Genomic DNA, 72,089 nt, shown 5'->3' with positions numbered 1-72,089 from the left:
GTATGATAAATTGGTTGGTTGCGTACAAGCAGTTGGAGGGGAGCGCGGGTCATTGAAGTAGTTGTTCGGTTTAATGGATGCTAAGATTTTCAAGATGATATGGTCGTCGTATAGGTCGAAGGTAGACCAGTGAGCTTGGTTTTTGGGTGCTGCCTGGTGGAGGTGAGTGGAGACCCTGGTTTGTGTAGCCAGAGGAAGAGAATGGGCGCTAGCGGAGGAATTCAGCTCGTTTCCCAGAGAATTGATTTTGATTTCAAAGAAGGAGAACTCACCACAGTTTATTAGGGATTTAGTTACCTCTTGAGCGGTTTTTGCCAGTTTGTTCGATTGTTGTTTTATCATCTCAAAGAGTTTGCAAATTCTATTCGTAGCGCTCTCCAGTTCTAGATGAAAGAATTTTTTTTTTATTTCCGAATGCTCTTGTTGTACGCATTTCTGGTCTTTCTGAGAAGTTTAAGCTGGGTAAAGGAGGGGTGTTGTCTCTATTTCCTTTCTGTTAGCCGAAGAATTCTCCTTTCCTTGTTTGGGGCCCCATTGGACAAGGGTTTATTGTCTTTAACCTGAATTCTTTTTAGTTTAGGCAGAGCAAGAGAGTCAATTATATCCAACATTGTTGAGTTGTAGTGCTCTGTAAGATTGCAAACATTAGTTAGCTTGGGGGGAGGGAGTAGATCTTTCTTGCATCGAGCTGCCAGCTTATCATAGTCTATGTTTTTTGTGTGTACCTGAGCCACATTTTTGGTTTCACCGATTGCACTGATCTTTCCTTATGTACACCCTGTATTAGGAAGGTAATAGCGTTGTGGTCTGACCAGTCGCAAGGAGCAATTGAGGTTAGACTGACCGTCATATCCTTTGAGATGATCCAGTCCAACGTGGAGCCTTTTGAGTGAGTTGGTAGAGTACAGGCTTGGGAGAGTGATTGGTCGGCTAAGAAGTGTTTGAGGGTGTTGACCTGAATGTCATTGAGGTCATTCCAGTGAAGATTGAAGTCACCAAGGAATATTTCATTGGAGTAGAGTGGAGTCTTTAAGTCCCAATCACAAATATTTCTTACACATTAACCTATACAGAGTAATTCCCATTACCACTATGGGTGTTGTACATCTATTGTATATCATGCATCTTATCTGATTAAAAGGTTCACCACTTCATTCCATTTGACACCAATTGTACTCCATTGTCATGACTTTGTTAGACGGCACCCTCACTAGGACAAAAACTTCCTCCTGGACCCTAACACAAGGTGCAGAACAACACTTTATATAAAGTTCAATCTTTCCTATGATTTGCCTGCCCACTCCTTGAGGTGTCCCTCCATGCAGATGCCAGACAGTTCCTTACCATCTTTGTCCTTACTAGGCCACCAAAAAACACGACCCACACATCTTTTCATGACACCCATGCCACTATGCCCTTAATGTGCCATGCCTAAAACTCTTTCCTCAATCCTGTGCGCAATATAGTTTTCTCCCTGCCATGCAAACTCATTTGCAACATTACAATAGTTCCTTTTTTCATTGGCATACCAAGTCCTTTCTTGACCTTTGGGATTGTACGTACACTTCTACCTCAATTAACAATCCATCCTTCCCAGTAGCTTTAATCCAGTCATCATAAGAAATACACCTATGATTCAATCAATCAATAAACTTTATTCGATTCACATAGTGTATCATAAAAGCATGCATGACAGAATCCAATACAATAAATATAAGAATTGTTTAAAAAGCAAAAAGATAAAAATACAAATACAATGTAAGATAATGCAGCAATGATCTGCTCGCCTGACAATGTCTTCCTATGGAAGATAACAGCCCATAAAAATCTGGGAGTAGTTGTGGGTATTCATAAATGGCTCTATAAAAGAATTTCTCAAGTGTGCCTAAAATTCACAGAAAAATCATAATATGCATGGTCGATTGTTATGACATGTTGGCACAAGGGCAATGCATTAATTCACGTGACCAGTTATTGGTATTAGGAAAACTCATCAATCGATAAGAAATGTCGAGTCTGAAACGTGTCAAGACAAATCTTTGCTGGGCATTTAGAACATTAAGTAAGTAAGGTTGCATTGAAAATGTGGTTAAGATCATTTGATTATAAAAGACAGTGGGGCAGATTTCCAAGAAAGTGACGCATCTGTAGAGATGCGTCACTTTCCCTGCGCCACCATGCAAAACCCTTACGTCACCATGGATGCGCCGTATTTACAATACGGCGCACCATGGCGCAAGGATTGACAGATGCGTCAGAAATTCTGACGCATCTGTTGACGGAAAAGTCACGCATTGCTGGAGTTGTGTCGCAAGCACGGCGCAACTCCAGCAATGCGTGTTGCGGCCTATTCCCAATACACTGCGTCACTCCTTACGCCTGCTTCAAGCAGGAGTAAGGGTTTGACGCAATGGCGTCCTAAAAGTCACGCAGTGAAATCTTGTAGACTTCACTGCGTCACTCCTTACGCCTGCTTCAAGCAGGAGTAAGGGTTTGACGCAATGGCGTCCTAAAAGTCACGCAGTGAAATCTTGTAGACTTCACTGCGTCACTTTTACGAGGCTTTCCTGCGTGGGAACGCCTACCCTGCATACATTATACATGATGCAGGTATAATGTCAAGTAGGGCTTTACAACGTGACGCATCTCCCTATATGCGTTACGTTGTAAATGGGCCGCTGCTTTTACGCTGCTGATGCGTCACAAAAGTGACGCAACGACAGCGCAAAAGTGATGCAAGGGGCTTGTAAATCTGCCCCAGTGGGTTTAACCAGTTCAACAGACTACCTCAATGTCTTAGAGTTAAACATTCCAGTTTTTGCGATTCCCTTGTGATATTTCTCAAGGTTTCTGGACGGTCATAGTATTCCGGATGGCTGATGTCAGACATGAATTGCTTGATAAATTTTAGCCATGGACTTTTTAGCGCATGCTCCAAACCACAACAGTCCTTTGCAATGACATGGTTAAATTCTGTATAGTCTGATGACCAAATTTTGTGCTGAGAGTAAAACTGGTTGAACCTTTAGCAAATCTGCTAGATACTGTGCGCCCAACTCAGAGTGAAATACAAAGATAGAACAGCTATTAGGAAGTGCAAGCAGATTAAAAAAAAAAAGCATTTTGCAACAGCTGTAGAGTCTCCACGTTTACATATCCCCACGACTTAGAACCATACATCGCACTAGAGCGACATTTAGCATTATAAATAGTCAACATTTCTTTTGAATGTATAATACCCAATTTCTTAGAACAATTGGACAAGGCCGTAATTGTTTTACCAAATTGCAGTCTTCTAGAATTTATAGCACTTCTCCAATTCCCTTCACAGTCACATATGATCCCTAAAAACGATCAGTAGAGTGTATTCCCAATACACTGCGTCACTCCTTACGCCTGTAAGTAGAGTGTTTGCTGTATGATAGCTTCCGCAATTTGAAAATTACGGCATTTGTTGTTCTTTGACCTACTTTCATAACAACATTTTTGCTAGTGTTTATTCGTAACCCTAGATTCTGCATTTAGTGTACAAATTCATTAAGTACACGCTGCAGGGCCAACGGGGTGCGAGCCATGAGCACTGTGTCGTCTGCAGAAAGCAGAACCAGTATAGACCAGTGCCCGAGTTGCGGGAGGTCGGAGCTTTTGTTGGCAAGAGTGCTACCCAAACTGTTAATGTACAAGTTAAACAGAAAGGGAGCGAGTACGCATCCTTGTCGAACGCCTTTTTGGATGCTGAAAGATCAAGCACATTCACCTGTTAGTCCATAGCGGACCCTTGCAGTGCTGGTTGAATATAAATGTCTAAGAAAGTTGCCTATAATGATATATGCTCCCATTGAAAGCATAACAGGCCAGAGTTTGTCATGAACTACACTGTCGAAGGCAGAGGACAAATCGACGAAAGTCAGGAACAAGTTACCACACCTTGTATATTTATATTTGCCTACCACTAAGATCAGGTTGATAGCCTGCTCTGTGGTCCCAATTCCCGGCCGAAATCCATATAGTAGGTCTGAAATGATGTTACAATCAGCCCACTCCTGTAGTTTACTTAAAGAGTATACCACCGACCACTTTAACTAGTGAATCTAACAGAGAGATCAGTCTGTAATGGGCAGGGGAGTTTCAGTCACCGGTCTTAAAAATTGGAACAGTATGGGACTCGGACCAGGAGTTTGGAAAGCGAACACTCTGCCATGATCTAAGGACAAGAGTCAGAAGGGGGCCCCAGAGATCAATATTAGCCCTAAAAAGATCGATCGGGATGCCATCGGGCCTGGCGCTCTGCCTCCTTTACTTGACTTTAAAGCTGTGGTGACCTCGTCCAGAGTGAAGTTAAGGTCAAACTGGTATTGAGGGGGTGTGAACAAGGAAGGGTCGACCGCAGGCACTAGTGCAAGATAGTTACAGCCGTACTCAGTTGTACTGGCATATAAATTAGAATAGTGAGCTAGCCAGTCTTCTTCAGTTACTGCGATCTCGACTTTGGGCTTTTTATCATCACTAAAGAAAGGGGAATTTACCACATGCCAAAATGCTGTGTTGTCGTTGTTACGACTTGCCTCATGCAATTGATCCCAGTGATGTTCCTAGGTAAAGTATTTAAAGCACGTTTCAAGTTTTTATGAGTCTCAGTACAAGCATGGTCAAACCAATCCTTTAGGGGCATAGTCACAAGGAACTATCGCCGAGACAACTGCACTTTATCGCAGCCAAAGTTGCGATAAATCTATTGCCCCATTCACAAGCTGGTGTTAGCCCACAGCACCAGTTTACCCGTGATAGCAGCCTCAAAAAACATCGCCACAGAGGCCCCCCGCAACTATCACTAATGAGATGCAGAGTGGGCGTTCCTGTGCCAGAAGCCATGACAACATCACACCTCAACATTCTCAACGACCAGACAGAACTGCGATAATAACACAAAACAGGTGATAAGGCGCGTTAGCACTAGGAAATCTACACCTGCTCTGACCTGGTGTAAAGTCGGACGGCAGCCTGCACAACAAAAGGGAGTACAGCCCATGGCCACATTGGAAGGTCAACAGATGCCATGGAGCCACCCATCATGCGCCCCGGACACCCAAGAGTGCCACAACACCCACCAACACCACCCCCAAGACCACCCTTCCCTGGCACCCCCCGACCAAAGACATGCCACATCAGCTACACCTAAACATGCACAAAATAATTCGCCTGACGTCGCACAATCACAACTGATGACATGCACGTGTCGACACAAAAATGAGCAGCACACATTCACTTGCGAAGCAACAAATGAAACTTTATTAAAATGAACACTGAAATGAAATGAAGACACATGGCCGCTCCCCTTGAGACAATCCGTAGGTCCCAGCCTGCAAGACAAAAAACATGATGAGAAGGTGTGTCCTGCGCACATCAAAGGACAGAGAGAGCGGAGGAGAGAGAGAGGGAGAGGGAGAGAGAAGAAGAGAGAGAGGGAGAGAGAGAGAAGAGAGGGGGAGAGAGAGAAGAAGAGAGGGGGAGAGAGAGAAGAAGAGAGGAGGAGAGAGATAGAGAGTAGAAGAGAGGGGGAGAGAGAGAGAGAGAGAGAAGAAGAGAGGGGGAGAGAGAGTGAGTGCCACAACTGCGCACCCAGGCCACACTGCTCACCTGCTGCCACCGGTGTGTCTCCAACCACGTGCCGGTATGTATTGCAGTTCACCAGGTCACACATCTGAGTCAGAGCCGTCATCTGAAGCAGAGTCCAAATACATGACTGGCACAGTACACACACCTGCACAAGACAATATTGCCTGCCTGCCCATGCACACCCCGGCAGGGGCACACATACCCATCCCGCCGCCCATCGGAGCATGCCCGCCCATGCACACCCAGGCCTCACTGCTCACCTTCCGCCACCGGCGCGTAGAGAGGAGGTCTCACCACGTGCCCCTGCAAGCCACAAGCCCGGGGCCCACGGACATGGCACCCTCCACACCATGCAGCCACGCTCCGCAGGCCAACAGGTCTCACGTTTGGTGCTGGGACTTGATTACTCCATGGCAGAGGACATACCAGTGCACCCGGCACCATCTTAGGCTGCTCAGCCCAATGGGTGCCACTAACTCTGGAATCACGGAAGCGATGCCACGTGTCTACACTGCGGTCCAGCAGGGCGCACTAAACCTGAGCAGTCTGGACCACCGGGATGAGGCATCATCGCAGGCTGCATACCCACTCATCAGCTTAAGGTACCACTGACTCAGTGCACCCAAAGTCACCGTCCCCTGGAGGGGTGTCTGTGCCGTCCGCAAGGCCACGGATGCCACTAACCATGTGCAACCCCAGTCTACGCCACGAGGCGGTAAGCCCGTGCCGTGCACCAGGCCTCGGATGCCACCAACCCTGTGCAACCCCAGTCTGCGCCACGTGGCGGTAGGCCAGTGCCGTGCACCAGGCCTCGGATGCCACCAACCCTGTGCACAACAACTCATGGGCCCTTTATGAATGAGAAGCGTGGTGTGGCCGTCATCCAGTCACCACTGGAAGAGGGGAATGTGCATCGTCTGCTCCTTATGTTGGTGGAGTCACATGACCAGTGATGCCTGTGCCGAATGGGTGTGGTGTGTGTGCAAACCTGCCCTCAGGGAGTAGCTGTGACATGCTGACGACTAGACCAGTGACCCTCACACCACCAGTGAGTACGCCTGCGACGGGTAGCAATGATGGCCCCCCTTGGTGAGTCATCGGAGTGGTCTGGCCTGCCGTACGCCAGACCAGCGCAGGGCTTGCCAGAAGGACTCATGGGCTCGGGACATGGTCCAGTCCATGTCCGGACAAGGAAGTGAGTGATGCGTGTGTCCCTGTTGTATTGTTCACGGGACCAGGTTAACAAAATGCAATGTCGCACTCTCTGACTCGCATCCCACAGGATGAACATCATTGACGCAAGGGAAGGCACTGTACCCACATTCATCCATGCCTGAATGATGTAAGACATGCCACAGCAGTGTGTCACTGGATGTTTATTTGCACATCCAGTGTAGTTCTGCAGCTGGAGCGGTACAGGGCAATGCTGAGCACACTCCACAATATGGGCCAGTGGAGGGCCAGCCAGAGTCCATCCCGGGATGACGTACTGCGGAAGAGGAAGGGTACAGTCTTCAGTCTGTCCGCCGTGTCATTGGTTGTCGAACAGGATGTGGCAGTCCATGTCGCTGTCCAAGGTGAGTGCATCGGAGTGTATCGGGGGTCAGTGGAAGGTCATGAGGCCATGTGCGGCACCAAGCAGAATCAGGCCAGGTGGTGGAAATGAATGCTAGTGCTTCCTGATCACAAACCCATCCACGTCCTCATCCCCGGATGTGAGCTCTGCCCCACCTGTGGGTGTTGCAGTACCGGCTGTGGCACTGTGTGACACTGACACATCAGGGGACGGAGTGGGATTGTTGGCAGCACTGTGTGCCACTGACACATTAGGTGCCTGAGTGGATACACCACCGCACAGCATTCATCATTGCCACGCCTTGTGGTGGCAATGCCATGATGGAGGTCTGCAGGGCATGATAGATCCCAGCTACATTTCGATGATGTGCAGCAGTGGCTGCCATCCTTTCCGCCTCCATACACACCATGTCCTCCATGAGCCTCTGCATGTGTGCCAGCTGACGGCTGGTATCGCTGGAGCTACTCTGAGCGGACAGCTGTTCTACTCTGCTCATCATGACTCCAGCAATGTCAGTCAGGGCTCATTGGAGACCATGGGGTGGACATAGACACCCAAGGATGGCGTCCAGTTTGGCAACCATGAGTTCGAACCCCTACCGCACCTGCTCAGCCGTCTCCCTCTGGCCCTCCAGCAAACGGCGTTGGAAGGCCATTTGTTGTTCCTGGGAGACTTGGGAGGATGCCGGGGCTGTGGCTGCCTCCTGCTGGGTGGTTTGGATGGTGGGTGGGGTCTTCTCGATGTAGCTGGGCTGCCCTGATCCTGGAGGTGAGTCGCGGATGAGGTCAATGATGTCTAGGAGGGCTTGTGCGTCCATGCTGCTGTTGTCCTCCTCATCATCAGTGAAGAGTGGCAGAGACTGCTCTGCAGGAGGTGTTGAAGAAGCCCCTGCGATGTGAAGGGGAGATGGTGTATTACAATGTGTCCACATGTATGTAGCCGCATGGTACAGGTTGACATTCTGACAGCATGGCATTGTACATTGTGACAGTTTGTGGGTCTAGGTGCGGTGCCAGGGTCATTGTGGGTGTGTACTGTGCCCTGCCTGATTGTGCATGTGTGCCATCGTTCCAATCTCCAACCATCCCCCCAGTACCTGGTGGTCAATCGCCCTGTTGTGGTTGTGTTGTATCCTGTCTAGCAGTGTCCGGTCCCCTACTCCGGCCACAGTATCCACACTGATGACTGTCGACAGCAGCTCCTCCATGTCATCCATCACAAGCTGTGGCGCTGGGCCCCCACCTCCGGTCTGTGTTGCTGCCTTCTGGTTGGCGAAGAGTTTCTCCTTGGTCTTCCGCTTGATGTCATTCCATCGCCTCTTGATCTCGTCCATTGTCCGCTTGTTCTCTCCAACGGCATTCACCTTGTCGACGATGTCCCGCCATATTCCAGTTTTGGTGCCCAGTGACACGTTTGAGGTGACGAAGAGTTGTTGATGGTTTTCCATCACCTCCGTGACTATGATCCTGTTCGCCTGCGGACTGAACTTAGTCTTCCTCGTCTTCTTGTCCTTGCCCTTTCCTGTCCACGATGTCCCTGGCTAGTCGTCCGGGGTGCTTGTGGGGTTACGCTCGTCCTCTGCGCCTGCTCCGGCTGCCTCCATGGTGCTTGGGTGTAGGTCAGTTTGGGTGTGGGTGTTATTTCTACTTTTATGGTGATTTTGTTCGGCCTGCCAGGTGTGTGTTGCAGGCCTGGCGCTGCTTATCGCTGATTTCCTCATTGCGCTATGGCCCATTGCGTGTTTTTTGGTGTTGTGGTTTGTGGTTTTATCTCCGTCATGGTGGTTGTGAATTCCACGTTGACACTGGGTTATATTCCCACGATGGGCTGCGACATTGGAAGTTGCGTTACGCTACCCCTGCAGTAGTTATCACACTCTCTTGTGAATATACCCCTTAGTTTTTACAACGCCTCTCTTCTGATGGGAGGTTAACCCTGCTTTTATTTCATTGGTAATTAAGTTAAATGCATCAATGACAGTAGTAGCTTGTGAGTCACTTCATAGTCTTCTACCACAACACATTCATACACAGGACCTCATATTTGATCATCTGACAAGGGTAAATGTCAACGAGATATTCCTTGTTCAGATGCTTTGCTGAGGTCTAGGATGCCCTGTTATACTAAGCTTCATCGTGCGCCTATGGCTTCTCGACAAAACCTTTGCTGGTACCTCTCCAGCTCACTTCCAACCACTGCCACGCAGAGCTGGGGTAAGTCAAAACATCACTGACTGAGAATAAAATAGCTGGGGCCTTAGATTTGTAATAGAAGTCATGGTTGTAGGACTTTGTGTTTTAAATTCTCGAACCCTACAATGTCTCCTAGTGTGACACTTACATTATACATATGTATTGAAAGATACTGTTCTTCCGCACTGCTTCTAAATGCGGAGTGGTGCTTTTAGTGGTCCATATTGTGAATACAGAGTAAATATAATAATGAAGACCAATTACAGTACAGAGATCTGGACCCAGGGCCGGACTGGCCGTAGCGAGCACCGGGCAATCCCCCGGTGCGCCGCACGGGTGGGGGCCGGTTTTGGGTCCCTGGGGGCCGTTCTTGTTACTGGGCCGTTTTTGCAGCATAGCTGCAAAATCGGCCTTGTAACAAAATCGGATGTAAACTGCACCCCAACCTGGGGGGACGTAAACTGCACCCCAACCTGGGGGGGGGGGGGGGCTGCCGAGCACTTTGCCAGCGCCAGTTTTGGTTCCCAGTCCAGCCCTTTCCGGGCCTAAATCCATCGTTTTTTTGCTCACCATGCCATTCCAGGTTGAACCCAGCCATATGCAAATCAGTCTTGACCCTGTGCCTCATGGCCCGAACTGCCAAGCCAGGTCCTCCCTGGACTGGAAACAAGCATCCTATGACCGGTTTTGGGGTTTCATCCCTCTTCAGCCAGGATAGCTTGATAGGCATGGAGAGCACGGACTCACGTCTGAGCATACCCGTCCCACTCAGGATGACAAATGCAAAAACAACAATTGATGGACAGAATGCAGAACAATGTCATACATCCAACCAGTACAGAGATCTTGGCCTAAATCCATAGTTTTTTTGCTCACCATGCCATTCCAGTTTGAACCCAGCCATATGCAAATCAGTCTTGACCCTGTGCCTCATGGGAACAGTCCAGCCCGAACTGCTAAGCCAGGTCCTCCCTGGACTGGAAACAAGCATCCTAGGACCGGTTTCGGGGTTTCACCCCTCTTCAGCCAGGATAGCTTGATTCCAGTTACTTTTACTTTACTTTTTTTTACTTTTGGGCAACTCTTGCACATGCCTGGAAGCAGTGCAGTGTCTGCACTGCTTTAAAATAAACATAGGCCTGCATGCTGGGTAAAAATCAATTCTAAGAGGACCTTGTGCTTGCTTTCATATAAACACAAACCAACATTCATAAGGTGAACTGAACAAGCAAACAACCCAAGGCATTCTGCACAGCATCAGAGATTGCTGCCACTAAAGACGATACAGCTAGTAGTCTGCATATTAATTCCTTAGCAGACATCTGCTCTAGGCCCATATAGAGCAGAAATATGCCAGATCAGACAGTACTACCGCACTTAGGGCCTCATGTAGGTAAAAAATTTTTACCGTTTCTTAAATACCGAGCCGTACCGAATCGGTAAATTAGAATCGGAAAGTTATATGTAGGTAAAAATTCGGTAACAGTTACCGATTCGGTAACATTCGGTAATCACGAATCGGAATTCACCGAATCGGTAAATACCGAGGTGGTATTTACCGAATCGGTAAATACCGAGGTGGTAGTTACCGAATCGTAAAATACCGAGGTGGTATTTACCGAATCGGAAAATACCGAGGATACTACCACCTTCCCTTTACTAAGAAGCTAATATTATTATTATGCTAATAGAAGGTCTCTCAGGCTTGAATAGGGGACCCCATACCTCAAAGATCAGCTCAGTGAAATCACATCACAGGAGCATCAGGAGTCTTCTCGCAGGAAGGCTCGTCTTCGGTCTGAATAATAAACATGATGTCTGTGATATTAAAAGCACCAACTTTCAGGTATTTGCAGCTGCGCGTGTGTCATGGCTAAATAGTGGGTCGATCAACCTAGAGTGGAAAACATGCATTGTGTAATATTCCAGACTGTTTGTCACACCATGTACAGACCAAGGTCGCTGCGCAGAGCTTGGGATGGTAACAACAGATTGCTCTCGTGTGAGGCAAAGCTCGAGTCAGCAGTTTATTCAAGAAATAACATGTAAACACAGTGTCGTGTGCAAAGACAAAAAGATGGCTGTCTAACATTTAACGTGGTTATGCAAACTTAACAATGTATGTACGTATTCAGGGAGAACTCACTACACGCCCCCTTGATCGAAGCACTATTTAATAGGCAAGAACAGAGAGTACGCAGAGTTCAGTTTCGTCAGAGCAGAACAAGGCGTAACCGATGCTGCGCCAAAGTCCGAAACTACAAAAAATAGCAGCATAGAATTCTAAAAAATAATGCAAGTAGATAAAAAAACTCAAAACGACCATCAGGAAGAGAAAAAAGAGAAATACAAGAAATAAATGTTGCGCCAGGGTGCTGTCCAGTAGCACAGGCGCAATGGACGACAGTCCAGTTAATCCATGAATGTATAGGCAGCATATGTGGCCACTGCTTCCAACAAAAAATCGTTTGCAGGGCCACTAAAAGTCTCAGCCATCCAATCAAGTAAAGAAAAGGAACATACGTGTTCTCCAACCATCGGAGCCTCTAGCACAATCAGAGGGCACCCGGAATGTTCCTCCAAATAGCTCATAGCCAAGAAGTCGTAGGCGGCCGCAGAGATGTCCCAATTACCCAGGATACCATGCGCCGCACCACAGGCCATAATCCGGACACCAGAACAGGCCAACTCGTGAGACACTAAGGGCCTCATCAGTCGATCGAAATCCGGCACCGGAGACACCATGTTGGTCAAGCACAAATCCAGAGGCCATTCAAAGGGACAATCCAGGCAGTGAAATACAGGTTGTACGCAGGTGAAGTAGGAATACCTGAAGGATAATCCATAAGCCAGGCTCAAAGTCGCCAATGGCAAAGTACCATAAAAGTCAAGCATCCTATCACGAAGAAGATGCAGACGGGACAGGTGCTCGTGTGGCACAGAAGGAGCAGCCATTCCGGAGTATAAAAAGGAAAAGCAGCACACCTGCCACTAGCGCCAGAAGCAGCGGGACACCTCCAAAGATGCTCGAGAAAAGTGAATGAAAAAATGCCGGAATCACACCAAAAATAGTTTGGAAAGAGGTCACGAGACCCGAGCCCACAAGTTTAAAAAAATGAACCAGGCCGGACGTGGACGAGGCATTGAAAATAGTTTGGATCAAAGAGCCGAAATGCAGGGGGAGGTCAGTATTCATAAGCGCCTGTACCTCAGTGCGCGTATTAGCAACGTGAAGGACAAATGTTTCACGAGAGGAAGTCAAAGGCACCTCTTTTTGGGACAATAGCGCTCTTATTCTGCTCAACTTGTTGAACTCTGCTTTCAAGGTTGGAATCGAAGGCCAGATGGAAACATCCAGCCGCCCATGCGGGGGTGGAAAAAGAACATTATTGCAGCAGACAACTTTCTGCGAGACAGTTACTGTACGGGATTCCCACTACCATCCCGCAGCAAGCTTCATTATTCAAAATTAAATAACTACCGTTTGCAAGCAGCGTGAAAGAAGGTGTAATCACAGGCACTGGGATACCTCGTAGGACGCACGCCAAATTCGGGGCTTGTACATTGCATGCGCCGTGTAATTGAATGTGCCTACATACCAAGGAATGGTCTGGTGTAGTGGTACATTCCTCGCCTTTCAAATAAACCTCAGTTCCGTCCCTAGTACATCTATACGTAAAGGGGAGGGACCAAACCTCATGCATGAAAGCGGTGCCCAGCGGTTCATACCTACCCAAAGCATAATGTTTCATACAAGACGTAAACTTAAAAAGCGCGAAAGGGAGAGTTATCAATCCGTGTACTAACCACGTAGCTGAATTGATCTCCGCTGCAGAGAAAGGCAACGGTTCTAACTTTTCAATCTGTAACAATGAATATGTAGCATCCTTCATGGACATAAATCGCTGCTTGTCAGTAAGGTTGTAGGGAAGGAATAACGATGTAGTGGTCAGATAGTCCCAAGGGACCCTCCCTGCCTTTAACGTCTGCAACGTCCATGCAAACTGCATAACAGAACGCAACTGGTTTTGACCATGATATAACACAGACATATCATCATGCACAATATCAACAACCGAAGAAACAATATTGTCTAATGTATAAATCCTAGTAGAGAGAGTGCTAATGCTATTATCTATAACGGCTAAAACCTTCTCCATGTTTGCTTGATCAATAGCTCTCAATCTGGAAGCCGCCTCAATCTGCGACAACTTCCAGACTTCGTTGTAAATAGCATACGCCCACCTTTTGGTTCTGCCACCCACAGGACCCTTAACAAAATCATTCAAATCGGTATGCACATTGATGGAGTGGGTGGACTTCCTGTTCCTGTAGATGTGCTCTGTGTCAGCTGGTGGACAGATTGGGATGTGTGTACCATCAATACAGCCGATGACATGGGGGAACTGTGCCATGTGATAAAAGTCTGTTTTTGTTTTCTGCAGTGCAGCCTGTGTGTTGGGGAAGCTGATGTAGTGGTGCATTCTCTGCATCATGGCATCCAGGAACTTCCTGAAGAAACGTGACAGGCAACTCTGGGATACACCACCCACCGCAGCTATCACCACCTGATAACTGCCGGATGCCAGCAGATGTAGGCTGCAGAGCACCTGCACATGTGGGGGTATGGCGTGCGCCCTTCTTATTGGCTGGTCCAGGAGTGGGTGGAGGTCCCTGATTAAGTCCATGATGGTTTTGGGGTGTAGCCTGTACCTCTCATGTATCTCTGCATCAGTCAGCTGGAATAGTGTGATGCGCTGTCTGTAGATGCGTTCCTCCCGTCGCCAAACCCTCAGTCCTGCTGCCTGTAGACGTAGGCGCCTTGCAATGACATACATAGCGGCCATGTTGTCCACGCTGTTGCATTTTGGGATTGCTTATATGCACTGTTGATGGTTACCACCTGCTTTCAATCCGTGTTAATTACCGACTCTTATTTACCGATTTTCTTGGATTTCTTAATTACCGAGTGCTCCTACATGTCATTTTAATTTTTACCACTTCATATTTACCACTTCATATTTACCGATTCGTTAAGTATGTATTCGGTAAATCTGATTCGGTATTTTAGAATTCGGTAAATATGATTCGGTATTTACCGCCTCATATTTACCGAAAAGTCGTTTTTGGACTCCTACATCTCACTTGTCTGAATACCGGTCGGTAAAGGCATATTTACCGAAAATCGGCCGTTACCGACCGGTATTTGGCTACCTACATGAGGCCCTTATTAACCCAGTCCTTTCTTGATATCTTGAGACAAAAAAGATGGCATTGTGATGTGGATAGCAATTACAGAGTGTCACGCTCTCCAGAATACATATCTCATGCCTCAAGCAGAAAACATTAATTTAGTCAATGTTTGTGATTTGTCTGAAGAATAAAACAGTAGAAAGATGTGTTGAATGTCAGTCAAAAATCTTTTATCTGCTGCAATAAAAGTTTGTGTGCAAAGATATCCCCATCTATGTGCTTCCTGGACATAGTGTGAGACAGATTGATCGTAAGAGAAGTTTGGGTGATAGGAAACGAGACAGGCAGGGAGTTAAGGGAAATAATGAAAAGTTACTTGGCAGAGCAAATACAAGGAAAAGGAAAGGTACAGAGAAGGTAATTAAAAGCAGGAAAGGCGGAAGGACCATCTGATAACAAAAATGAATGAGGGAAGGAAGGGAATAAAATGCAAATTCTTCATAAGCACTGAGAAATCACAATCCCATAGTTTTTTACAGAGCAAAAAAGAGTAAACACTGCTAACCACTGATGTTGACACTTTGCCAAAAAAATTCACAACAAGAAACCCCAGACATGGAGGAAGCCACTGATCTCACAGCCACAACAATATGTGCCATCACGAAGGAGACCAGCAGTTTCTCCACTCCCAGATTTCTTTGATGTCTCACAGAATCCGACAAGAGCCAGGGACACACCACAACCTGCTCTGAGGAACAGACATATGTGCAAGATGCTTTTACATTATTGACACAGTGGTTGTAGGCAGAGAAATGCATGGCGTGTAACAGCTGAAGATTGTGGTGAAACATCGGTGCTGGTTGGTAGCTTAGAGGCATTCCTCAATGCTGACAGCGCAGCACCTGCAAAATAAAAACACACATTTTCCAAAAAAACAGTGGCCAGAAATCAAAACATTAAAATACGTAAACAAAATGATGGATGGAATGCTAGAATTAATTTCAAAGTATACAAAAAGTGCTGGGTGGAATGCTTGAATTGCTTTCAGTTGCTGGTAATTACTCGGGCCGTATCTCAACCCATCTTTATTTTGCACACCATCTACCTCAGTTTGGACCCAGTTATATGCAAATCAGTCTTGACCCTACTTCATTGGGAACAGTCTAGCCCGAAGTGCCGAGCCGGGTCCTCCTGAACCAGAAAACAAGCAACCCAGGACCAGTTTTGCCCTTGTTATGGGCTCATCAGCCAGATATAGCATAAATCCATTAGCATGCATTGTGCTAGGCACTGCTTGTGCAACCCAATGAAGTAACCTTTCGAAACATGTCTCTGGCCTGCCTCTTCAGTCTGTAGTGCAGTTTTAAACTGCCATTTTGACCTGGCATAATAACCTTTAGCCAGGCATAAACCTTCCCTTTGAATATATATAAGTCGCCTGTAACGTACGTTTTAAAGGTTCAAATGGCAGGGTGCATTCAATTAAAATGTTGGGTATGTACTTCTAAGTTTTACATGTTCTGGTAGTGAAAAACTCCTAAAATCATTTTTCACTGTTGTAAGGCCTATCTCTTCCACTAGCTAACACTGTATTGCCTTGTTACATTTAATACGTGATAACTTTGTATTGGAAGCAGATAGAGATATGTTGTTGTTTACACTCAAATTAATTGTAATTTAAAATCCTCTTTAATGGTAAAGTAGGATTTTATAAAAAGGAGGGTAAGTGATATATGAACCACTCACAAGGTAAGGTTAAAAGAGTACTACAGGTTGTGAGGAGGGGGATTCCTCCTTTCGGAACTAGGGCCCTCACACACCCAACAAGCTAGGTGTCATGCTTCATCATATGGGCCTCCTCCTCCCTTACCTGTTTTACCACCACTATATACATCTACACTCACGTAGGCCCCTCACACCCACGGCACCCTTACGGCGAGGAACAAAAGATCTCCGATAAAGAGCCCCTTTAAGTGTGCCCATTGGGCATTACAGCGCCGGCCCGACGAGGAGCAGGCCCATATGATGAAGCATGACACCTAGCTTGCTGGGTGTGTGAGGGCTCTAGTTCCGAAAAGAGGAACCCCCTCCTCACAACCTGTAGTACTCTTTTAACCTTACCTTGTGAGTGGTTAATAAATCACTTAGGAACTTCGTACCCTCCTTTTTGTGAATTGAGCGTAGGGCATGAACGTTGGACCTACTCAAGCCCTATCCGTCCCCCCATTTTGGTAGAAAAGTAGGATTTTATATCACAATTTCGAAAATGCCACTTTTAGAAAGTTTGACTACAAAGAGGGGTTGGCCCTAATTCACACAGCTAGAGTGGGCCAGTAAATACAACAGAGAAAATTATCTAGCTGACAGTTTATAATGCTGTTATTTACTTCAACAGACTAAGACCAAACTCCAAGATGTCTTGGTCTTCATAATTTATCATGTTAATTCTTTAGACTTATTTCAAGAAAAATCATTTTGTTAAAATTTTTAGAACACAGATTTGGAAAACACTTCTTGTTTACACTAACATACAAAACAAACTGACACAATAATCTAAATAAACTTCGCAAAGTGGAACAAATAAATAATCTACAACAAAGTAAATTCCAGTATTCAACCAGTCAAGGTTTACACAGCAACACTCCTCTCAGTTTATAGTTGTATTAATAATACATCCAGGGGTGCTGACCAGCGGTAACAAATATTCAAGCTAAAGGGTTTACACATTTAAAAGAAAATCCCCTTTGAAGCTAGTCCTATTTCATACACTTGTGTTCCCAGTGGTAAATCGTGCCGACGAGTTTCAAATCCCAAACTGATTCTTGGGATATTCTTCAGGGCTAAGACTGGATAGAATCTATAAATCAAAAAAAGAAGAGGAAAAGAGGTTTGACTTGATTCACCCTACCAAGTTTCCTGCATCATTCATAAACAGTATTTTGTGAAAGCACAGTACCTTCTGTATGTGTACATTAAAGCGTCTTCTCGTTAGTAGAGTGAACGGAGCGCTCGTGTTGCTGACCGTCCGGTCTGAGACACAAACGTATAACATTCATGGACTTACTATCCTTATTCAAGGTGGGTTCAATATTTATTCATAGGATGCAAATATCAATGGACTTTTTTTCTTGCAAGCACTAGAAGGAATCTTAACAGGGACTTATTTTTGTATTTGCACAAAATCAATCAGCCCCGCAAAGAAGGCACCCTTGCACCATGTTGCAAAGGTGCCTGCATTAGCGCACGGCAGACCATTTTGCGCCAACAAAGGGGAAAAGGACAGGAATGTGCCATATAATATAGACACAGCGCATTTCTGCCCTTTCCTTTTGTCGTAGGGCAGCGCAGCAGGGAGGCCTGCGGTGCTGCCCTACGGCAAAAGCCCATAAATAAGACCCTCAGTATGTAAGACTAAAAAACCCGACGTACATTGCAGGTTGACGTGTAGTATTATTTAATACAGGTGTGGGAGATGGTAGAACAGATTGCATAGTGTAAGGTACTAGAGGCACAGATAATAGTTCCTGCGTATGCAGCTAAACTATATAACTAAAACACCCATGTTTTAAAAATCAATGTTTTGTGATCCCTTTGGAAAAAGAAGCAAGAGTTCATTGATAACAAGAAAAAACTATTAAATAGACTGCATTTTAAAAAGGCAACAGCCAATATGAAAAAGATCGAATACAAACACCTTAGTCATCAGCAACAGTCAGTGATTTACTTCTGTGTTTTCAGAAAAGTAATTGTGTAGTGCACATTGAATGTAATGATGTTTATGTTTAGGATTTTGTTAAGCACATGGCTGCCCTAGGGCTTCCCAGCACTAAATTAGAGTGCTGACAGAAAGGGGTGAATGGCCCATTTATAGGACCCTCAAATCAATAAATGACAGTTGTAATTTAAATAGAGATACAATGACATATATGATAAGATATCAAAATTATATATAATATTTTATTCTGAAACTTTCAAGGAAGACATATAAGTGGGAAAAAAAAAAGCAGAACATTAGAGTAAAACAAACTCAGGCATTTGCATATGGTGGCCGAGAGACAAATTTAGCTATTTAGGCCACAGAACATACATAATGGCGCCATAGCAAAGAATAATAGCAAATATATATTTGTATCAAGGTGCTGGGAGTCAATGACATTTCGATCCCAAAGCAAGATACTGGGATCATCATCAGGACATGACAGTTAATGCCTGAGAAAGATGCCAGGATGGGTAGACCCTTATGGGATAATGGAAGAGAATCCTGGAATAGGCAAAATCCGACATGTTCAAAGGCATCGTGATCGCACAAGGTTGTTGCGGTAATCGGTATCAACCAGCACACAATTGGGTGCTGCGGCAAGCCTGTCGGAGAGCCACAGGCGATGTAGGATCTGAATGGACCGGGTTCCTGGCAGTGTGGAGTGCAAATGGCAACGTTGCCACGGATAGATGCTGGAACCGACTCTGGTCCTTAGTTTATCGGCCCCTCGCACATATTCGGTCCATTTGGACTCCACACCACCAGGAACGCAGTCCATTCAGACCCTACATTGCCTACTACATACCTAGAATAGTAATGTGACTTTTCCCCACAACTAAACTAGCTAGAATGTTGGGTAGGACTTTAGTGAATTTAAAACGTGAGCCTGGTGGTCTGTTATTAGGGCTCCCATGAAAATGCACAATGGGCAAAATGTTATAACAAATTGGAAATTTTCACAATCCGATATTGGGACCGAGGTGCAGTGACACATCTGAACTCATCTTTTAATATAATAGCACTGCCACCCCCTATTTTGCCTACACAATCATGTCTGCAAATTGGAAATCCTGGAGCTAGGGTCATTAATGTATCAGGGGTGGAACTCTCGATGAGCCGGGTTTCTGTAATGACCAGGGCATCTAGTTGTTCCTCTTCTAACAGTATCCTGATCTCTACTATTGATTAAAGCCATCTTCCAGCATTCCCTGTTTGTTCGTGTGGCTTGTGTTATCTTGTGTTATATAATTCATAACTTTAAATACCCACTTCATGTACACAGTGTAGTAAAATCTCTCAACTTTCTAATATGGCTCCTTGCTCCCAAGCTAGACTTGTATTATATAAATGTGAATATGTAAATTAAGAAATTAAATACACTGTATTGGGATGCTAATAAACCGTATCTACTAGGACAGCTAGCCATAGTACTATTTTATGAATTTATGAATTCATGTTTTGTTTTGTTTACCTTTATTTAATTATGTTGTAAAGCACTGGCATATGTCTTGTGATCATTTTGTAATACTGATGATAGGGGCAAAGGCAGTTAAGGGAAATCCAACCCCATACTACACAAAGCACAATTAGATTTTGGATCTTAGGTTTCTCAATGTCTCAATTTTGGTCATCAGAGGGATCAAACTGATCCTTTTAGGAGGGTGGTTAGTCGGAATGGGTTACTGAAGAGAAGGGAAGTCCATGTTGCCTGTTTATTACCCTAACTAGCCATAGAAAAATTTCAATTTAGATTAAATGTAAAAGTAGCTATCTAACGTATAATGTCACTTTGAAGGTGCTTTATCGCTGAGATAAATTTACACTGCTAAATGATCTTCTCATTTGTATCCCAAAATGTCTCTTCTGTTAAAAAGATTCTCGCAGGAACAGCATGGTGACTCATGTAAATGTGCTCCAGTGCTTTGCAAGGCTCTTACTTCTTTACACTAATGAGTACACAGAGTTGGGCCTGAGGTTCTACTGAACACTAATGCAGTCACAGATTTGCATTACCTGTCTAATAATGCAGCATCTAGATTCAGCTGAGAGGATGGCACTGTCATCTCTATTGCAGGATGTTAGACCTAGCACCATTGGCGTGGGTCTCCCTTCCATTTTCTTGCTGTTTCCTCATGTGTTTTTGCTGGTTATAGATGCTTTGGGCACTGTGCCACTGCTGTTCAGTGCCACAGTGCAAGTGCTTCCTATGGTAAATTGATGTATGGATTAGTGACTCCATGATTGGCTTGATTGGTTTACTTGTCAGACCCTAGTACAGTGTGCTGCGTGTGCCCAGGGCTTGTAACCAATGCTGCTGGTGGGCTTGCAGCTCTGATTGTGCCACCCACCGGAGCAGCTTGTAAAGTGTGTCTCAGGTCTGCCATTGCAGAGCCTGTGTGCAGTCTGGTACTGCCATGTGACTGGGCAAGTGCACCCACTTACCAGTCCCTAAACCATCCCTTTTATTCATATTAGTCACCCCTATGTTAGGCCCAAGGGCAGGGTGCATTGTAGGTAAAAGGTAGGACATGCCCTGGTGTGTGTGGCATGTCCTAATAGTGAATTACATCCATTTTCGTTTTTCACTATTGCAAGGCTACCTGTTCTCCATAGGCCAGAATGAGCAGTTTGGTTATTACATTGTATAATCCTAAGTGACTCAGGGAACATGGTAGAAATTCAAGTTTAGTTTGCCTGAACTCAGAATGATAAAATACATCTTTTAGTGAAGTTAGTTTTACCATTCTGTGTTTGAAAATGCCACTTTTAAAAAGTAGGTATTTTCTTGTCTAACCATCCAAACCTGCCTCTGCTAGGTTGTGTATTCCTTGTCTGGAGTTTTTAGTGTCAGGGCTGGGGGATTCCAGGAGACAGGGTGGGTCAGCCCAGTGGTGAATAGAGAGATCTGCATCTAGATGGGAGGGAGAAGTTGCACCTGGGACCTGAATAGGGCTGGGCCTTCCCTCCACAATGCTGGCTCCACCTCCTGTGGTGTGTCTGATGTCCCTGCCCTGCACTGTGAAAGGAAAGAAGGAGACATGTCAACAAACTGCTCCAGGACTGACGAGAACTGGTTTGGACTAGGCAAAGGCCTCTCTGCCTTCAGATAACAAAGGGAAAAGGAGTATAAATATTGGGACCCAGACCCAAGAACTTTAGATCACTTCTGGGAATCAAGACGAACCTTTTGTTGAGGAGAAGTACCAGGAAGCTGAAGGAGGAGACTACCCCTGTGCGGTGTGTTTGGGAGTTGGCCTGCAGTGGTTGCTTCATTGCCAAAGAGAGGAGAAAAGGACTGAGTGTGCTTTCTATCAACTTGAAGATGAATCTCCAAGGGCTTGAACTAGAGCTTGCCTCCTGCCTGAAGTCTCAGGGATACAAGACTTCACCAACCAGCTCCCCCCTGAATTCCCTTCCTGGGAACTGAAGTGCCTGCTATTGTGCTGGGCCTTACGAGAGACTGTGTGTCGCTGGGAGCTGGAAGCTCGACGCAACAACGAGAAGCGTGCCGCTGTTATCGCATCACCAAGGAAGCGAGCTGCCGCTGTCATCATCGCATCGCCGGAGAAGCCGGACGCTGCCACAGAGGTCATCGTCGCATCACCGGAGAAGCGCGTCGCAGGGCCTGTCACGACTCCAAAGATCATCGAGTCGCCGCACGGCCATCGGGCATGTCGCATCACACCAACGCAACGATGTCGCATCGCAACCAAGACGCCATTTTGTCGCATCGCACCGGAGAAGAATATCACATCGAGGTGCCAGCGTGTCGCATTGTACCGGAGAGCAGTAGGAAACCGACACATCAACTCCCCACACAGTAAGGAAGCAAGCATCAACTCCCCTGCGCAGCAGTAAGGAACCGACGCATCCACTTCACTGCGTGTAAGTAATCGGCGCATCACCTTCTCTGCAACCCTTTTGTTTTCTTTGCGCTACGCATCTAAGGTACATTGAGAGTAAAGTGTCGCATTTACGACTTGAGAGAACTGAGCTATTTTATAACATTTAAGAGACGATTTTTTAGTACAGTATTGTGGATTTTTGTCGTTTGGTCTTGTGTTAAGTCTATATAAAAATACTTACTTTTATAATACAACCTGTGTGATGTCCATTTGTAGTGTTGTCACTGTATTACTGTGTGTGTTCACAAATGCTTTACACACTGCCTCTGCGATAAGCCTGCCTGCTCGTACCAAGCTACCAAGAGGGTGAGCAGGGGTTATTTTAGGAGTGTAGCCCTTTACCCTGACTAGACGCAAGGGTCCCTTTTTGTCACAGGTGCCTACCTATGCCAACTAGAGACCCCCAAATCTAACCAGGAGTTTAAGGTGGAAGGGCTGTTTTCAATGAACCATGATCACCGTTTGCATTTGTATATAATGTCTTATTCTTATTTACTCTTCATATGACCATTGCTTACTTTATTTAAAAGATCGGAATTAGAGAGAGACAATATCGGGTGTCTGATTCCTTGCTATTATTTTTCTAAATCTGCTGTTTGTAACATTAATCTTGCTAATCCATATATTTTTAGCAAACTAAGTCATAGAAATCTGAGTGGCAATCTACAAAATATGGCCAAAAGAGTGTTACAGAGCATGGTTCACATGCCTTAAAACATTGGTGATTGCACCCCATCCAATTAATTAAACGTTGCACTGGACACCTCTTACTCTGACACCTGATGTGAAGTATAGGTAGTAGGCTTCATCTCCAAACTACTGTTGAGCACTCAGCTAGAGAATGTCTATCTTTAGCAACTGGTATTTGTTTATTGTTTACATACATGTTCGTGATATTGCTCTGACGCCTTTGAAGCATAGAGACACATGGATGAATGCATAGAGCCCAAGGTTGACGTCACTCTCATATCTCCAGTTGTCCCGCCTAACAGTGGTAAGCTGAACACATTAGGTATTCAGTTACCCAAATGATTGTGTAGAGCATCTGGTTGACTTGAAAGATACATCGGGATTGGCTGTGAGAGGGGGTTTGAAGCCACAGAATGCTTATTTGCCTTTAGGCAGCCTCCTAATGGACCGCCAACAGCATGCAACTCACCTCAGAACCACCCCATACCCATTAGTGCATTATCAGTTCACAAAGTATTTGCAACCCATGACCCAATTACTCATTTTGGTATTCACAGAAGGCACTTAACAGAAGGCACTTACTCATCAATGAGTAAGTGCCTTCTGTGAATACCAAAATGAGTAAGTTACTCAAAATGTGTAAGTTACTCAAAATGAGTAAGTTACTCAAAATGAGTAAGTTACTCACTTTGGTATTCACAGTAGGCACTTACTCATCAATGAGTAAGTGCCTTCTGTGAATGACAAAATGAGTAAGTGTCTTCTGTGAATACCAAAATGGTAGTAAGTTTAGGATTTTGCCTTAAGTTAGTTCTGTGAATCGGGCCCAAAGTTACTATAAGCATAGTATAATGGACTGGAAGGGTACCCTTTGAGTATAAAACCTATACTAGAATCACACAGACAGCTTTTGCACTATGGTGCAAAGGTTTGTACGTTGAGCTCTGCAGCTTGATTGTGCACCAGCACTAGGGAGAGAGTATGAGAGTGCCATATCCCTGTAGATATGGCACTGTTCTATGCTCTTCTTCTCATGTAACCCTTACCAAGATGAGAATTTAGTAAATAGACACCTTAGAGTCTAGGATATACATTTTGCAGAAGAAAAGGTAAAATGATACAACTTGTTTATTTTTTGCCTTGTGCCCTGGGGTTCATGCAGGCCATGTTTATTACCCTGGGCATTTGTTTACTAATGGGCCCACAGCAGGCCAAAGACCTACTGATAATAATTTCGATCTGGCATTGAGGTGGTATTCACCACTGTGGCCTAGACGAAACAGTCATTTTAGGAAGTAGAATCCACACAGAAAATAGTGTTGCACCTACTTTTATTGATAAAACTCTGTATACAACAACCCTTGGCAGTCAGTTCAGAAAGTGACAGTTGTTGCAGCGCAAATGTGGTCAAATGTTATTATACGCTTACTCTCCTTACTACTCTAACCATACTGGGCCATTTACAATTTGCCATTCTGCAGCATTTCCATTTACCACAGGGGCAATGATCCTCTGATGAATCATTCTCAGCCCATAGGGGGGTGTAAGGACCATTAATTGACCGTTAACTCATAAATTTGATATCAGATTTAGGTATACCACTCAAGTCCCATGCTCACTTTGCTGCTGGATTCAAGCTAACCTGGCTGATGAGGGGTGTTACCCTGAAACTGGTCCCAGGATGTTTGTTTCCAGTCCAGGGAAAACCTGGCGAGGCAGTTTGGGCTGGACTGTTCCCATGAGGAACAGGGTCAAGCCTGATTTGTATATGGCTCGGTCCAAACTGGGTTGGTGAAGTGAGCTAAAATGATGGTGAATTCAACCCAGATCTGTGACTAGGGGTGAGTGTCTGAAAAGTTTTCAGCACTTCGTCCATTGTCTCCTTGTGTTTGCTTTGTTTGCTGTAAGTTGGCAGGATATTCCCAAGCGTGGGTCCCTTGCTCACTTTGCCACTCGATTTAAGCTAGCCTGGCTGAGGAGGAGAGTTACCCCGAGCACAGTCCCAGGATGCTTGTTTCCAGTCTAGGGAAGATGTGGCTAGGCAGTTCAGGCTGGACTGTTTCAATGAGAAACAGGGTCATGACTGATCTGCATATGACTGGGTCTGAACTGGGGTGGCAAATTGTGCTAAAGAATGATGATGGATTCAACCCAGCTCTGTGACTGGGGGTGAGTGTCTGAAATATTCAGAGTTCCATCTGTCCTTTCCTTGTGTTTGTTTTGTTCACCCTAATCAGACCCCCCAGGATTTCGCGATTTCGCGATTTGCAAAAAAATCGCGAAATCGGCACTTTTGTAAAAATGCCGCGATTTTTACAAAAGTGCCCGCGAAATCCTGGCATCCTGGCGGCATCCCACCCCCATCCAGCAGCAGACAGCAGATCACGCGCCTCTCTTCCTCTTCTATTGTTCTATTGGGCCAGTGGCTCTTGCCACGGGTCCAATAGACCAATAGAAGGGGGTTAAGGGGGGGTCCTCACAGCAGGCAGTGCTGACGACTCGATGACGACGAGACTCACCTGGTCTGGAGCGGCGCTGCTGGTCTGGATCGTCATTGTATCGTTGTCTGGCTGGTGGTGGATCGTCGGATCGTCGTCGTCGTCGTCTCGGGAGGCCCAGAGGCCCAGGTAAGCTGCTGGGAGGCGTCTCTCGCCCTTAACATTTGCTTCCACAGGCAATAAAAGTGAAGGATCGACCCGTGCTGGCCGCCGCTGCAGAAGGGCTATAGATTGTATATAGTTATACGTTGCACTCTGATTCAGGGCCGGCTTTAGGGTGCTGGCTTCCTGGGGGCTCCGTCAATTAAAGTTTATTAAGCTTTTGAAGCACCTGCCGCAGCGTTTCTTTCCGCGGGCAATGGCCAGGCCTCACATAAATGTCAAGATAACTCCTGTGATTAATTATCTTCCTGGATAGAGATCAGCATTTTGTGTAGTTCAGGGTTTGACTTGGGTGAAGTTAGTGCAGAGGGTTAATGTGCCTGCTGCAAAGAACGTGTACCAAGTAGATTACAGAATGCGTAGGATGTAAACAGATCAGCAGGTTACTGCTTTCAAAAGAGACATCCTTTTGTTACTTGCAATTTATAACTTAAAGTCCTAATATAGAACAGCGAGCTATTACCTTTCATCCCAGAACTGCATACACACCGCAAAGTATACATTATTAGAACATTGATTGATCCACTTATTTTAACTTTACAAATATCTTTAAAATATCTGTGTGTATATAAACATGGACCTGACCCATTAAGGCTACCTGACCAGCATGTAAACCCCCCACTTTTAATCAGCATCACCACAAAAGGCCCTAAGCCATGCCCATTTCTTATAGCCATTTACAAAAACCTAAGGCCTACCAACAGGTCTGGCGCGCTACCCACCTTTCGCTGAAGAGGCCCTATATCCTCTTGGCCTAGCCCTAAATGTCACTTTACCCTGCCCCGTCTTAAACCACAACCAATCAAACCCTGTTTTAATCTGGCACCCAGGGCCGGCTCTAGGGCGGTGCGAGCGGTGCTACCGCACCGGGTGCTGGCTTCCTGGGGGCACCATACTTGCAAGTTTATTATGTTTTTAAAGCACCTGCTGCCGGGTTCCTTTTCTCCGGCAATTACCAGGCCTCACAAAAATGTAAAGTTAACTCTTGTGATTAATGTTCTTCGTGGAGAGAGATTAAAGTTTTGTATAGTTAATGTTTTGACTTATGTGAAGGTAGCGCAGAGTGTTAATATGCCTGCTGCAGAAACGTGTACCATGTAGATTACAGAGTGCATATAATGTAAATAGATCAGCAGGTTTTCTGCTTTTAAAAGAGATGTCCTTTTTGTTCTTTGCAATTGATAACTTAAAGTCCTAATATAGAACAACGAGGTATTAACTTTCATCAAAGAGCTGCATACACACTGCAAAGCAAACATTAGAGCATAGATTAATGTTGCAAAAAGGGTTTCTTTGGGTAGAAATCGATTCTTTTTATTAAACAAAACTCCCAACTATGCTGTTTCTTTTTCGACTCTGCGTTTGTGCTTTCTCCGCACCAAGCACTCGTAAACTATACTGCCTACGAGTATGGATGACATGTGACTCCTACACTTTTAGTCCTTTGGCTTATGTAACATTTCCTATACACTGATTTACACACGTATGATTGATTGTCTCTGTGTGATGTAAAGTGCTCGGACACCCTACACTGGTATGAGTGGCGCCATATAACTAATTCAATGCATCTGAGAGAGTGTGGTTATGGTGACTTGATCACTGTTAAAGGGTGCTAGTGAAATAATCTTACACATTTTATAATATATAATTCCACTTATATCTCTCTCTTTTTTTTCATTTTTATCCCTTATGCCCACACAGGGAGGGCAGGTAGGATAATGTTAGCCTCGGTGTCTTAAATAGAATTCAGATTCTCATGGCACTTTATTTGGAAAATCGCCATTTCATTACAAGACGGAGATTATCATGCATGCTGGTAGCCCCGCATTCTTTTAGAGCATAATTTAACAATGGAATTGGGCCCTTCAGCATCTACAAAATTATTTTGTCAGCCAGACGACGGTCCCTCTCAGAGCAATCCATCCGGGCATTATTGTTCCTGCATTATAATCAGCAGCACAATATTGGGCTGCATTTGGACTGCTCAGAAGAACTGCAAGATTAACACGACAAGCATACAGGTACCCTGGGCATTTAGTCAGTAACAGGTTTATGTCCTATTTGTAGTCTTGAAGACAAACAAAGTCTCTACATTGTAAATAAACCAAATATACATAGCTTCATGGTGTTAAATAACTCAAAAAACAAAGAGATCTGTGTTTGTTGTAGGATAAACTGCCAAATAAAACGCCGCTAAATTGCCGCTAAATTCCCATATTTGTGCCGCTAAATTTCCATATTTGTGCCGCTAAATTTGCTAATCCATGCCGCTATATCCTGGGGGGTCTGCCTAATTAGCAGGGTATGCCCAGACATGGGTCCCTTGCTGACTTTGCCACTGAATTCAAGCTAGCCTGGCTGATGAGGGGTGTTACCCAGAAACTGGTCCCAGGATGCTTGTTTCTGGTCCAGGGAAGACCTGGCTAGGCATTTTGGGCTGCACTGTTCCAATGAGGAAAAGGGTCAAGACTGATTTGCATATGGCTGAGTCTGAACTGGAGTGAGCTAAAGAACGATGATGGATTCAACCCAGGTCTGTGACTGAGTGGTGAGTGACTGAAAAGTTTCAGCCCTCCATACATCATCTCCTTGTGTTTGCTCCACCAATAAATGTTCCTCAGGTGTATAATTAGTTCAATTATTGGTTCTTGAAACAAACAATAGTTCCTCCTCTTTTTTGATGTGAAAAGAGTAGTCCCAAACTGTGCAGAAATAGAGGCATGATACAGAACACAATGATAAAGGCAAGCAGTAAAGCCACTAGATGTTCTCTGTCTTCTGAAGAAAACTCAGGCATATTGAGGAGTCAAAGTTGTGCTGTTTAGGAAATTCCGTTACTTGTTGAGTGGGCTAAAAACCCCTTCTCAAGCAGCAACCACAATTCCTGACGGGCAAGCAAAACCCAAATATTCTGTGCTCTACCCTCTAGTAGCTTGGCACAAAAACAGTCAGGCTTAACTTAGAGGCAATATGTAATGGATCTATGCAGCACTTCAAAAAGTAATAAAGTAAAAAATCAACACAAGAAAAATCCCACTCCAATTTAGGCAAATACAGTAACATGTAATACATTATTTGAGACCAAAACAATGAAAATACAATCGGTAGAACCTGAGATACGCATGTTTAAAATGATTTATGTGAAAACAGTGCCTAGAGGCACAAAGCGGCAAATGTGGTCATATCGTCCTGCCATACTAGGAACAAGTCACATGTAAAGTCTGACCGCGAGGGAGTTCGGGCCAGACACAATGATCCAGTTAGGCCTGGTGAACTAAGTACCTTCACTCGTAGTTTGTGGAGTGTTGCGAGATCCTACATAGAGGATGTTTTGCTCAGTGGTGGTTCGAGGAGCTACAGGGCTATGATGCGGAGTCCTCCCTCGTTGTCAAAGATGCCATCGATGTGGGGCTTGCAATGCAAAGTTCTGTGTAGAAGATGCGCTGTGCACCGGTGGTTCCGAAGCTATGCAAGGCTGCATTACAGAGTCCTGCTTCGTGGTAAGTTTGCAGTCGAAGAAGGGCTCGCAATGTAGGCCTGCGTTGAGGATGCATCACACAGCTGCGGTTCGGAGGAGACTGTGTGCTGCAATGTGAGGTCAGGGATGCATCATGCTGCGGTGGTTTCGCTGCATTTGGAAGGAGATGCATCGCAGTGCACCAGTTCTGCTTCACAGGATCACAGCTGGGCTGGCAAAAAACCTTCAGGCCCACTTCCACTTTTCCAGGGCTGGGTTGGCACCACTTGGGGTGTAGGACTTATGGCAGACAGAATTCAGGTGCTGGGTTCACGGTGGTTGCAGGATTTTCTGTCCCTGAGTCTCTGATCAAGAGGCCAGCCAACTAGCCCTTGGAGTCAAGATGCAAATCCATTCCTTTCACTCAGGCAGCAGGGCAGCAGGGCAACAAAATAGCAGTCTTTCTTGCAGAGTCTTCCACAGGTCCACAGGTGTACTAAAGATTTAGGTCTGAAAGTCTAATAATTATACCTGGGTCCCGATTTGAAGTAGGAGAAGGTTTTGGACGTTTCCACCGCAGAGGTGTCTGAGATTTCCTGCCTCCTTGCCTTGCCTGGCCCCAGCTTGTCTGGGGCCACAAAAGACTAGTGTCAACCCCTTGGTGAGTGTGCTGAGGCAGAGCCTTTGTGATGTGCAGGTGAGGTAGGTGACAGCCCCTACCCCTCATCAAGTCAGAGATGGCCCACTCTGCTAACACCTAGCTCCCCTTTGTCTTGCTGTCTAGGAGCAATACACAAAGACCAACTGACAGCTACACGTAGCCATGTAACCCATGTTAGAGGCTGTAGGCACCAAATGGTTAGGACAAGAAAATACAAATTTTCAGAATTGTGACTTAACATCTAACTTTACTATTTATTTTTATTTTATTGATATATTTATATAGCGCACTGCTACCCGAGGGCGTCTAGGCGCTTGCAGCTCAACACACAGAACAACCGAGAGATGTAACGTCCCAATTGTTTGAAGAAAGGTTATAGGGTATAAAGCCAAGTTTTAGGTCCCTTTATCTGGATATGACACATGTGAAACTTTTACCGCCCCGTCAGTGAAGACGGAACTTAGGTCATTTCACAAACTTCAGAGAGGCAGACCGAAGTGTACGTGCTGGAATATGCCATTGGAAGCGATCTATTAGGTAGACAGGACCAAGGTTATGCAAGGCCTTAAAGGCAATGCAAAGTGCCTTAAACTTGATTCGCTTCTCCAAAGGCAGCGAGTGCAAGGTGCTAAGAGCATGTCTGGCTGATGAATATTTGGCTAAGCCGAAGAGCAGCCGAGCTGTAGAGTTTTGGAGTACCTGCAAGTTTGCCAGTACTGATTTGTTTACTCCAACCAATATCCCATTACAGTAATCGAGTTTAGATAGAACCAAAGCTGCCACCACTGTTTTCTGTAATTCTATTGGGATAAATGGAAGATTTTTCCTTAGGATTTTCAAAGTGAAAGAGACTGACGAGGTGGGCATCTTTACATGATGTGAAAAGGATAAGGTAGTATCAATGATGACTCCCAGATTTTTTGCTTTCGTGACTGGGGTGGGAGAGATCCCCAGCTCCGCGGGCCACCATTCTGAGGACCAGAACGATGTGTCTCTGCCGAAGAGTATATCTTCTGCTTTATTTGAGTTCAATTTGAGGCAATTTTCTGTCATCCAATCACCTACACATCTTATGCATTCCTTGAAGTTGTGGGCTGTGTCATGATTTTTGCTCAAGATGGATACAATGATCTGGGTATCATCTGCTTATTAAACTAAGTCGAAGCCATGGGCTTTGATCAAGCGGGCCAGGGGTGTGACGTAGATATTAAACAGGGTAGGGCTCAGAGATGAGCCCCGTGGCACCCCACATGGAAATCTAAATCACTGTGATTTAAAGCCTTCTACTTCGACAAATTGTTCTCGGTTTGACAAAAAATGATCTGAGGAGTGCAAGGGCTGAGCCTACTATCCCTGCCTCTTTAAGCCGATTTAATAGGATGCCGTGATCTACAGTATCAAAGGCAGTTGACAGGCCTAGTATTATCAAAGCTACCGAACCTCCATTGTCAACCGCATGTCTTATTTCCTCTGTAGCAGTAATTAAGGCCAGTTCCGTATTGTGCTTGATTCTAAAACCATATTGGGTGTAATCCAAAACATGATTGTTCTCAATGAAGTTTGCTAATTTTTGGTTCATGTGTTTCTCCCAGATTTTTGCTGGCAGAGGTAGACGGTAAATGGGGAGGTAGCTCCCTGGGTCTGTTTTATCCAGACTAGACTTTTTTACCAGAGGTAGAATAGATGTTTTTATCCACCTTTTGGGAAACATCCGATTCAATGGTAGTATTAAGTACCTCCAAGAGTGGGCGAGCAACTGTTTCCACTATCATATGGATTGCTTTGGGAGGACAGTGATCCAACGGGGAACCGGATTTAGTGGCGAAGAGAAGTTTTAAGATTTGTTCAATGGAATTTTTTGTGAAGTTGGCAAATTGGGGCGGATCAGATTCCGGGTGTGGGTTGAGCACTAGTGAAGATGGAATTACGACGTCTGTCTGTGCCTGCAAGCTCTGATTGTTAGCAGAGCTTAAGGCAAAGGTATTGTAAATGGCGGATACTTTATTGCAGAATGAGGGCGCTAGGCTGTTGCAGAATACTTGGTCTATGGTATTTTGTTTGGTGTCCTGCAGATGGCTTAATTTCATCACCGTCGCAAATAGCTCTTTGGAGCTATTTGCTCCTTCTCTTTGTTCCGAGAAGTAGCTGATTTTAGTTTTTTGAATAAGTTCTTTGTAGTGTGCCAGTTTTATCTTGTATAGTTCTTTCTCCCTAAGATCGTAGTGTTGTCGCCAACACCTTTCCTGTCTGCAGAAGAGCCTTCTTGACAATCTAAGTTCCTCAGAGAACCAGGGTTCGGTGGGTGCTGTCCTGCTAGTTTTCACTACTCTCCGGGGAATGGTAGCTTGTACAGCTGCAGTGATCCAATCGTGATACTCTGATGCAGCTACCTCTGAGACTTGGGAGAGACAGGGTCTATTCTTATTCAAATGTGAGATAAAATCTGTTTTATCTATGTGCTGCCATAAATATATTTTTTGATTACTAGCTAAGCGTTGCTTAGGGGTTGTTGAGGGGGGCTAGGTGAGATTTAACATCACTGCTGAGTGGTCGGACCAGTGGAGTTGTAGATTATTCTTATGTTTTAAAAAGAGGATTTCAAATTACAGTTCCATAGATACCAACCTCGACATTCCTACCTGCTCCCAATTGTATTTTACCACTTTATAAATGTAATGAGGAAACCCAATGTTAATCTGTAGGAGATGTAGGCCTCACAATAGTGAAAAAAAGAATTCAGGGGTTTTTCACTACCAGGGCATTTAAACTTAAAAGAACAGATTCAACCTTTTAAATACACTTCACAGTGCCCTCTAGGCTGTGTATGGCCTACCCTCAGGGTGACATATGTATAAAAAGGGATGTTTGAACCGTGGCTAAGTTTTATCTAGCCAAGTCGAAATGGCAGTTTAAAACTGCATACAGACTGCAATGGCAGGCCTGAGACATGTTTAAATGGCAACCTAAGTTGGTGTCACAATGAGTGCTGCAGGCCAACTAGTACCATTTACCTTACCAGTGCAGGGTGCATGTAGTACCATTGTAATAGGGACTTACAAGTAAATTAAATATGCTAATTGGGTATATGCCAATGCTACCAAGTGTAAAGGAGAGAGAAGACATATTTTAGCACTGGTCTCTAACCATGTTGCTGTGTTGATTTCTCTCAACGTGGTTCCAATCATTCCTTCTACTTCAGAGCAGCATTTTCCTCATGCAAGGGCAGTTCTTATGAACTGTACCAATAAAGAAGAGGGGGACCGAGGAGCAAGTTATGGTCCAGTGTCCATGCTCCTCAAGGGATACTTGAACAAACAGGAGGACACTGTTCCTAGGGTGGGGTACGCAGTGTTGCCCGTATACCCTAACCACAAGAAAAGAGAGAGAAAAAAGAAAACGAGCTAGGTATAGGAAAGGACCCCATAGTGCGGAGGAAAAACATGTCTTTCCTCCTGTTGCCCTCACACACCCCGAAGAGTGTCATGCTTCATCATCGGACATTTTGCTCCTCGTCAGGCACAGTGCTGCAATGCCCCACGGGTACCCCGAAGGGTCACTTTAGCGGAGATATTTTTGTAAAATGCCGGATGGTGCCTGTGCACTCCCTGGAGTGGGAATAGTAACTTTATCCCATCCGCTATCCAACACTTTCCCTACTGTTGCACTCGCTGGAGTGGGAATAGTAAATTATTCCTCTTGGCTATCCAACACTTTCCCTACTGTTGCACTCCCTGGAGTGGGAATGGTAATTTCTGCACCTATGCAATCTAACACGTTCCCTACTGTTGCTCTCCGTGGAGTGGAATAGTCATTTTTACCGCTCCGCTATCCAACACTTTCCTACTGTTGCACTCCCTGGAGTGGGAATAGTAAATTATTCCCCTCCGCTATCCAACACTTTACCTACTGTTGCACTTGCTGGAGTGGGAATAGTAAATTATTCCCCTCCACTATCCCACACTTTCCCTACTGGTGCACTTGCTGAAGTGGGAATAGTAATTTTATCCCCTCCGCTATCCAACACTTTCCCTACTGTTGCACTCTCTGGAGTGGGAATAGTAATTTTTATCTCCTCGGCTATCCAACAGAGAGAGAAAAAAGAAAACGAGCTAGGTATAGGAAAGGACCCCATAGTGCGGAGGAAAAACATGTCTTTCCTCCTGTTGCCCTCACACACCCCGAAGAGTGTCATGCTTCATCATCGGACATTTTGCTCCTCGTCAGGCACAGTGCTGCAATGCCCCACGGGTACCCCGAAGGGTCACTTTAGCGGAGATATTTTTGTAAAATGCCGGATGGTGCCTGTGCACTCCCTGGAGTGGGAATAGTAACTTTATCCCATCCGCTATCCAACACTTTCCCTACTGTTGCACTCGCTGGAGTGGGAATAGTAAATTATTCCTCTTGGCTATCCAACACTTTCCCTACTGTTGCACTCCCTGGAGTGGGAATGGTAATTTCTGCACCTATGCAATCTAACACGTTCCCTACTGTTGCTCTCCGTGGAGTGGAATAGTCATTTTTACCGCTCCGCTATCCAACACTTTCCTACTGTTGCACTCCCTGGAGTGGGAATAGTAAATTATTCCCCTCCGCTATCCAACACTTTACCTACTGTTGCACTTGCTGGAGTGGGAATAGTAAATTATTCCCCTCCACTATCCCACACTTTCCCTACTGGTGCACTTGCTGAAGTGGGAATAGTAATTTTATCCCCTCCGCTATCCAACACTTTCCCTACTGTTGCACTCTCTGGAGTGGGAATAGTAATTTTTATCTCCTCGGCTATCCAACATTTTTTCTACTGTTGCACTTGATGGAGTGGGAATAACTAATTATTCCCCTCGGCTATCCAACTCTTTCCCGACTGTTGCCATCCCTGGAGTGGGAATAGTAATTTTTACCCCTACGCTATCCAACACTTTCCCTAGTGTTGCCATCCCTGGAGTGCGAATAGTAAATGATTCCCGTCCGCTATCCAACAATTTCCCTACTGTTGCTCTTGCTGGAGTAGGAATAGTAATTTTTACCCGCACGCTATCCAACACTTTCCCTATAGTTGCTATCCTTGGAGTGGGAATAGTAATTTTTACCCTCCGCTATCAAACACTTTCCCTACTGTTGTACTTGCTGGAGTGGGAATAGTAAATTATTCCCCTCCACTATCCAACACTTTCCCTACTGTTGCACTCATTGGAGTGGGAATAGTAAATTATTTCCATCCGCTATCCAACACTTTCCCTACTGTTGCATTCCCTGGAGTAGAAATAGTAATTAATCCCCCACGCTATCCAACATTTTCCCTACTGTTCCACTTAATGTAGTGTAAAATGTAGTTTAAAAAAAATATATATTTTTTAATATTTTAATTTATTATATATTTTTATTTTTATGTTACAGGTGTTTGTCTAAATATATATATGTATTTATAATTTGTAATATGCTTCTAACATTTTATAATTTATTCAAATAATTATTTATTAATATTATTAAGTAAATATATTATATATATATATATATATTATATATATATATATAAACACGAGGACCTCCACTTTACCGGGGGCCTCCGACTCTGCAGGGCGGGCTCTCAAGCAGGAATGGAGAATACTGTTAGTTGCACAGACAAGAAGAAAACAGAGCCCACAGCTACGGCATCCTTTTAAATTGACGCTTTATTGGTCAATGTGGAGTGACAGCATAAAACAACCCTTTATCCTTACGCTTTTCGGCGCGAAGCGCCTTGGTCACAGGTGAGTTGATTTTGTGTACAATTGCAGTCCAAGTGGTCACATGGTCCTTGCTCTAGACCACCATACCAAGAATGCAGCAATATTCAGATAAATGACTTGGCTCACGTTTCAATATTGCTAAAATAGCGTTGCATGATTGCCAGTCCAATTGTTCACAGTGCATATTGGGAAATAAAAATGAAACGCACAGTGCGCTTTGCTGCCGCTCCAGGAGAATACTTGTTTGAAAAAGGAAACTCCGAGTCTGCCAGAAGGAGGGCAACCCCTCCTTCGTTTCCCTTTCTCCCTACCAACACCCAATAATCCAGGAAGTCCAATGATTGGTGTGGTATCGAGCGTGTCATGCCCCCTCCGTAAATACAAACACGAGGAACTCCACTTTACCGGGGGCCTCCGACTCTGCAGGGCGGGCTCTCAAGCAGGAATGGAGAATCCTGTTAGTTGCACAGACAAGAAGAAAACAGAGCCCACAGCTACGGCATCCTTTTAAACTGACGCTTTATTGGTCAATGTGGAGTGGCAGCATAAAACAACCCTTTATCCTTACGCGTTTCGGCGCGAAGCGCCTTGGTCACAGGTGAGTTGATTTTGTGTACAATTGCAGTCCAAGTGCTCACATGGTCCTTGCTCTAGACCACCATACCCAGAATGCAGCAATATTCAGATAAATGACTTGGCTCACGTTTCAATATTGCTAAAATAGCGTTGCATGATTGCCAGTCCAATTGTTCACAGTGCATAATGGGAAATAAAAATGAAACGCACAGTGCGCTTTGCTGCCGCTCCAGGAGAATACTTGTTTGAAAAAGGAAACTCCGAGTCTGCCAGAAGGAGGGCAACCCCTCCTTCGTTTCCCTTTCTCCCTACCAACACCCAATAATCCAGGAAGTCCAATGATTGGTGTGGTATCGAGCGTGTCATGCCCCCTCAGTAAATACAAACACGAGGAACTCCACTTTACCGGGGGCCTCCGACTCTGCAGGGTGGGCTCTCAAGCAGGAATGGAGAATCCTGTTAGTTGCACTGACAAGAAGAAAACAGAGCCCACAGCTACGGCATCCTTTTAAACTGACGCTTTATTGGTCAATGTGGAGTGGCAGCATAAAACAACCCTTTATCCTTGCGCGTTTCGGCGCGAAGCGCCTTGGTCACAGGTGAGTTGATTTTGTGTACAATTGCAGTCCAAGTGCTCACATGGTCCTTGCTCTAGACCACCATACCCAGAATGCAGCAATATTCAGATAAATGACTTGGCTCACGTTTCAATATTGCTAAAATAGCGTTGCATGATTGCCAGTCCAATTGTTCACAGTGCATAATGGGAAATAAAAATGAAACGCACAGTGCGCTTTGCTGCCGCTCCAGGAGAATACTTGTTTGAAAAAGGAAACTCCGAGTCTGCCAGAAGGAGGGCAACCCCTCCTTCGTTTCCCTTTCTCCCTACCAACACCCAATAATCCAGGAAGTCCAATGATTGGTGTGGTATCGAGCGTGTCATGCCACCTCCGTAAATACAAACACGAGGAACTCCACTTTACCGGGGGCCTCCGACTCTGCAGGGCGGGCTCTCAAGCAGGAATGGAGAATCCTGTTAGTTGCACAGACAAGAAGAAAACAGAGCCGACAGCTACGGCATCCTTTTAAACTGACGCTTAATTGGTCAATGTGGAGTGTCAGCATAAAACAACCCTTTATCCTTACGCGTTTCGGCGCGAAGCGCCTTGGTCACAGGTGAGTTGATTTTGTGTACAATTGCAGTCCAAGTGGTCACATGGTCCTTGCTCTAGACCACCATACCCAGAATGCAGCAATATTCAGATAAATGACTTGGCTCATGTTTCAATATTGCTAAAATAGCGTTGCATGCTTGCCAGTCCAATTGTTCACAGTGCATAATGGGAAATAAAAATGAAACGCACGGTGCGCTTTGCTGCCGCTCCAGGAGAATACTTGTTTGAAAAAGGAAACTCCGAGTCTGCCAGAAGGAGGGCAACCCCTCCTTCGTTTCCCTTTCTCTCTACCAACACCCAATAATCCAGGAAGTCCAATGATTGGTGTGGTATCGAGCGTGTCATGCCCCCTCCGTAAATACAAACACGAGGAACTCCACTTTACCGGGGGCCTCCGACTCTGCAGGGCGGGCTCTCAAGCAGGAATGGAGAATCCTGTTAGTTGCACAGACAAGAAGAAAACAGAGCCCACAGCTACGGCATCCTTTTAAACTGACGCTTAATTGGTCAATGTGGAGTGGCAGCATAAAACAACCCTTTATCCTTACGCGTTTCGGCGCGAAGCGCCTTGGTCACAGGTGAGTTGATTTTGTGTACAATTGCAGTCCAAGTGGTCACATGGTCCTTGCTCTAGACCACCATACCCAGAATGCAGCAATATTCAGATAAATGACTTGGCTCACGTTTCAATATTGCTAAAATAGCGTTGCATGATTGCCAGTCCAATTGTTCACAGTGCATAATGGGAAATAAAAATGAAACGCACAGTGCGCTTTGCTGCCGCTCCAGGAGAATACTTGTTTGAAAAAGGAAACTCCGAGTCTGCCAGAAGGAGGGCAACCCCTCCTTCGTTTCCCTTTCTCCCTACCAACACCCAATAATCCAGGAAGTCCAATGATTGGTGTGGTATCGAGCGTGTCATGCCCCCTCCGTAAATACAAACACGAGGAACTCCACTTTACCGGGGGCCTCCGACTCTGCAGGGCGGGCTCTCAAGCAGGAATGGAGAATCCTGTTAGTTGCACAGACAAGAAGAAAACAGAGCCCACAGCTACGGCATCCTTTTAAACTGACGCTTTATTGGTCAATGTGGAGTGGCAGCATAAAACAACCCTTTATCCTTACGCGTTTCGTCGCGAAGCGCCTTGGTCACAGGTGAGTTGATTTTGTGTACAATTGCAGTCCAAGTGCTCACATGGTCCTTGCTCTAGACTACCATACCCAGAATGCAGCAATATTCAGATAAATGACTTGGCTCATGTTTCAATATTGCTAAAATAGCGTTGCATGATTGCCAGTCCAATTGTTCACAGTGCATAATGGGAAATAAAAATGAAACGCACAGTGCGCTTTGCTGCCGCTCCAGGAGAATACTTGTTTGAAAAAGGAAACTCCGAGTCTGCCAGAAGGAGGGCAACCCCTCCTTCGTTTCCCTTTCTCCCTACCAACACCCAATAATCCAAGAAGTCCAATGATTGGTGTGGTATCGAGCGTGTCTCATATATATATATATATATATATATATATATATATATCCAAAACTTACAGGAACCCACTTCGGAATCAAGCCACACGGAGGTGAGTAAGCTCGAGTACCTTTAATGACAGTTTGCCAGCAGGAACACTTCAAAAAATAATAAACATCCAAATTCATGCCAGACGCGTTTCAGGAACTAATCCTTTCTTCAGTGGCAAAGTGGAAGACAAGAAGAGAAGCGTTTTTCGGTTGCGAGCTGCCTTCAATTTATCGCACCTGCCCGGATGGGCGTGGCCACATGGCATTCTGGGCGATGCAGTTCACTCCCTTGCTACCCCAGTGGGTGCTTTCTCTTGAGTCAAATAAAATCCTTCAATGATGCACTGTATTTCTTGACGGTAACTGCTCCGCTTTACAACTGCCAAGTGAGCCTGAAACTGACCTCTCCCTGCAAAAGCGTCAGCTTCCCTCCGTCCCGTTAATGGCAGCACCGATGGTGTCGTCACGGACCCGCATTGACGCGGTGGGCTACATCCTCGACCGGGTTAGGGCCGTTGATAAATCCAAAACTTACAGGAACCCACTTCGGAATCAAGCCACACGGAGGTGAGTAAGTTCGAGTACCTTTAATGACAGTTTGCCAGCAGGAACACTTCAAAAAATAATAAACATCCAAATTCATGCCAGACGCGTTTCAGGAACTAATCCTTTCTTCAGTGGCAAAGTGGAAGACAAGAAGAGAAGCGTTTTTCGGTTGCGAGCTGCCTTCAATTTATCGCACCTGCCCGGATGGGCGTGGCCACATGGCATTCTGGGCGATGCAGTTCACTCCCTTGCTACCCCAGTGGGTGCTTTCTCTTGAGTCAAATAAAATCCTTCAATGATGCAGGGAGAGGTCAGTTTCAGGCTCACTTGGCAGTTGTAAAGCGGAGCAGTTACCGTCAAGAAATACAGTGCATCATTGAAGGATTTTATTTGACTCAAGAGAAAGCACCCACTGGGGTAGCAAGGGAGTGAACTGCATCGCCCAGAATGCCATGTGGCCACGCCCATCCGGGCAGGTGCGATAAATTGAAGGCAGCTCGCAACCGAAAAACGCTTCTCTTCTTGTCTTCCACTTTGCCACTGAAGAAAGGATTAGTTCCTGAAACGCGTCTGGCATGAATTTGGATGTTTATTATTTTTTGAAGTGTTCCTGCTGGCAAACTGTCATTAAAGGTACTCGAGCTTACTCACCTCCGTGTGGCTTGATTCCGAAGTGGGTTCCTGTAAGTTTTGGATTTATCAACGGCCCTAACCCGGTCGAGGATGTAGCCCACCGCGTCAATGCGGGTCCGTGACGACACCATCGGTGCTGCCATTAACGGGACGGAGGAAAGCTGACGCTTTTGCAGGGAGAGGTCAGTTTCAGGCTCACTTGGCAGTTGTAAAGCGGAGCAGTTACCGTCAAGAAATACAGTGCATCATTGAAGGATTTTATTTGACTCAAGAGAAAGCACCCACTGGGGTAGCAAGGGAGTGAACTGCATCGCCCAGAATGCCATGTGGCCATGCCCATCCGGGCAGGTGCGATAAATTGAAGGCAGCTCGCAACCGAAAAACGCTTCTCTTCTTGTCTTCCACTTTGCCACTGAAGAAAGGATTAGTTCCTGAAACGCGTCTGGCATGAATTTGGATGTTTATTATTTTTTGAAGTGTTCCTGCTGGCAAACTGTCATTAAAGGTACTCGAGCTTACTCACCTCCGTGTGGCTTGATTCCGAAGTGGGTTCCTGTAAGTTTTGGATTTATCAACGGCCCTAACCCGGTCGAGGATGTAGCCCACCGCGTCAATGCGGGTCCGTGACGACACCATCGGTGCTGCCATTAACGGGACGGAGGGAAGCTGACGCTTTTGCAGGGAGAGGTCAGTTTCAGGCTCACTTGGCAGTTGTAAAGCGGAGCAGTTACCGTCAAGAAATACAGTGCATCATTGAAGGATTTTATTTGACTCAAGAGAAAGCACCCACTGGGGTAGCAAGGGAGTGAACTGCATCGCCCAGAATGCCATGTGGCCACGCCCATCTGGGCAGGTGCGATAAATTGAAGGCAGCTCGCAACCGAAAAACGCTTCTCTTCTTGTCTTCCACTTTGCCACTGAAGAAAGGATTAGTTCCTGAAACGTGTCTGGCATGAATTTGGATGTTTATTATTTTTTGAAGTGTTCCTGCTGGCAAACTGTCATTAAAGGTACTCGAGCTTACTCACCTCCGTGTGGCTTGATTCCGAAGTGGGTTCCTGTAAGTTTTGGATTTATCAACGGCCCTAACCCGGTCGAGGATGTAGCCCACCGCGTCAATGCGGGTCCGTGACGACACCATCGGTGCTGCCATTAACGGGACGGAGGGAAGCTGACGCTTTTGCAGGGAGAGGTCAGTTTCAGGCTCACTTGGCAGTTGTAAAGCGGAGCAGTTACCGTCAAGAAATACAGTGCATCATTGAAGGATTTTATTTGACTCAAGAGAAAGCACCCACTGGGGTAGCAAGGGAGTGAACTGCATCGCCCAGAATGCCATGTGGCCACGCCCATCCGGGCAGGTGCGATAAATTGAAGGCAGCTCGCAACCGAAAAACGCTTCTCTTCTTGTCTTCCACTTTGCCACTGAAGAAAGGATTAGTTTCTGAAACGCGTCTGGCATGAATTTGGATGTTTATTATTTTTTGAAGTGTTCCTGCTGGCAAACTGTCATTAAAGGTACTCGAGCTTACTCACCTCCGTGTGGCTTGATTCCGAAGTGGGTTCCTGTAAGTTTTGGATATATATATATATATATATATATATGGCGGTCGCCAGTAGATAGTTATAGTTAGGACCGAGTTTCCATAGGAAATCTCAAAATTCTATTTTGAATAACTTTGGCGCCTGTTGACGAATCCACGCAAAATTTTCAAAACTAATGGGGCGCTACGTTCAGCTCCTACCCTGAAAGTCTCGGGGTGATTCGTCAAGCAGGGGCCGAGAAAAATGGGGGGTCCCAAAACGCGTTTTCCCCATGCATTTTTCCATAGGACCTTTAGTCGAAGGTACAGCCCGAACGGCTGAACAGAATTACTTGAAATTTGGCAGAGAGGTAGTCCTCAGGTCAGGGAAGTGCCTGGTGTAAATCTGTTCAGTATTTCCTGAGAAAATAGCATTTAAAAGCATATAAATATCTACACGCGAGCACCGCGCGCGCACTGTGCGCGCGCGGTGCCGTGCACGAGCGAAATTCTGATTGGTTTTTAGATGTCAGTAAACATTCGAATCGGTCGAAATCAGGAAGTGTCTGCCACCATTTTGTCTCTCGCAGTCTGAGGCAGGGAAAAACAAAGGTGGAGAACGTGAAAAGGGGGCAGGGTGGACAGTTCCTGACCCCCTAGCCTTTGTCAGGGGGTCACAGAAGGACCCCCAAGGGTGAAAAAAACTTTTTTTCTTTTTAAAAACAAATCACGGGGTGCGCGCACGCTACGCACAGCGCATCGTGGGCGCGAAGCGCACCGCGTGCCCACCGCGCGCGCACGGTGAAAAATTAAAAAAATAATAATAATAATATACATAACTTAGCATTTAAAAAAATGTACAAATTCACTCGAAAAACCATAGGTTTCACACACGTTATAGTTAGGAATTAGCATTTAAAAAACATTGCAAATTCACTTAAAAAACCATAGGTTTCACACAGGTTATAGTTAGGTGGACATTTCACTCGTAAAAAACCAATGAAATTCCCCCGTAATAGTTAGTTCAGATAACTATAACTCGCGCGACCGCCAGTCTATCACAAGGATGATGTCATCAGTGATGTCATGAGTGATGCCACTGACCATGTCATGAGTGATGTAATATGTGACGTCATCAGCAGTGGATTGCGGGCGCGCGAGTTATAGTTATATGAACTAACTATAACGGGGCAATTTCATTGGTTTTTTATGAGTGAAATGTCCACCTAACTATAACCTGTGTGAAACCTATGGTTTTTTAAGTGAATATATATATATATATATATATATTACCTACTGGCAGTCGCCAGTAGGTAGTTATAGTTAGGACCTATTTTCCATACGAAATCCGCAACATTCTATTTGGAATAACGTTCCGGTCCGCTCTTATCCTGAAAATTTCACGGTGATTTGTCAAGCGGGTGCCGAGAAAAAAGGGGGGTTCCAAAACGCGTTTTCCCCATGCATTTTCCCATAGGACCTGTTGACGCAGCTACAGCCCGAACTGCTGAACGGAATAACACCAAATTTGGCAAAGAGGTAGTCCTCAGTTCAGACTCGTGCCTTTTGCTTAAATGGTGTAAATCCGTTCAGTAGTTCCTGAGAAAATTAGAGTTAAAAAGATAGATATATCTGGGCAGAGCCTAACCACACATCTCATCGTGAGATCTGATTGGCTGACAGTACTTCATCCAAGAAGTGTTGGCAGCCATCTTGGGACCAATATACATGATAGCACATCATTAAAAAGCATTGCAGTTAATAGAAGGTTTTAAGACTTTAGTTACATTATAAATCATTTGTTGATGGTACCATACTCATTTTAGGAATAGTGGTGTGTTCTAAGGTGATGTGAAAAAGCCTTCTGCTGTGATATCATGTTTGAGAGAAAACTATTTTCTCATGCTTTTCCCACAGAGGTTTGGAAGGTGATCTCTAAGCTAAACTGAGAGAATATTTTCTGTAAATTCACATTATCTTTCTCAGTCATGTGAGAATGAAGTCTGACATTCTCAGGCAGAGACTGTCATTTGATTCCTTTGTGTTCTTCTACTGCAGCTTCCCAGAGTGTTCTAAAGAACAGCTAGAGCGCTAACAGTCCTACTTATGACAAATGTATTGCACACCTGAAGCCATCTTGATTGGAATAAAGTGGTAATTTAATTTAAAAGGGAACAAAATGAGGGGGTTCATTTTGCCATAGAAAGTATGATTAGTGCTGCAGAAAGAAAAATTAGGGCACATTTTGAGTGACTTCTCAAATCCTCTTCTATTTCATTAAAGAATTCTGACATGCAGACTGAAACATGTACTTTCAATACCAGCAGCAGACTTCCCTGGTGAGCAGTAGCTTTACTACAGTGATCTAATGAGCAATTAGAGTGCTAACATTCTGAATTGATGGCAAATGTGTGACACATCTGAATGCCTTCTTGATGGAATCAAAGTAAAAAACTGAAAGTATTTCCTACTGAGGAGACTGTAGCAAATAAGGAAATTAGGAAACTTCATAACAAATAATTCTCACAAAATGGCCACCAGAGACAAAAGAGCCCAAATGGAGCACTAATATCACCCAGATGTAGCCCAAGTATAGCCCAATGACAGAATGTCCCAGAGTGTTCTAACGAACAACTAGAGCGCTAACAGTCTTACTTATGACAAAAGTATGGCACACCTGAAGCCATCTTGATTGGAATAAAGTGGTAACATTTAAAACATTTAATTTACAAAGGAACAAAATGAGGGGGTTCATTTTGCCATAGAAATTATGATTAGTGCTGCAGAAAGAAATATTAGGGCACATTTTGACTTCTCAAATCCTCTTCTATTTCATAAAGAAATTCTGACATGCAGACTGAAACATGCACTTTGAATACCAGCAGCAGACTTCCCTGGTGAGCAGTAGCTTTACTACAGTGATCTAATGAGCAACTAGAGTGCTAACATTCAGAATTTATGGCAAATGCGTGACACATCTGAATGCCTTCTTGATGGAATCAAAGTAAAAAACTGAAAGTATTTCCTACTGAGGAGACTGCAGTAAATGAGGAAATTAGGAAACTTCATAACAAATAAATCTCCCAAGATGGCCACCAGAGACAAAAGAGCCCAAATGCAGCCCAAATATCACCCAGATGTAGCCCAAGTATAGCCCAATGACAGAATATCGCAGAGTGTTCTAACGAACAACTAGAGCGCTAACAGTCTTACTTATGACAAAAGTATGGCACACCTGAAGCCATCTTGATTGGAATAAAGTGGTAACACTTAAAACATTTATTTTAAAAAGGAACATAATGAGGGGGTTAATTTTGCCATAGAAATTATGATTAGTGCTGAAGAAAGAAAAATGAGGGCACATTTTGAGTGACTTCTCAAATCCTCTTCTATTTCTTAAAAAAATTCTATTATGCAGACTGAAACATGCACTTTTAATACCAGCAGCAGACTTCCGTGGTGAGCAGTAGCTTTACTACAGTGATCTAATGAGCAACTAGAGTGCTAACATTCAGAATATATGGCAAATGTGTGACATATCTGAAAACCTTCTTGATGGAATCAAAGTAAAAAACTGAAAGCATTTCCTACTGAGGAGACTGCAGTAAATGAAGAAATTAGGAAACTTCATAACAAATAAATCTCCCAAGATGGCCACCAGAGACAAAAGAGCCCAAATGCAGCACAAATATCACCCAGATGTAGCCCACATGTAGCCCAATGACAGAAGTGTGCAAAACACTTATTTTTTGGGTATTTGCAGTTTTATATAGTGCAGACTTGTCAGGTATTAGAGTGCTTTACATGAGCATTGGTTACATCACACAAGATCAAATTCATTTTGGTTGTATACATGGGGAGATTAAGTGATTTGACCAGAATCACAGAATGTTGAGCTGAAGCAGAAACTCCAACCTGGTTCCCCAGTTGCAAAGTCTGCAGCTCTGGAAGTAACACCACATCCTCTCCCCTAAGTGCAACATTTAATCAAGTGGTCAACTGGATAAAAAAACATAAAGATTACAAATAATTTAAAAGTTCTTTGTCGCTATTTGAAAACTCCGAAAATATGTCCTCATTTTAGCTTTTTAGAGCACTAACCATAATTTTGATGCAAATAAGACCCTCTCATATATGTCATTTCTAAAGGAAATGCTCTAGGTATTACAGTTTTGATTACATCAAGATGACGTCAGGTGTTCCACACTTTTGTAATAAATATAGAATGTTAGCAATCTAGTTGTTCATTGGGATACTGTTGAGAGGCAGAGGCCAGGGGCACAGACTCTAAAAATTGAAGGCAGGTAGGAGAGTGCAGAGGCAACAATTTGACCACACTGGGCAGGCAGGAAGGGCAGTGGCAGCACACCAGACTATGGAGGGCAGTGGAAAGGGGGGCAGGGGCAACAAACCAACAATACAGGACTGGCAAGAGAGGCTGTGGCAATATAATAGACCATTGTGGGCCGAAGGAAGAGGCAGTGGTAGTACAACCATACATGCCAACAGACCCGTTTCAGCCAGGAAACATCCAATGTTTTTAAGCTCAAATGGGCTTTATTTGATCTGTCTCCTGTCTACAATCTCCTCTTTCTCAATGTAACTCAAAGGGGAAAATCAATACCCCAGTTTTTTTTTCAAAATCTCCCTCTTACCAAGTTCAAAATGTTCGCAAGTATGGTACATTGGATCATGGTAGGCAGGAGGAATTGGGGTGGGGACATGGACTCGGATAACAGAGGACAGGAGGGACATGGAGAGGTGCACCAAACTGACCCTACAGGGCAGGCATCAGGGTTTGCAGCAGCACAATACACCACACAGGGCATGTGAGACGGGAGTGCAGCACAACAATCCATAGAAAGCAATAGGAAGGGGACAGGACCATGCACATGGGCATCAGAGAACAGAGGGGAAAGAGGCAATGGTAGCTAGCTGACCATAATGGACAGACAGGAGAGAAAGCTGCAGCATAACAGACCATAAAGGGCAGGAGGGACGGATCAGGGGCATTACAATGGAACAGACAAGTCAGGAGGGAGGGAATAGGGATTTGCACATGGAAACAGAGGGCTGGGGGCAAGTGGGCAGGGCAGGAGCAGCAAGATGATCATGGCGGTCAGGCAGGATGGGCACTAGAAACAAGACACACCATGGAGAGCAACAGTGAGACTATGATGGCATACACACAGACCATGGAAGGAAGGTGGGAGGGGGTCAGGGGCAGCTAGCTGACCACAAAGGGAAGGTGGGAGGGGCCATGGCAGCACAGAAGACCATGCATGGCAAGCGGGAGGGTTAGTGGCAGCACAATTGCTATGATGGACAAGAAGGAGGGTGCAGGGACATGCACAAAGGACCATGTAGGATAGAAGGGAGGGTCAGGACCTGGGCACAGACAAGAGAGTTCAGGGGAAGGGGCCTCACAACAGACTGCACGGGGCAGGCAGGAGGAGCAGTTGCAGCACAACAGACCAGGGAGGGCAGAAGGGTGTGGCAGTAAAATGGACCATGGAGGACAGGAGAAATGGGATAGGGGCATGGCATGTGGAGAGGCAGGGTGGAGGTGGCAGGGACAGGTTACAGTCATCTGACAATGCTAGGCAGGTGGGAGTGGAGTGGCAGCTCAACAGAACACTCAGAGTAGATAGGAGTGGCAGGTCCATGGAACATGGTGGGCAAAAAGGATGGAGCAGAGGCATGCACAAAGACATCGGAGGGCCGGGGAAAGGAGAATAGGGGCAGCAAGCTAAGCACAGAGGCTAATCAGGATGTCAATGATGGGCCATAGAATTGGGCAATGGAGGGCAGGAGGAGTGGACTGGTACATCATGCTAAATGGAGGGCAGTGGCAGCACATCAGACCATGCATGGCAGGAGGGAGGAGGCTAGTCCATGGATTCAGACAACAGAGGATAGGGAGGAGGTGGATTGGCCAGCAAGCTAACTGTTCCGAGAAGGTGGGTATTAGGAACTTATTGTTTTTAAAATGTGTGTCTGTGCGAACGACTTAGAATATTAACAAGTATACAGCATAATCTCACTTTTATTCAGGAAGAAGAGGACGTTTGTGACTGTGACTCTGGGCTCACTTGGCAGAAACACCCCCTAACCCTCCACCCCCATCGCAAAATGTAATGCCCGTCAAAAGGGTAGGTGGACGCAGTGTTATATAGAACATAGTCCTGAGAGCACGATTGAAAATGAAAACTAGATATAGTATATGGTATAAACTATGCACCAAAAAGTGTGATATAAGATGAACCGGGCGTGAAATATAATATGCAATACATTGTGCACAGTGACAGATTCATTGGAGAGCGCGAGATAGCACAGGCACTAGCGCGTGCTATGCGATATGCGCCTTGGAGTGTAATATGCACAGGGCAGTGTTGTGTAACCTAACTAGTCTCTGAAGTTGTAATATAAAATATGTGCTGGGGAGTGTAACGTTGCATATGCACTGTGACAAAGATATGGATCCCAGATTGTAATATGTATGGCATAGCGCTGTGCGTTACAACATAGGCATCGAGGAAGGCACGTTAGGTGGGGCAATATAACCCGTGCGAAGGCAAGTGTGGCATGACATATTCACGGGGTGGTGTTACAGTGCACATGGGCAAGAGAGTGTCATAGCATACGCAGTAGCTGGTGGAATACAACACAGAGGTGTGTGGCACTCGGCGGGCACTGGTGGGTGTAACACAGCATTGGACTCAGCCAGGAGCACGCTGTGACTCTCAAGTGAGGTTCGTCTCCTTTCCAGAGAGTAAAATAAAAAGTATTACACATCCGGCGGTGGATGTGTGTTTTATTAACCGTGAGGGGGGTTTCTTGCATAGTTTGGTCGAATTTTTGTCGAATCCCCTTTGAATGGCTTGGTGTGCGTGTGTATTAAATTTGCCAGTCAATAGCTACCCATGTTTGTATAAATAAACGACAAGGGTGTCTACTTGGAGAGTACCCACTGGTGGGGTGCCGGGATTAGGCACGGTAGGGCGTCAGACACGTCAGAGCTTCACTAGCGGTGTAAATTCATTCCACGTGGATTCCTTGTATGCATAGTCGCCTTTTAATGAATATCATGCAAATCATCATGGTGATAGTTACATACGGTTTGTCCAGCATGTCCTAGGTGTTTCTATAAATATATATTTTTTTAAAATAATAAAAAACAAAGGCCGGCCCCGGTTGATGGGGTCCCCGGGGCCATAAGTGGCCTGAGGAGGGGGGCAACGCAGCACCCCTCCTAAAGAATTTTAAAAAAAGAAAATGCCATGACCCAGGGGTTGGGGTCCCCGGGGCCGATTAAGGCCTTGGGAGGGGGGGCCACATGGCCCCCTTCCAAATTTATTATTCAACAAAAAAAATTAGGGTGCAGGCCCTGGGGGATGGGGTCCCCAGGGCCAATAAATTAGAAAAAGAAGGGGGGCCACACAGCCCTCCTTCTTAAAAAAATAAAATAAATAAAAGACCGGCATCGCGCCGGAGGCCACGCCCCCTCCTTGCAGCACTCTGCAAACGCGCTCTCCAGCCAGTTGTAAGTTGGGGAATTAATTCCCCTTCAATACTGAGGGTCCCTAAGGGCTAACTAGCCCAACAGGTATCTCCAGTATGCGCCAGGGAGCTGCGTTGCAGACAGGTGTTCTGAGGCCACGCCCCTTTTTACACCTATATGCAACGCAGCTCTGTGGCGCTTGCTGGAGGTAACTAGTGGGCTAGTTTGACCCTAGGGACCCTTAGGATTCAAGGGGACTTAGGGGCATATTTACAACGAGGCGATAAAAAATTATCGCAGCTTTAGCGGCCGTTTTCAGCCGAAAAGCGGCGATAAGTTTATCGCTATATTAGCAAGGTCACGTTAACGCGTGAAACCTTGCTTTAGCATGGGGATGTCTAACACCCAGCTTTGCATCTCTAATGAGATGCAAAGTGGGCGATCCTGACCTGACATGATAGAAGAAATGTCGCTAAGCGACATTTCTCCTATCATCAAGCCCCACGCTATGAAGCATAGCGTCAGGAAAAGTAGCGATAACACCTGTTATCGCTACTTTCCTAACACCTGCTTCAGGACTGACTTAGCCATGATCTCCTATGGAATGAGGATATCATGGCTAAGTTTTATGAGTCCCTATCAACAAGCTAACGTGAGATTATCGCTGGGTTTCCAGTGATAATCTCACGTTAGCCAGTTAGCGCTAGGATTTTTATCGCTGATGAGATAAGCGTTGCTAATAGCACGCTATCTCAGCGATAAAAATCGGCGCTAGCCGGCGATAATTATCCGAACGCTAAATGCGCTCAGCGATAATTATTGCCGGTTGTTGTTGATATACCCCTTAATCTCTCCACTTAGAACGGTCACAGAGCGGGTTTACACAGTGGTGAAGGGAGGGGACGGAGCCTGAGGTGACGTGTGCAAACACGCCCTGTGGAGCGTTTTAAGTTGGGGAAATAATTCCCTTTTAATCCTGAGGGACCCTGGGGGCCAACTAGCCTACCAGGTGCTTCCAGTAAGCGCCACTGCTCTGCGTTGCAGAGAGGTGGTGCAGGCCGTGCCCCTTTTTACACCTCTCTGCAATGGCGCTTACTGGGCGTACCTAGTGAGCTATTTTGCCCCTAGAGACCCTCAGGATTCAAGGGGACTTAATCTCCCAACTTAAAACAGCCACAGGGCATGTTTACACAGTGGGGAAGGGAGGGGACGGGGCCTGAGGAGACGTGTGCAAACACGCCCTATGGCGCGTTTTAAGTTGGGGAAATAATTCCCCTTCAATCCTGAGGGCCCCTGGGAGCTAACTAGCCCACCAAGTGCTTCCAGTAAGCGCCATTGAGCTGCGTTGCAGAGAGGTGGTCCAGGCCGTGCCACTTTTTACACCTCTCTGCAATGCAGCTCTGTGGCGCTTACTGGAGGCATCTAGTGGGCTAGTTGGACCCTAGGGACCCTCAGGATTCAAGGGGACTTAATCTCCCAACTTAAAATGGCCACAGGGCGTGTTTACACAGTGGATAAAGGAGGAGACGAGGCCTGAGGTGATGTTTGCAAACACACCCTGTGGCGCGTTTTAAGAGGTAGTTTTAATCCCCTGCCCTATTATATACTAGGGGCTTACAGAGGAGGTCATGCTAATCACAGGGGGACCCCAACGCATAGTATTCCCTAGTGTATGTAGGTGTTTTCACTGTATTCTTTGTGTCTTTTAACATAGCGCTGGCTCTAGGACTGGTTAGTCAGACTCAGTTACCACCAGTATCCATCTGAAAAAGTTGAGGGTACAGGATGATTTTGCAACAAGGCTTCTTTCTGCTCTTCTGTTTGTTCTTTCTGCACGTTATCCTTCTTCCTGCACTTTTCTTCGTCTTTGAGGACTTCTGTTGCTTCTTTCTGCATTTCCTTTTTTTCTTTCTGTGCGTTTTTTCTTCTTTCTTCACATGTCCTATCTCTGTAGGCATAGTTAGAAATTAGCATTTAAAAAACCTTTGAAATTCACTGAAAAAACCATAGGTTTCAGGCACGTTATAGTTAGGAATTAGCATTTAAAAAAACCTTAAAAATTCACTGAAAAAACCATAGGTTTCAGGGGCGTTATAGCTAGCTGGACTTTTAACTCGTACAAAACCATTGAAATACCCCCGTTATAGTTAGTTTAGCTAACTATAACTCGCGCGCCCGCAATGCACTGCTAATGACGTCACATATTACATCACTCATGACATGGTCAGTGACATCACTCATGACATCACTGATGACATCTCAAATGACATCACTGATGACATCACTGATAACATCAGACTTGTGATAGAGTGGCAGACCTCCTCTCCCCCTACCTTTGATACACACATTCAAAAATAGAAACTAAAATTTTCAAAACAATGGACATACCAATACCAGTTACAAAAACCTATTCAGTAATTCTAAGATCCACATACACATCCACTCATTCACCAACAGTCCTATACAGTCACTCATACATGTACTCACTCATCATATGTACTCATACACCTATACATCCTGTTACACAACGACACTCATCCATAGAGTTACTCACACACATAGTCACTCATGCTAATAAAGAATCAAACATCCATTTACTTGCATATATAATTATACACACACCACCACACTTACTTCTACAGAAACTTACACATACTTAGTCTTTTAAACAATCACTTATAGAAACACATACTTATTCATACAGGAACTCTTCCAATCACTCACTCTCACATATACTCACTTATATACACCAATAGTCACATATACTAGTTTAAAACATATGTAGTTACTCATAAAGACACTATTGAGACAGTCATTCACTCACTTACACACCCATGCACACACTCATCGACCCATACAGTCCTGCACACATGCTGTCTTCAACACATACAAACAAACAGTGAGTCACTCATTCATGCACCTATGCACTACGTAATACCCCCCACCGAACCATACAGACACTCAGACACTCATACTGATGCTCAAAATACCAACTAATAACCTATATAGACACTCATGTAGCTGCTCACCAACCCATGCAGCCACTTATACACAAAGTGAGAGACTGATACAGATATTTACATATTTAAACATTACTCACTAAGCCATGTATTCACTAAGATACACTTAATCAGTCAGTTATACAATCAATTTTTCAAAAACAAATCATCCATTTAGACACTTATATACCCATTTATTCTTCCATCGACCTTGAGATATACATATATAAACATATGTAATTTTCAGAAAAACACACATTCACTGGATGATGTCATCAGTGATGTCATCAGTGATGGCCTTCTATTTATTTTGACATGGGGCTACTGTCCATGTCCAAGGTTATCGACATGAAGTGGCGGCAGCAGGAGTTGCTGTGGATTAAAATACTGAACAGACTTTTGTCCTATGCTGGGTATGGTGGCTTAGTGGACAAATGTGACCACTGTAAGGGCCTGTGTCTGACCTCATGGTCATAGATTCGAATTCATGCAGGTTCACCCAGTCATTTATTCTTCTGAGGTCAATAAAATAAGCACCATTGAGTTGGATAACAATAAACATCTATTATTCAGCGCCAAGATACCCTTGGGTGAACGTGCATTTTACAAATACACGTTATTTCAAGTTATGGTATGTTGTGTCCTGATTCAGCTTTCTGTGTTGGCTAGTGGTCCCACCCTTGTAACATCCTTACACCCAGACCCTTGTGCTGACATCCAGTGTGCAGGTTGAGTTCATGCGTGTAAGTTATCTATGTTAGCAAGGCTCATTATTGTGGTGAGAGTATGGTTGCTTCGACTAGTGGGATCCCGTTTGGAGTCTCCCTAGTTTGATTTGTCACAAGATGGAGGATGAAACTTCCTTCCCCAGACAGTGAAAGTAAATTGCTGACATTCCTGGAGTTGAAGGAAAAGGCACCAGTCAGTGAGTGTTGAAGGATGTAGACAGGGCTACTGTTGGGACTGGGGTAATCCCTGTATAAAAACAGGTGTGTGTCCCTTCACTGAGTGACCCGACTGGATGTAAAACTGGTATTCTGACTGTCATTTACCACTGTAACATGCTAATCCCACATGTGCACTGAAGCCCATGCCTATACATGGTAATATGAAGGTCCATAATATGTTCTGTGACTTAAGGGGATGCACCAAGTGTGTCCTCGTTTATTGATATAGGACTACTGCTCATTTCTTGGGTTGTAGACACGAAGAGGTGTGGCAGCACATTGATTTTAGTAAAATCGAACCAAGCAGATCTTTTTTTCCTGTATCATGGGAGTCTGGCCTACCAGCCACACTCATGTGAAGTTTTGCTTTGATGTCAAACCCACACTTTACCCTGACATTCCATGTGCATGTCTGCATTGTGTATGTGTGGCACATATATGGTAGCAAGATTCTTTGTGTGGGGAGAATATAATTGACACCAGTGGCATCCCTGTTGGATTAGCACGGTGCAAGATGGAGGGTGGATACAGCTTCCCCACACAGTGGAAGTGTACTGTCTGCATTCCTTAGCTGAAGGGTGGAGACCCAGGCACTAAAGTAAGGGAGGATGGAGACGCAGCTACCCTTAGATGTTCCAAGAGGACTGTTTTGCAAGGGATTGCTAATTAGTTTCTTCTAAGGACAACCAGTTGATGGATGTCAGGGGAGAGTCAGCATATTATGTTGTTAAAGATAGGAAAGGTTCACGGTAGGGGCTGCATTTTTGTCTGCCCATAATTTTTACTTGAGGAAGAACAATATCAGTCAGGTGCAAAGTTTTCATGCTTGATGGTGTCCATGTTTTAAATACCCCAACGTTCACCATCATTAACAAAAACAAGAAAGGATCCCTTTGGTGTCACTCACTCTCTCTGTCAATACCATACACCAGAGTATTTCTTTTTGCAAGTCTATAGAAAATCACCCTTTCACTATCACACACTGCACTGTCTAGGCACTGAACACTATTCTAAGTAAAAAGTGTCTAATTTATTCAAGATTGGTAAATATTTGCATATTCAAAGTAAACATGTATTGCATAGAATACTTTATCACAATAGGTATAAAATATATTAAGACCGGTATGCGTATTATATAAAAAATATCATCACCAATACATCTCGATATTCTCTAAAACACATTTGTTTGTTATAAAAATTAATTTGTAACACTACAAGATTACAGGCATTTCAAATCGAACTTTGGTGTTATCTATCACTGATCCACAGTGTAATGGTGAACCAGTCTAAAGAACAGGATGGCAACTATACCAGAGAACCTTAGGAGAAATGTGGATCTTCTCCTGCCATCTCTCTTACGCATACCGTGAAATTCCACAGAAAGGATTTGGGTGCAGCCTTTTCAAAAGTCAGTTTGGGCACTCAGATAGTGGCCCCATGAACATAATTCAAGGGTCACCAGGGGTCGCAGCTGCGACCCCTGGTTTGCCCATTGCAACCCATGGTTGAATATCGGTTGGGAATTCACTCTATTTGTTATCTCACCGTTTGTCCCAGCTTTTTTGTACATTAATAGTAAATAATATGTCATTATTCACTATTAGTGTAACACAAAAAATTGAGTACTATTAGCTGGAATGGCCTTCACTGGCAGCTGAGGTAAGTAAAAACAAATGCTTTTAAATGAATATTGTGTTCACGCTTGCAGGTGAATGAGTATTTATGTGAGAGAGATTGTGTGTGTAAGTGTGAATGTGTGTGTATGTGTAACCATGTGTTTGTGAGTGACGCCTGTGTAACCAGGTGTTTGTGAGTGAAACTGAAGGTCAAAGGGTATGTGATGTCACTTCTGCTACCCTTTGGCACTTTAGTGAATTGACATTTATGAGTGGCCCACTTGCCTTAGTCAGAGAAGGCTGTGAAAGAACTTCCGAGTCACCCCAGAAAGATGTGGTGAACTGTATAGGCCTCAAGAAGCTGGTGGCACAGTGCATGAGTTAGGTGAAGAAACACTTTCAGTCAGACCAAGAGCTAATGAAGGAATGATATGACCAAAAGGTGATGCTGACTGGGTACCAGGAGGATCAAGCAACGTTAATTCATAGGTCCACTTATGTCCTTCGGATTTTCCCTCACCTTATTAGCTGATGACACACAAATTGTGTTATCAGCATTTAAGAACATTCATAATATCGAAGCTAACGTTCATGATTGCATGCGTGCAATCAACTGTAGGATGAACAGTCATTGCCTAAAACTCAACTCGGGTAAGACCGAGTTCATTCTGTTTGGGAACAATCCCTTGTTTTGCACACTGTCCAGCTGGCCACAGGAGATAAGTGGGCTCCCGGATCCAGTTAAAAAGGCAAAGAATCTGGGAGGTATAATTGACAACAAATTGAATTAATCCAGTCAAAAATAAATTCAGTCATTTCATCTTCATTCAATATTTTAAAATTGATCAAGAAAATGTTGCCTTTTATTGTCATTAGTGCAAAGAAAACAGTTATAAACATATTAGTGTTGTCTAAAATTGATTACGGTAATGGTCTGAATCTGAATTTGCAAGAGCAATACTTAAATAAATTACAGACTCTGCAAAATGCGGCTGCCCGGCTTTTCTTAGGATTTCCCAGTTTTAATGCATCTCTCAGGCCATTAAAGATCTACACTGGTTAAAGGTTAGGAATTGTATACAATGTAAGGCACTCTGTCTGGTCTACAAGGCGTTTCATGATCCAGGCCCTCTTTTCCTAGGACAATCCTTCAAGTGGTACCAGCCTAGTAGAATTCTACCATCTCAGGGAGCAAAAAATGTTGTTTTTCTTAGATACCAAGTGGGGTTGAAGCAGCTTCATCCTTAGAGCAACCAGAGGCTGTAACTTGCTTCCACTCCACATTAAGGCTGCTCCCCACTGCTTGGTTTTAGAAAACAAGTAAAAACTTGGGGGCATATTATCAAGCACTGCGATAAAATTATCACCGCTTTAGCGACAGAAAACTACCGCTAAAGCGGCGATAATGGGCTTGATAATATGCCGCAGAGAATTCCCATAGAAGCCCATGTTGACACGAGAACATGGGCTTCTATGGGAATTCTCCAGGGCATATTATCAAGCCCATTATCGCCGCTTTAGCGGCAGTTTTCTGCCGCTAAAGCGGCGAGAATTTTAACGCCGTTTGTTGATAATATGCCCCCAGGATTTTTTAATAACTAAATTTAATGTAGGTTCATTCAATTGTGTTCATATTTCTGCTAGCGCTTAGACACTCCTGGGCAGTCAAGCGCTTTGAAAAACTGCTTAACATAACATAACATAACTCTTACCCAAGTGTTTTGGAGAATACATGGTGTGGACACACAAGGTAGTGCAGCAAATTTCTGAGATGATCTACTTAGTAGACACAGGTATCACATTGGACCAAAGACGGTGTTTATGTGAAATGGCTGTAGCCATATTTCCAAAGAGACTTTACCATGAGCATTCTGGAAATGACAGAGCAGGTTGAGGAGGACAACAATACACAATGATTAGAAGGCTACCTCTAGGGGGGCGTGGCTAAGCGCCCGAGGGGAATGGCGGCGCCGGAGTAGCGCTCCGTCGGACCGAGGTTCAGCTGGCGGTTCCGTGCGTTACTCGCGCACACCGAAAGGGAGCCTCTGCTACATAAGTACGGCGAGCATGCCCTGAAGTTACTTTTACCGCCGTGAGGGCATTTCTTCAAGCGTTGCTCTCCTTCATGTCCCGGTCGCGGGTCTGAAACGGCCGCGACCGCCATTTTTTTTTTTTTTTTTCTCTGACCGGGATCTCTTCAGCAATGCGCCCAGCACGCATTCAATTCCTGGAACTCTAACCATGCCGATGTTATTCATGGCAGTGCAGGCGATACAGTAGTTTCGACCAAGCACTTTCAGGTGACTTTCTTTCTTATTTTCATGGCTTTTTCCTGATTCAATGGTCGTTTCTGGCTCTCCTCAAACCCGGCAGTCATCTTGAGACTTCTTTCTGCTTTTCATGGTTCTTGGCATTTTTTTTTTTATTTTTTTGCTCTTTCTGGCCTTTCAAAGTTCCTTGGACTGCGCAAAGTGCCTGTTTTGATCTCAGTTTTTGAACTGTCCCTGGTATATTTGCGCTTCATAGGCGTGTCGATGGCTGATTGCTCCACTAAGGTTCACAGACGCAATTATATTAAGAATTCCAAGCTCTTCACAGAACTGGCTCACTTTGAAGCCTCCCAGGCTCTGTCTGTTGATGAGATGACGTCGCACGTAGAAGCCTCTTCACAGCCCTCAGCAAAAACTATGTCTAAGAGGCTGAAAAAAGATCCACCTTCACCTCCCAAATCTTCTACGACCATCTCGATGGAGTTACTCCTTGAGGAGATACGAGCCTTGCGCCCTTTTATGGAAGAAACCAACGCTAAGTTGCAGGTCCTTACTGACAATTGGACTTCAATGAATGAAAGAGTGTCGTCAGTGGAGCGTGATGTCTCTTCTCTTCAAGAATCTGCCGCCAAAACCACCCATTTGCATGTGCAGGTTTCCTCTCTCCAGAAGCAGGTGGAGGAATTGGAAAATCGAAATCGGCGCAACAACCTTCGCCTTTATGGCCTGGTGGAAGGATGCGAGGGGAGCGACCCTATCAATTTTTTTAAGTCATTTCTTCCCAAGCTTTTACACCTGCCCGAAGACATATCGCTTAACATCCAGCGTGCCCACAGGCTGGGTCGCGTTTCCTCCTCTTCATCTGCGCCAGTGAAACCCAGAGGTGTAATAATGTATTTCCTGGAATACACAGATCTGCTGAAGGTTCTCTCAGCGGCTAGAGCCTCTCCTCGTCTTACATGGTCGGGTTCCACCTTGTTTTTTGCGCAAGATTATGCCAGAGCTACCGCAAATCGACGCAAGGCTTTCTTGGATATGAGGCCTGACCTCCGCTCACTTGGCGCTCGATATGGCCTCTTCCACCCTTGTTTGTTTAAAGTAACCTATAACAATAAAACTACGACATATGAGGACCCTACGCGACTTCGAAGCTTCCTGAATTCCTGCAGTCAGCATGCCATGGAACTTTCTGGGCCTTCTTCTTCTCTTCCACCGTGACTCTTATTGATGCTGTATTATGTTGCTCCAGCTTCAGTTGAACATTGATTTCTCTCATTCAATTGTTCTTTTGCTGAGTTTATATTTTTCACTGAATTGTTTGCTATTTTTGTCATAATCTCTAGGCTTGCCCTATCCCATGTGTGTCTTCTGTTTTTGCCATTCGCCGTTGTCTAACCCTGGTATCTTTCTCCCCTTGTAGTTCAATGTCCCACGCTCCGCCCTGTTCCTTTTGGTTCGACGCCGCACTGACCCCGAGTGTCCTGCCTTCTCCAGTTGGCCTTACCTCCCTCCCCTCATATCCACGTGCGTCTCTACATGTTCCTGTTCCTGACCGTACCTCCCCAAACCCACCCCTCGTAAGTATCCCTCATATCCTTTATTATATGTCTATTTTTGTTCTATTACTACCAACCTTGATTTTTCCCGTCATGTTCTCAGTTTTAATGGTGTCAATATTTTTTCCACAACCTTTTTCTTCTTCTATCTCTCTTTCCTTGTTTTTCTTTATCTTTTATTGGCTCCCTAGATCATGCTTCTTTCTCACTCTACATTTTACTTCCTTATTACTTCATCTCTCCTTTGACTTACATCCACTCTCTTTTCTCTCTGGTTGTTTTCTCTCTCAACATACTTCTTTATTAGTCTTATTATGCATGCTCGTTTTTCTCTTTTATAGCACTCTTAATATTATTATCTTTGGACTTTATTCTATCATTTCACTGATTTTAATAACATCTTGGTCCTCCCCTATCTTTTTGACTTCTCTTAATTTTCTCTCATTCTTCTTGCTCCTATTCATTCTATTTCTTCTCTACTTCTTTTTGCTCTCTCTCTCTCCTACGTTCTGTATTTTTCACGAGGCTTTTTGTCAATGCTTTATTCTTTCTCTGCATTATTCCTTTAATAACCTTTGTTGTCAATACGTATTGTATCCTGGAATGTTAAAGGTCTTCACTCTCCCATTAAGAGGCAAAAAATTCTCTCTCATCTTGCCAAGCTGAATGTAGACATCGCCTTTTTGCAAGAAACACATTTGTCTGATGTTGAAGCTGCTAAACTCAGGAGGGGTTGGGTTGGTGATGTTTTCTCTGCTCCTGGGGATGGTAAAAGAAATGGTGTGGTTGTTCTAGTTCGTAAATCTCTCTCTTACTCTCTCTTATCTTCTGAATCAGACCCCGAGGGCAGATGGCTGTATGTCAAACTTTCCTCGAAAGGCACTCCCATCTCCCTTTTCAACATTTATGCACCTACTGGTGGGGACCCGGCCTTTTGGCGCACAATGGCCTCCCGTATTTCTGAGTACGTTGATGATAATTTTATTATGGCAGGAGATTGTAATTTACCTCATGACCCTTTTTTAGACAGGCATTCCAAAGTATCTTATATCCCCAATAAATCGCACAAACTGTTTGTTCAAGCAGTATCCCAACACAAACTGGTTGATGCTTGGCGATTATGCAATCCTACAACTAGGGAGTTTACCTTTTATTCCCCATCCCACCAATCGCAGTCCCGCATTGATTACATTTTTCTTTCCCATCACATCTCTCAGTCCCTCACTCACGCCGATATTGGCCCCATTTTGTTTTCTGATCATGCCCCCGTTTTGGTTAATATTGACGTCTTGCCCAAATCTACTGGGCCAAAGCGATGGCGCTTTAATAATACTCTCCTTCTTGACCCCAAGTTCACAACCTCCTTTGTTGAATTCACTACTGAGTTTTTTGCCATTAATGACACGCCCAATCTCCTCAAGCATGTTATTTGGGACGCTTACAAAGCTGCAGCCAGAGGTTTCATCATTGATTTTGTGGCCAAAAAGCGTAAATATGCCCGTAACCGTACTAATGATCTTCTCCTTACAATCAAACAATTGGAGCATTCTTTTTATACCTCCCACTCGCAGGAAAGTTTGACTGCTCTCATTGAAGCAAAGATGCAATTTAATAAACAATCCACTGATGATGCTTCGTTATATCTGTTGAAATCTAGTTCGAAATTTTATGGGGGTAAGAACAAAGCAGGGAAGATTCTAGCCAATTATTTAAAAGTTAAGCAACATAAACTGAATATTGAGTCTGTTTTTGATATTAATCTTGTTTTAAGGCGCACAGATGCTGATATTCTGGAAGAATTTTCACGCTTCTATGCTACGCTTTACTCCTCTGAAACCCACCCTACTCCCCAATCCCTCGCTACTTTCTTCTCCAGCATTCAGGCTCCCCCCAACTTCCCTGTTGATTTATCTACTCTCGAAACACCCATCTCTAACCTCGAACTACACACTGCACTTCAGACACTTAAGAAAGACAAAGCCCCGGGTCCAGATGGATTCACAGTAGAATTTTATTTGCAATTTTCTAAATTACTTCTACCCAGATTACACTCTCTCATTGATTCCTTTACCCTTAGCGGCACCTCCTCTGGCACTTTTTCTGACGCCCACATATGCATAATACCCAAAGAAGGAAAAGATACCCAATTTTGTAAGAATTATAGGCCAATCTCCTTAGTTAACATTGATTACAAAATCTATGCTAAGTCCCTTGCCATAAGATTAGACCCCTTTCTTCCTGAATTATTAGCTCCCGAGCAGTCTGGATTTGTTAAGGGTCGTTTCATCACGGATAACACCAGACTTTTGTTCAATGTCCTGTCTAAATCCTCACGATGTCAATCAACAACAGAAGAGGAAGGGTAAAAACACGACTAGTCCCCTCAAGGGAAAAGTTCCAGAACAACAAAGTCAGTGTAGTGTCTGCAAGGCACTTACCATCCGAAAAGCACGGGTCTCCAGAGTCGGGACCTTCCCAAAACGTTATAGGGAGGAGCACAGACCTTGGGAGGTAATACAAATTAAGTATGAAAGCCCTCACTCACCAACCTGGTTGGTGACATGCTTCATCATCGGGCTCCACTGGGTATGACCGAGTGCCATCCCAGTGTGCTACAACGCCAGGTTACTGCGGAGCGGGATTTTGTGAGGTGATAGTGAATTTGGAATTAAAAATACCCAATTGAGTCAAAAAATATATAATTTAATAGTTTTGCGAATTGGGAATGATTAAAAAGGAGTGAGGGTCAAAAAATAACAGACCGGATTCACTCCATGGCGGTCAACATGTTTCTGCCTTGGGTATGTTATACAGGCTTTCATCAGGACCAGAGTGGGAGTGTGTGAGCCCCGGAGGTATAAACGCACTAAGGTTTCCCCTGCCGTGGGCTCTAATGTGAAAAAGTAAATAAACAATTCAAAATCCGCCAAGTGGTATCAAGGTGGAGAGAAACGAGTTTACTCTTAAAATGAAAAAGGACAAACAAACACAAGACAAAACATAAAAGAATTGTAAATGTGCATGGTCAATTCATTTCTAAATCGCCGTAACTACTGGCACAAAAATTATTATAGTGCAAGGATGGGACTGTGCCAATAATCAGTACCTCAAGTGACAAAGGATGTGCTATCCGTGCTATACGCTTATCCAGGTACTAGTGTCAGGGGAGTACACCAGACTTCGCCTGAATAACGTGACTAGTACTCAATATCGGAACTAATCGTGAAAGTTTGCACGCTACGTGAGGATCTAGATCAAAGAGAGGGGCCGGGAACTCATTGGACATGGCCCGTGCATCAATTCTAGGAGGCAAAGATGCTTAGATGTGAAGAAATATTCTTACTAAGAGAGGCCAGACCGTTCGTCGCCTCAGGGATCCCGGGGTGGGGGTGCGAACAATATGGCACACCCTGAAGAGAGAAGAGAAGAAAAAGAGCGAGGCCACGAGCGGCTCAATAACCAGAACTGTGGCTTCAAAGGAGAATAAAATAATAGAAAAGAAGCAGGTAACGGGACGTTCACTTACGCCCTCGCTGTTCGGCACCCGTTGTGTACCTATGCAGCCTCGATCCGCCGGGTCCAGGAAGTGACGAGACCCGGAGCGAGCCAGGTATAAACAGGAACGTTGTGGGAGTCAGCCCAAATGTGATTGGGCAAATTCCCTGAGGCTGTGTTCTAATTGGCTGGGCCCCAGCCAATGGAGAGAGGGGAGACAAAGTACGTCAGAAGGGCTCGGCCGTAGAAACCCGAGACGCTGTCATTCGGGAAAACTTTATGTTGTATTGGGCAAACGAACATCGTTCGTGTTGAGCCTGGGAAAATAGAAAAAATGCTGAATCCGCAAATCGGAAGCAGGGAGGTAATCGAGCACATGCTAAGTGCTTCAATGTTGTAGAGTGTCAATACGAAAGATGGGAGATCAAATGTTCGTGGAACAAATGACATTGTGCAAAGAAGCCAAAACACAGGTATTTCAGAGGAGAATTATTAATCGTGTATTTCAGAGGAGAATTATTAATCGTGTACAGGGGGTCAGAAATATTACGGCCCAAAAAAAAAAAAAAAAGACCTATGTACTAAATAAGTCTGCGGTGCAACAACCAAAGAAGGGACCGACCAAGATGAAAGTCAAGTCATAATCATAAAGCAGGGGAAGGGTTTACATGGACTGGCAATCATAGTGAGTAGTGAGATCTTCAGTCCATACTTAAAGTATGTTAACCCAAGGTATATTATCGTTCAGACCCACAAGATTAGTACCCAGACGATACACCCATCTTTGTTCCTTCTCAAAAAGGATTTTCTGAGTATTGCTGCGTGTCGTGATTTCTTCAATTATTGTCCAGTGTAGATCGTTAGTTGTATGGTTAGCAGACAGATAGTGTTCACTAAGTTTTGTAGTGACTCGCTTACATCTAATGTTGCTCCGATGTTCACCGATCCGGAGTTTCACTTTCCTCATGGTCATCCCTACATAGCGTAGACCACAGGGACAAGTGATCAGGTAGACGACATTGGATGTATTGCAATTGGTATGTCCTGTCTGGGTCCAGACCTTGCCAGGTTCCAGGTTAAGGCAGGTAGTGTGACAGGTCAAGTGACATATACTGCAGTCCGAGCATGGGAAATGGCCAGAGATCTTGGGAAGACCCCATGCTTCAGTGATGGATCTTTGAGCAGTGTTTGATTGGATGATAGGGCGTGTATGTACCAGACTATTCCGCAGACTTTGTGCTCGTTTGAATGAGAATAGAGGTTTTTCCCATCTACGGTTGTTGCTATTGATAATACGCCAGTGTTTCATGACGACTTTCTTCATAGCGTTTGACAGGGTACTGTAAGTCGTGACGCATGTGAGTGGTATGGGCATGACGTCTTTAACAGAGTCCTCTAAAAGGACTTCTCTAGGTTGGTTTCTGGCCCGTTTGTAACTTTTAGAGAGAAGAGGGACGGGGTACCCTCTGGCTGTCATTTTGGAAGTGAGATCACTGGATTGGGCCTTAAAATCTCCCAAAGAGGTACAGTTCCGCCGGAGGCGGAGGAATTGCCCGTAAGGCAAATTCTCCCTCAAAGCACGAGGATGAAAGCTCGTAAAATCAAGAAGGTTATTTCTGGATGTGGGTTTATAGTGTGTCTTCGTGTGAAGAGATCCAAATTTCTTGGTGATCACAACATCGAGAAATACGACTTCCTGGAGATCATAGGTGTACGTAAATCTTAAGTTGGGATCCAAGGTGTTGACCCACTGAAAAAAAGTTTTGAGGGCGTTGATATCGCCGTGCCAGATGAGGAGCACGTCATCTATATAGCGTCTCCATAGGCCTATGGAGGATAGATGAGGATTGGTATCAGGAAGAATAAATTTTCGTTCAAAATCATACACATACAATCCCGCTACACTGGGAGCGAAGGTACTCCCCATGGAAGTACCTGTGGATTGTAGGTATAAATGTCCCTGATATTCAAAAAAATTCCTTTTCAAGGCAAGGGTTGCACATTGAACAATGAAGTTCTTAGATGTCCTATATTCCCAAGGATGGGTATTGAGAGACTCCCCCAGGACACGGATGGTCTCATCCTGGGGGATACTAGTGTATAAGCTCTCGATGTCCAGTGTGACCAAGACCGTGTCCTCAGAACATTGAATGGTGTTTAGTAATTTAAGCAGGTCCTTAGTATCCTTAAGATACGTGGATGATTGCTGGACCAGAGGCTTGAGGAAATGGTCACAGAACCGAGATAATGGTTCCAGGAGAGAGCCAATCCCTGACACAATAGGGCGTCCAGGGGGAGGTAGTCTACCCTTGTGAATTTTGGGGAGTGTGTAGAAATAGGGAATAATACCCTGGCTCTCAGTGAGGAATCGTGCTTCTGGTCTGGTGATGATGTCTTCTGTGAGTGCTTCTTCGACTATCCTCTCGATCTGGTTTTTAAGATCATTAGAGGGGTCGCTGGAAAGAGGTGTATAGTTCTTGCGATCACTGAGAAGTCTGCGGCACTCATGGTCGTAGTCAGCAGTATTCAACAGGACCACTGCTCCGCCCTTGTCAGCCGGTTTGATGGTAAGATTAGGGTCCTGGCGTAAAGAATTGATTGCTCTGAATTCATCGGCTCTAAGATTTTTGAAAATAGGGGGGATATCCATATTCTCAATTTCGGTAAAAACCGCACGTTCGAAAGTTACAATTTCCACTGGTGTGGTATGTGGGGGAGGTATGAACGTTGATTTTGGTCGTAGTGGTGTGTCACCTGAATCTACATCCGTTGACTCTGAGGTGTGTTCCTCAAAGAAGGCTTTCAACTTTAGTTTCCTAAAGAAAGCCGAGAGTTCGCAATGGAGGCGAAATTTGTCGGGACGGGCAGATGGAACAAAACCCAATCCCTTTTCCAGTATAGCTATTTCGTTGGAAGTTAGGATCTTGTCAGATAGATTGACAATTAGGCTGTTGAGGTACTCGGACCTGCGATCGTCTGATCCTGTGGTTGTTTGCTCCTGGTGTGATTGCCCACCGGGTCGTCTTGTATCCAATGGACCCTTTGGTTGGGTCCTCTCGGCCGTCCCTTGCCTCTTTGGCCTCTCTCTAAAAAAGGAGGTCGTGTAAAGTGATTTTGTGGATACATTGGAGCCGTGTACGCTGGGTTCCAGCCCATTTGTGGGTTGAATGGGTAATGGAACTGCATTGGGTGTGTCCCCATAATACCTTGTTGGGGAGGAAAGTTCAACCAGGGTGGTTGATTAAAGGGAGGGCGTGTTCTCCCCCTTTGTCTGCCTCTCCTCGCCTGTCTGGAACTGTTATTACTCGAGCCGCTACTGTTTGATGAATCATCATCAGAGCCATAGGTGTATGTCTCGGTTTTACGCACTGCCACAAAGGAGGGATCTGCGTAAGGATAGATTTTGGTGAATTCGAACTTTTTCAGATCTTTTTGAAATTGGTTCACCTTACTTTGGGTCAGATTCTCCTTGTATTCATTAATGTCTTTATTTAATTCATCTAGTCGTTTTTTGAACCCCGTTAGAGTGGCCTTAAATTGTGTCTCTGTTTGGGTGATTTCAATCATGATTGCCTCTGATAGTCGTACTGCTGTTTTTATAATCAAGACAAGCCAATCCTCACGATTCCAAGACTCTTTAGCAACAATTGCCTTGGGCGCAGAAAAAGCGTTTGACAGGGTAGAATGGACTTTTCTTTTTTCCGCCCTCAGATGGTTTGGGTTTGGTCCTAATTTTATTTCTTTTGTTTCTTTCCTTTACTCTAATCCTAGAGCGGCGGTCTGTGCTAATGGCCTAATCTCTCCTTTTTTTAATTTGGGTAGAGGAGTCCGTCAGGGCTGTCCACTTTCCCCTTTCCTCTTCAATTTGGCCTTAGAACCCTTCCTCTCAAAGCTCCGCCAAAATCCCAATATACACGGTTTCCATTTTTCTCAGACGCACATTAAACTTGCTGCCTATGCAGATGACATCCTTCTTTTTATTTCCAACCCTGTCATTTCCATTCCTGCTTTCCTCACTGAAGTTCACGAGTACTCCCAAATTTCCGGGTATAAGCTCAATAACGACAAGTGTGAAATCTTACCCCTCACAAAATTTACCTTCAAACCTGATTTTGCTGCGTCCAATTTCACTTGGAGTTCCTCACATATCAAATATCTTGGTCTGCACGTTACCCCTTCCCTTTCAGATACTGTTTCGCTATGCCTTAGCAAGTGTACTCAGAGACTGTCTGACCTCACTTCCAGGTGGCACCCGCTTTACTTTTCCTGGTGGGGCCGCCTTGACACGATTAAAATGATGCTCTCTCCAATAGTTCTTTATACTATTTCTAATATACCAGTTCCTATTCCAGCTAAATTTTTTAGGAAAATTAATGCTATCCTTTCTTCTTTCCTTTGGTCTGGTAAAAAAGCCCGTATGTCCTTGCTCAGACTACAACTCCCCAAACCAGAAGGTGGGGTCAATTTTCCAGATTTTCCCTCTTATCACAAAGCTTTCCTTCTACGGCAAGCTTCCCTTTGGTTACGAGATCCCGCTGAATCTCCACCTCTATGGCTTGCTGTTGAGCGTCTCTCTTTATCACCCTTTACTTTTGCTGAATATCTCTCATTTTCTCGTAAACCCCAGCTCACTCTTACTCCCATCCAAAAGTTCACTGCCAAGCTTCTTCTTTCCACCTCCCCAAGCCCTCCTTCTTCTGTAGCTGAATTTCTCAATACCACCATTTGGCACAATAACAGCATCCTCATTAATCATAAGCCCTTTTACTGGAAATCTTGGAGACAAAAAGGATTGATCTGGGTTTCCCACCTTTTCTCTGGCCCTGATTTTCTTCCTTTTTCTGTTCTTTGCCGTAATTTCCATCTCCCCTCCTCCTTTGCCCGTAAATATCTCCTGCTCAAGGAGGCAGTCATGTCCACCCATACTCAACTCTCTAACTCTCCCGCCCAACCAGTCTCCTCCAACTCTACTCTGCGCCTTCATTCCCTACTCCGTACTCACAATACTGCCTCCTTTATTTACCACTCATTTCACAAGACCCCCACCCCCAGGCCAAAATCCAAGGTAGAGGAACAATGGGAATCTGATTTTGATGTCTCTTGGCCCACTTCTCTATGGGATAAGATGTGGACCAAACTCCGCAAATCTTCCAGGGCTGCCTCCCTCACGCAAACCCTTTTCTTTATTTATAACAGGCTTCTTTTTTCACCCCACATGCTTAATAAGAAGTTTCCTCTAATTCCTGACCATTGTTGGTCCTGTTCGACGCCCAAGGCTACTCTTTTTCATATGCTTTTCTCATGTGCTGCCGTGTACAACTTTTGGAAACAAGTTTGGGCTCAGATTAATGCCATATTCCACACTGCTTTTCCCTTCTCCCTTGTTAATGTTTTTCTAGGAAGCCTCTCTTCTTGCTGGGCCGATGTTGATTTTAATGCTCAGATTGTTGACCTGTTGTTAGCTGTCACATTCCAACAAATTACTGTAAATTGGAAAAATTTTGCTAATATCTCTTTCAGAGCATGGTGGTACAACGTATGCCATAACCACAGGTTAGATACCGTTTTTATTTATCCCCTTAATCTGGCTAAAAAACGACATGATCTTTGGCTACCTGTGACTTTGTACCTCGATTTTTGTGCTAAGCGCTCTTCTCATTTGCCTCCCTCTCAACAAGAGGTTTTCAAGCCTCCCTGATAGACCTTTTTGTTCCTTTGTATTTTTTTGTAACTCATTCTTACTGCATATTGTTTCCAGTATTGCTTTTGTCATATAGCCTCAATCATTTGTTATTTCTCAATTCTATGTGTATTTTTACAGATATGTTTATTTTATCTATTATACTGCGGTGATATTTTAGCCTTCTTTCCTCATGTTTTTGACACCTCTATTCCTCCAATAAAAATCTTTTGAACTTAAAAAAAAAAAAAAAAAAAAAAAGAAGGCTACCTCTAAAGAAGGGGTACAATTTGACCCTGACCTGACTCCTAAGCATCAACAAGAGAGTTGAGTGGTACTAGGATGATTTTCCCATTTCCTTTCTCTGACCCCAGGGTTGACATATATCTGTGGGCATGGCATAGACCCAGAGGATAGCGTGTCAGTGATCTCCAAGTTCTAGAGGATGTCCGCACAGGTCTAAGAGTCATCAAAGCAGAGTTTGCTAGGATGATACAATTAGGATTGACTGAGCATTCGCATAGTCCTTGGGAAGAGTTCAATAGTTTTGGTTCCCAAGCAAGTTTTCACAGATCTGTGCTTTTGTGTGGACAATGGGGCCCTCAATGTGGTAATGAGATGACTATGACTGATTCATACCCTGTCAACGTTAGTGGTCACTTCCTGTGATGTCATCCTTGTAAGAGGCTGTGAAATTCCATTTTAAGAAGTCAGTGAGAAAAAAGTCACATGACTTTACGTCCTGTGATCTCATTGGGAGGTCAAGTAGCACCTGGTGTTACCTCTGCTATCCCTAGCAGTTAGGTGAATCGAAATCCTTGCTACAAAGTGCAGATGATTTTCATTTTTATTTTCATGTTCTCACTTTCTAATTTTTTTAATTCATACCAAATAAACGGTGCGATAACATGTACAATTCTTTTGTATTTTTTATTCAATCAGTATGTAGTCTCTTTCCCTGAATCTCGATTTAATAGAGCATGCACCAGTCTTTATGGTATCACAAGTTTCCTTTCTGAAGGACCCAGTGATTATACAATTTTCATTTCATTGATAAGCATGAGTCACTGTGCATTTTGCGAGATGTTTAGCACTGCTGATTATAGAAATTATTTCAGGTTTTCATTGTATGTGAAACTACATTCCCCTTTAGTGCAGCCTCTGTCGAAAGCCCTCCTAGGAGTATGCCTGGAAAGATGCACCAGGAGTGGGTTTCCAGTTCCTCTACTGGGTTTGGATATGAGATGCAGTGCCCTGGCTCATGCTCCCTCTTTGCATAATCCTACATAGCATAGAATGGCACACGGGGAGAATGCAGCAACTATGTAACCACACATATTATTTAGATTAGATTAGAGTTTGTGAATGCTCACAAACATACATTTGTGAGCCTTCTCAAACTTACATGGTAATCAACGCCTTTTAATGCCCGAGGCCTGAGATTTACAACTGAATTCCACTCTCCAGACAGAGAAATCCTTTTGAAGGAAATCTATGTATGCCTGACAGAAAACTTTATGTGAATTGCTGCCAAGAGTCTATAAAGTATTTGTGGCCATTAACAGACATTTAGACCCAAAAAACCCTTTATAAATAGGGTCCAATCAGTTTATCTGTAGAACATCTCGAATTGGAAACCATGTCAACAAGAAAGTCTGGGAACACGTGATAAAAATGTAGAAAGCAGGATTGCAATAGGATGAAAGATCTGGATTGTGAAGACTCCGATGGGAGTTTAAATCCAGGGGCCATATTTATCAATTTGTGACGCAGCAATGGTGCACCAGTGCCTGCATTGCAGGCAGGATTCTTTTTGTGTTAGAAGGGACACTTTCCTGCACAAAAACAATTCTTAGAGGCTTTTTCATCTTTCACAGCTCTGCAGCACACTTAGAAAAAGGAAATGATAAGGAGAAATAAAGATATTGCTTCTAGTTGTGCCTCCATCACGAAGGAGTACAGTCTTGATGCATTCCCAGGGTTACTACTCTTGGTAAATCTGGAAATGTGCCAAAAAGGATGGGTGGGTGCATGGGGAACCCCACTCTTCACCCTTGTATCACCTTACTGGCACAGAGTAGCGCAAGGCAGCGACTTGCGCTGCCTTGCTTTACCCCAGATTTACCACGCCATGCAGCGCCCTGTAAGGTGGCTTTGAGTGGCTTGGTAAATATGACTTATGGATTGCATTGCCTTTGCATCACTTTGCGAGAAAAATCTGGCCCCAGTTTTTTGTAAATTGCGACCCAAGATATTTCAGTGAGTCTGAGCTATGCTTCAGCTGCTTGCGGTCCTGTTCTTTTCTCTGCAGAGCAGTTTATTACTTTGTATTCTGTTTTCCTGTATTGTTTTCCATTGTCTCTGGTGTCCTGAGTATTAGTAAAATTTACTTTGGTGATCTAAACGTGTGGAATAGTTTTTATGTGTATATTTTGGTGAATGCTCTTTTTTTTCTAAACAGTTTCATACAAATAAATTACATTAAAAACATATTTTTGACTGTCAGGCAATAATAATCTCTTTTCAAACAATCAGATTGCTTCATTAGACATTTTTCCACCTGATGTCATCCATGTGGGGCCCTGGAGAGCAGAATAAGAGGGAAAGGGACAGAATAAATGACAGAAGGATGTAGTGAGATTGAAGAAAGAAGACGGATGGTATATCAACAAGCTGCTTGAAAGTTTGAGGGGTAAATGAGACGAAAGGAGGGGACAGATATATAAGGAAATAATCCACAGAAATACAGCATTGTTTCACTGTGAAAGGCAACCGTACAAATATTACACATTTCATTGTAAGGTGTTGTTAAGGACTCCTTTGCTCCTGAGCAAATACATGGAGTGTGAAATGCCATTATGTTTCAAACGCAGGGCTTTCATGCCCAGAGAAAAGATAATGTCATTTGATTCCTGCGAGCCCCTGGCTGTGGAATATCTCAATACTGAACAAGTGGTAACCTGCAGTAAATTAAAATGCAGCAGATAGAGGACAAATTCACTGTTCAACATAAGGGACTACAAGAATGCAATTGTGGCACAGATATGTGGCCCCTTGTGCCTCGCAATGTCATTTTAAGTCTAATGATTTCTTAGCACTTCATTTAGTTATTTTCCCCTTCATTAACCTCTGGAATCCACACATGCTTTTAGTGTCTCTACTCCTGAACTGTGCAGCACCTGCTAGCTCCATTTCCATCATAGTATTGAGAATTTTGGGCCAGATAAACAACCTACCTGGGTGGTACTAATGTGCACCGAGGTGCTGCCTGTCACCATGTTATAAGTTGCAAGAGGGTGCTAGTTTTTTGTTAGCCGTTTTTTAGTTACAGCGTTACTACAACAGAGCTTCCATCAAAAGCAAAAGAATCAGAACAACCACCTCCAATCCTACCTCTCTCGTCACACTGTTTGTGCGGCTGAAAGATGTGGTCCAGTAGAAAACAGTTTTCGGTTCTGGTGGCTGTGAGAGCAAATGTTCACAAGTGCTGTAACTCTCAATATTATATCACTCTAGAGCCCACTGTGGTCAGCAGGGACTCTGTTGGTAGTTTTACTGAATGGCCAGAGGGTGCTGGGGCAGATGTACGACCAGTGTGAATTGCGCCTCGCAATTTGCACTCGATTGCGAGTCGCAATTTACAATGTACAACAGTGCCAGAGACACAGATTGCGATTCCCAATGGGGTCGCAAAATGCGAGGTTCATGACTAATAATGAGGCACTCGCAATTTGGGACAAATGGCTGGCCCTCCCAGGGGTGGTGGCCTGTTGGGATCAGCAGACCACCATGTCTGGGACTGCTTTTAAATAAAGCAGTTTGGAAAAAAAAAATGAAATGTTTTAGTTTCATTTTTTAAGGACAGGTAGTGGTCCCTTGGACCACTGCCTGCCCCATAGAAATATTTTTACCTGCATTTGCAAAGGGGAAGGTGTCCCCTGGGGACCCCTTCCCAATCGCGACTGCATTACCACTCTCTTGAAGAGGGCGGGAAATTGCAAGTGTTTTGCGACCTCAATTGCGGTTGCAAAACATTTGTTCATGGCTTGTGAGTCGCTATTAGGAAGGGAACGCCCCTTCCTAATTGCAGGTTGCAAAACACTATTTTGTGAGTTGCACATTATTTGCGACTCGTATAATAGTGTTTGTACATGGCCCTATCAGATTTAGCATGCACAAACGGGTTTGCGACCCGTTTAACATGTCGGCATTGGCGCTTGGCCCACTGTGTGTCATTGTTGGTTTTTGTTAGTATGGACTTGGATTTAACTTCCCACATGTGTGCGTCGAAAGCCTTACTGCGACCCATTTGAGATATTTTACTTTAACATAACCTTTGCAGTGCTGGCCACGTTTATCAGCTAACAGCTCAGTGAAAGGAGGCACCTGCTGCACAGATATGTGCATATATAGGAGGTCTCTCTATGCAGATACATCAAATGGATAAAGTGTCTTGTGCAGTACGCTGTATTCAATTTTACGTCATGGACTGAATCCTCGTAAAAAACCTTGGTGGGTTCGTGCATTTGTAGTTGTGGAGACCTGTGCAAAAACTGAATCAGGTTACAAGTTCCAAACGTCACAACTTCACCATTGACCTTCACGTACTAAATAAAA

This window comes from Triturus cristatus, chromosome 6 (assembly GCF_964204655.1).
Source record: "Triturus cristatus chromosome 6, aTriCri1.1, whole genome shotgun sequence".
In the NCBI taxonomy this organism is placed as follows: domain Eukaryota; kingdom Metazoa; phylum Chordata; class Amphibia; order Caudata; family Salamandridae; genus Triturus; species Triturus cristatus.
This window is presented reverse-complemented; position numbering follows the sequence as displayed.